Here is a 66,678-nt window from a genome sequence, read left to right as displayed (position 1 = left end):
ACACAGAGACAAAGAGAGGAAGAGAGAGAGATAGATGAACATAGAAACCGAGAGAGACACAGGTAGATGAACAGTATACATGAGAGACAGGTGCAGACGTACATGAGAGAGAGAGAGACAGGTAGATGAACAGTATACATGAGAGAGAGACAGGTGCAGTATACATGAGAGAGACTAACTCAGTCACCTCTCACGGCAAGCATATATACGCTTTTACCACAACCGCAACAAGTTAAGGAAGTACTTTCACAGCAAAAATTTTGAAGGAACTCCCACACAAAACTTCACTACAAAGAGGAATTACAACTACCATGTTTTGTGTTCCAGACCCTCTTTCATGTTAGTTTTTTCAGGATGTGCGTTGTGTTGATGTTTTGTCCGTGTTAGTAGTTTTCCAGATTGAGTCTTTGTTTTGATTTCAAACCTATAAACTGTTGTCCCCCTGTGACTCTGAATCTCGTGTGATTCATCTCAGACTGTGTGCTTGAACAAACAGCATGTCCACCACACTGACAACAAGCTAACTTGAGGTGGTTTATACAGAATGTAGCGCCCTCTGCAGGCTAATTCTCACATTTCAGGTCAAAGAAGATGTTCTCATATCTGAAAGCACATTATGTATGTCTGCTCAGGCGTCAGAGTCCTGAGTTGACGTTACCATGGCAAGACGTGAAAGGTCAGAGATGCATTCCAGAAAACTAAACACAAGGTTCATAGCCTATTAAACCTCTTGTTTCCTGACAGGTGATGACATCAGTGTTTCCCCTACCATTATATTAGGGGGGCGCCCCGCCCCCCCCCCCCCCCCAACGGCACCCCCCGCCCCCCCTGGAAGGTCAAGTTAATACATTTTAACTTTTAACTTGAAACTTTTTTTTTTTTATATATATATAGCGCCCGATCCCAAAATAAGTCATTTATGGTTACCTTTCCTATAAAACAGGTCTATAGCTTGCTCTTTTATTAAACAAACTAAATGACCTTATGTTATTTATCTTATTTACACGGCGGCATGTCATTTCTGTCTCTACATGGCCCAAAGCTGTAAAGCTGGAAACACTGGGCATCATGCCACCGCAAACTCAACACACACTGACGCACTCCTCCTGAATGTTCCTCTCTCTTCCTTCTCTCTTTCTTTCTAGTGTTTTTCTCTATCTCCTTCTCTATCATGTTCTCTCTTTCTCCTTCTCTATCATGTTCTCTCTATCTCCTTCTCTATCATGTTCTCTCTATCTCCTTCTCTATCATGTTCTCTCTATCTCCTTCTCTATCATGTTCTCTCTATCTCCTTCTCTATCATGTTCTCTCTATCTCCTTCTCTATCATGTTCTCTCTATCTCCTTCTCTGTCATGTTCTCTCTATCTCCTTCTCTATCATGTTCTCTCTATCTCCTTCTCTATCATGTTCTCTCTATCTCCTTCTCTATCATGTTCTCTCTATCTCCTTCTCTGTCATGTTCTCTCTATCTCCTTCTCTGTCATGTTCTCTCTATCTCCTTCTCTATCATGTTCTCTCTATCTCCTTCTCTATCATGTTCTCTCTATCTCCTTCTCTATCATGTTCTCTCTATCTCCTTCTCTGTCATGTTCTCTCTATCTCCTTCTCTATCATGTTCTCTCTATCTCCTTCTCTATCATGTTCTCTCTATCTCCTTCTCTGTCATGTTCTCTCTATCTCCTTCTCTGTCATGTTCTCTCTATCTCCTTCTCTATCATGTTCTCTCTATCTCCTTCTCTATCATGTTCTCTCTATCTCCTTCTCTGTCATGTTCTCTCTATCTCCTTCTCTATCATGTTCTCTCTATCTCCTTCTCTATCATGTTCTCTCTATCTCCTTCTCTATCATGTTCTCTCTATCTCCTTCTCTGTCATGTTCTCTCTATCTCCTTCTCTATCATGTTCTCTCTATCTCCTTCTCTATCATGTTCTCTCTATCTCCTTCTCTGTCATGTTCTCTCTATCTCCTTCTCTATCATGTTCTCTCTATCTCCTTCTCTTTCATGTTCTCTCTATCTCCTTCTCTGTCATGTTCTCTCTATCTCCTTCTCACACTTGTTCTCTCTCATGTTTTCTCTTTCTCCTCTCTCTCTCTGTCTTTCTCTCTCTTGTTCGCTCTCTTTCTGCCAAGTTTTTAATTAGGCCCAGTGAGTCATAAGGTGCTGTTGATGAGGTAGGGAGCATCATTCGGCTGGATGTGGAAAGTCTCAGGGAAGTGTGTGGGTCTGTGTGTGCGTGGTATCGCTGTCTTGTCCAAGGTGACTTCATCAAAGTCACGTAAACATATTCTGGAGGCACGCAGTCGTCAGTCTGAAGGGTTGGTTGTTCCAGACTTCTACTTTCTGGTCCTTCACCCCAGACCAGAACACTTCGTGAAGCATCAAAGAGTCCGAAGTTCCCTGGAGAACCAAGAACAAACATGTACAGAACCAAACACAAACATGAACAGAACCAAACACAACCAAATGATACCTACCATGAAACTATCTCTGTCCCTGTTACTCTCTCTCTCTGTCTCTCTCTGTCTCAATCTCTGTCTCTGTTTCTCTGAGATGAGAGGAGAAATGAGAGGTGAGAGCCCCTCAAAGTTAAATCCAAGTCCAGAGTTCCCTTAAGTCCCTGGAACATGTGCAAAGCTAAATGAAACCATGAGGTTTGTTTCTACGTGTCTTTCACTGTCTCTCAGCCAAAGCCTCTCTCTCTCTCTCTCTCTCTCTCTCTGTCTCTCAGTTCAGTTCAGAATGCTTTATTGGCATGACAGTTCGGGTTGAGCAGTATTGCCAAAGCAGTCCATATCCCTGTCTCTGTCTCTGTCTCTGTCTCTCTCTCTCGCTTTTTTCTGTATCACACTAATCTGTACTGTGTGTGTGTGTGTGTTTCCGGTGTTTTTACTGTAATGCTGGAATAACATTTGGACTAACAGAGAGAGAGAGAGAGAGACAGAGAGAGAGAGAGAGAGAGAGAGAGAGGGTGGGTTTCACTGGACCACTGGCTTGCAGTTGCTGCAGGTTCCAGTCTTGACCCATCACTATCTCTCTTGGTGGTCAAATTGAGCCAACGTCTATAGAAAGACAGAAAGATAAATATTTATATCTGTGAATGTGAAACTTGAAAATACAGAACTTAAAAAAGGTCCCTCGATATTTCATCAGAGCTGAATGGTTGTATTAGAAGCTACTGTGTAAATGATTTGTGGTCAGAACCTAAAGTTGTTCAGAATTAAACAGGATGGGAAAACACAGAATTTCACTTGACTATATCAGCTGTTGAATCAAGGACCTGACTCAATTTTGGTCATCACCACTGGAGGGCAGTGTGTTACAACTTTCCTGGAAGGCCACCAGGCTAGCCAAACACTGGCCAGATTTGTTGTGTGGTCATAGTTAACACAACAATTGAGGTTATGGATGTTATTTTGAAATGCTACACTTATGTTAATATATGTGCGAATTTCTCTTATAGTTGTTTTAACAAATGACTTACAAAACAAATGACATGACTCAACTCATTCAAAGTCTTTCATTAACAGTTTTCAAAGAGTAGGCCAGCCTTGATTGTTGAAGAATAAGTACTTTTTCAAACTGTGGTAACTTTTGTTTTACAGTGAATCACTTCACATGTTCCACTGTCACTTCCTGTCCTCTCAATTCACTTCCTGTCCTCTCAATTCACTTCCTGTCCATTCAATCCGTGTAAATTGTCATATCGGTGAAAATACCACCTTAATATAACTCTCTGGTTCTTGCTTACATAATATTCAAATGCAATGTTGCGCTCTGTAGTTCCTGGGTGTCGTTGATTTTTCACGCTCAGCAGACCGTAGGGGTCTGTGCCTGAGCGATCAGCAGGTCTGCAGCTCGTTTCCCCCGCGCCGGGTTAGCGGCGGGTGGGCTTACCACAGAGGCACACATGCAAATTGGTGCAAACAGAAATAGGCTACCCTTTACACCTCGCTGGCAATTTTACATAATATTTTAGTATTGGCTTTTAATTATCGTGGGAAATTCTTAACGTTGTGGAAAATGTTATACAGCTTTGGAAAACATGTAGAGACCACTGCACCTTTTTCTTTCATAAAAAAAAAAAAAGTTGAGAAGGACAATTTTGAGTGAGGAACAATGTGCAGTGGCCTTATAAATTTGACCCTTCTGTTCCTCACTCAATATTGTCCTTCTCAACTTTTTTTTAACCCTTGTGTTATCTTCGGGTCATTCTGAACCCCTCATCATTGTGACCCACCGTCGTATTGCGACAACTTTACCGCATACAAAAACAAAGTGAGGAATTTTCTTTTAACCGTCGGGCTGTCTCAGACCCCCCACATTGCGAAGGTTAAAAGAAAATGCTATTTATTTGTTTTTGTATTGGGTAAAATTGGGTAAACACAACGATGGTTCGTTGTGAACCTTTGGGTCATGTGACCCAAAGCAGCACAAGGGTTAAATGAATAAAAAAGGTGCAGTGGTCTCCATTTTTTCCAGAGCTGTATATATTGTACATAAACTTGAATATGTTTACATTTACATTTAGTCATTTAGCAGACGCTCTTATCCAGAGCGACTTACAGTAAGTACAGGGACATTCCCCCCGAGGCAAGTAGGGTGAAGTGCCTTGCCCAAGGACACAACGTCATTTGGTTGGCATAGCCGGGAATCGAACTAGCAACCTTCTGATTACTAGCCCGATTCCCTAACCACTCAGCCATCTGACTCCCATATGTTGTTTTGAGGTTGTATAAGGAATTAGTTAATGGTTTTGGTTGGTTCTACTGGTGATCTGTAGGTGTCTGTAAAGCCCTGTGATATAGCTTGGACAAGCATCTACAGTGGTTACAAATACGATTTGATTTGAATGATCACAGAATTCCTATCATATAAATCTTAATCATAGATTTACAATTCAACAAATAATTACTGTTACTTATGTGGCTTTTCTAGAAGGAAATCTTGTATAAATATGTTAATCTTCTGGGAAATATTATTCATACTGCAGGCCTATAAGAGCGTCTGCTAAAAATGACTCAATGTAAATTTCAACTTTAATGGGTCCTTTTGAGGTTGTATGAGGGCTAATATAATGAATGGTCACTGGAATCGTCTAATGTAAACCTTGATATTGATTAAGAATTTAACAAATCATTTTCTGTCGTCGTGCAGGATGTTCATAAGTTGTTGTGAGAGAGGGAAGTGGTTCCTATGCAGACTCTCCGCCCAGAGGCTTTGACCGAGGTCCAACTGCGCATGTCTTCAGCTGCACAACCGTTTTAGACCGTCTTTTAATACTCGTCCTCGAGGACACCTGGCGACTGTGGTAGTGCTTCCACAGAAACCAAGGTTGTCTGATTCGTATCTGGGTTCCACATGCTGCTTTAACCTCACTGATTTTTTGTTCCTCAATCCCACACGTGGACCACAGCAAATACACGACATACTCACCAATAATATTTATTTTCAATTATGAATAAAATAACATCTCACAGTAATTGTGTCAGAGTGAATGAGGTTCAAACTGTGGCTAAAGTCAGCACAAAATTACTCAAATTATTGCCTTATATTTATTGGGTGTGCTCAAGCCTTCGGCGAGAGCACACCCACCTTTGTTCTCTCACATATATATTATTATTATTTTTTTTATTTCTTTTTGCCCCCCTAAAACTCAGTCAATATTTGGCCTACATAGACAACGTAGGTGTCAAAAGTTTTGTCTTGGTAGCGATTGAGTTGCTTCTATTGGAATTTACGTTCCGTTGCATGGTTTAGGCTCAAGTTAAGTTTTTGTGGCGAAAAGTGAAGCTAACGGTGGCTAATTTGCTAGCCACAGTCACTGACGTTACTAACGTCACTACGCCACTAACGTCACGAAAACACGCGTGACTACCTTTGGCAGAACATTCGTTTTGCATCTGTTAACTTGGGGGATAGCTAGGCTAACTATAGCTTTACTGCAAGGCAGCTGCAGAAACGCCACAAGCACAGAGGCCAGGGTGATAACTATTTACTCATTTTACTTTGTGATATGACACACAATTGTGATGTGTAATGTACAGTATAAGCTGATATTATTAAGGAAGTACATCTACTTTCGGAAACAGTAGTCTACTATTTCACTGAAGTATTAGCATCATGACATTAGCCTGTGTTGCCCGGGCAACACATACTACAGTGGTCTATGATGTAGCGTTATCTGTTTTCAATCGTTAAAATAAACATTCCTCACATATACATTTTCGTTGTAGGATTTATTCTGACATTAGTAAACGATTTGTTGGTGAAATGACCATTACCTGTGGTTTCAAACCAGTGTAGCTCACTGCAACGCTGTAGCTTACGCGAGACACACTACAAAAACATCTACAGTACACAGCTGTTTAGGAAGTCAAACGGCGACAGAACATGTTCGGCACTCCCCTTACTTAAATCAAAAGTCTAATTACTAACCTGAACTTCATTGCCACAGCCTAAACGTTGTCAATCTGTTCATGAAAATAATTAATTTCAGCTTAAACCGTACAACGGAACGTTAAATCCAATTCAACCAACGCAATCGCTACCAAGACGAACACAGCAGTGGTCTAGTACTGTACCGTAGTAGTACAATTTACCGGGGCAGCTTCTCCACACAGGGCTATATCGCATTTTGCGTTGTTACTGACAATGATCGCTACCAGTGAGCTTTTTATGAATGAGCGATTTTCCACTAAATAAATGTCAAGCTTATTTACGTTTTGGGGGGCATATTTTCAGTTAGCAGATGGTACTGTTTGAATCGCGATTCCATCTTCTACTGCCGGGTAACGTCGTAGAATAATCTTCAAAGGGGGTTCTTTATTAATGAATGAATGCAATGAGTAGGCTAAATGCCTGAAAATATCATGAGAAGGGAAAAACTTAAAATGACGTTTAAGTCATAGAGATTAGGTCAATTTTTACACCGGTCTGCCAAATGTATTCGTTTTGATTCAACGATGAGGCTGCCTCTTGCAGGGGAAATGAGAAGACATCTATTTCATTCTACACTTCACTCGTATTTTGATGCTTTTAAATCTATGTAATATTTATACATAATAAGTAGGCCCTATGCATTTTTATATAAAATATACAGGAATATCAGTTGTAAAAATGGCATTAAAATCATTGTACAACCGACGCAAGCAAGCACACCCTACAATTTCCCCAGAAATTCTACCCTCTCTAGTTGTACTTATTTTATCTCTAATTGATGGACTCATCGTGATGTTTTACGTCGTGTATTTGCTGTTCCGTGGTTGCTTGCAGATGGCTAACTGGTAAAAAATATTAATTTTTAATTGTGTGCTATCCCTGAAAAAATAAACAATGAAAAGGTAAAAACAAAGAGCTAATCTGACTTTCAAATGTTTCTATTCTTACAACAGGCTTTTTCAATACCAGCACTAGAACGTTTATTTTTAGGGTAGGTGCTTTTCTGTCGCCTCATGCTTGTTGGTGTAACTGTCTCCTGTCAGTAGTCACCTACAGGATAGCATCCGACACACACACACACACACACACACACACACACACACACACACACCCACACACACACACACACAGGCATCAACATCTTCACATCTATAGCTGTCTGTGTAGTCTTAGTAGGGTAGTTACAGTGGTTGATGCCAAGTAACAGTCTGAGTTACAAGAACCTGTGTGACAACGTCCACTTTGATGTTGTGATTAAACATCAGTCCTGGATGGCTGTGTAGTAGGGAAGTGTCATCTCAGGTTTCCAGTAAAAAAAAACGGAATATTGACATTTTACCCCGTTGAAAAGAGATATATTTTGGAAAATGCATCTTATAAGCTTCAGGTCTTCATGACACAATGGTGTGACAAGAACAATGACATACAAATCTTATACAGATCTTTCATAACGATTGTTTCCGATTATGATGAGTTGTTTTGGTGTGTGTGAGTGCATGTGTGTGCGGGTGTGTGTGAGTTCATGTGTGTTTGTGTTTTTCTGAAACAGTGAGCACTGAACTGTAAGAAGACCAGCGGCAGTTTGGTGCAAAAAAAACCCATTCATGACCTTGTGATCACTGTACCCCCCCCCCCCCCCCGCCCCCGAGGGACTGACACCCCCCCATCCAACCCTCTGTTTCGTTTTCACCTGAACATGATACACACAGTCCAGAGAACAACTCGGCCATAATTAGGCCATTAGACTACTCAACTCATTAGACTACAGAATTTCCCAGAAAAAAATTATGATTTCATTTTGCTTTTCAAAATGTATGTGGATGAATTGTAAGGGCAGGAATAAAAAAAATAAAAAAAAATCTGAAAGTTTATTTAAAGTAACACTTTAAACAAAGTCATAACAGGCATATCTGATAAACATGTGTTTATTTACATATTTGACTTTAATCATCAATTAATTAAAGTAGATAAAACATACCCAGAGAGCTTGGTCTGACCCGTCGAGCAGTACCCATTCCTCTTTTCACTCAGGAAGTGGTATGCTGCTGCGATCACTTCCTGTCAGAGTGGACTTCCTGTCAGAGAGGACTTCCTGTCCGGGGGGAGATGAGACAGTCAGGGAATCACCCAGGCTTTTGACCACGGCCAGGCTTATACCTGACGCAAGACTGAGCTAACATTAGCTTTAGCAGGCCACATTAGAAGATACATTAGGCTTAAAGTATACTTACTAAGTATGAGTGTAAACATAATTGCATACATAAAAGTTGTCAATGAGATTGTGAATATACAAAATCTGTACTACATTTAAATACACTTCCAATTGTGTAGAAAAAGATTTATAGAATAAAACTACATTAAGCTCTAATTTAAATGAGATCTAAATATAATAGTGTTATGCTTGGGAGACCAGCTTCTGACACAAGATGACAATTCTGGTTTCAAAACATCTGTCTTGTTGTAAAGTGTTCAAATTGGAATGTTATCATCCAAACTAAATGTTCTAAACTATGGGCCACAACAGTGACTTGAACTTGTTCTTCAACTTCCATACACACGTCCATACACAGAATAGATACCTCCTCCAACTTTAAGAGTGAGTCTGTGAATTAAATGTGTGTGAGTGTGTGTGTGTGTGAGTGTGTGTGTGTTCTTCTGTCCACCTGTCTGTCTCTCTCTCCACATCATGATCTCAACACTCTTCCAGTTCCTCTCTGAGTCCTATTCTCATCTCACACACGCTGGCTTCAAACCTCAGTCCTCCAGAGACGCCTCTCCCCGTCCTCCTCCCTGCCCTTCCTCCACACCCCAGACCACCAGACCCCTGATTGCTTAACACAGCCTCTTGGTAAATCACTACACATCACAGTGCAGTTGTAATGGTTTCATTCAGAAGACGCTTGTATCCGAAGCGACTTACAACTCCTCAAGTTGTAAGGAGTTTTCAAACCTGTGCTCTCTGGATCTGCAGATAAACACTCTAACCACCGAGCTGCGTGTATAACCATGTTATTGTTCTACCCCCAGCTGTTGCCTGTTGTACTGATTTTTAGGTTTAGTTCCGATTTATAAATAAATAAATACATAAATGATCAAACTCAGGCAAAATTGAAGTTTGGAACTGGGGTACATTTAGAGGATTCCTTTTTCCACACCAGGGCTTGACAATTTCTATTCTGACCACAGTGGAGGTTAGTTTGATTCTGTGTTATGCAACAGAATGCAAAAATACATTTTTAATAATTTAAACAAAACCCACTCCAAATGTTTTTAAATGATTGGTCTACCACACACTGTCAGATTATGTATACAAAATCATTTAAATTATTGATTCGTTCAAATTGAATTTTATCTCAATCTACTTTCTCTTTATAATTCTGTCAATTTTTTTGGCAATAATTGATAGACATTTATGTGTTACTACAAAAGTCTTTCAAAAGGTGACTATCACTGTTCGTGTCCACAGAACACTGTTTGAAAGGACTGATTTCTCTCTCTGGTTTGTCTCAAACACTTATTTTTTCTCCGAAATCATCAAGCTTTATTGACAACAATGAAAATGCAGAAGGGGAATCACATGAGTCTACAGATCACTAGAAACATCTTGACAATTATTCCGAAAAACCACACAGTCAGCAACCCACAAATCTGACCGCCGACAACAAAAACAAAACCACTTTGTCCCATACCAATATGGGAAATATTGTTCTTGGGTATTGAACAATATCTGGGTATCCTACCTTCAGGGTGGGCCAAACCTGGTGTGTGTGTGTGTGTGTGGGGGGGGGGGGGGGGTTGGGTGGGGGGGGTGAGTGAATGGGGGGTGGATGAGGATAGGCCTCAACTCCTCCGGCCTCAAGACTCCTCCGGCCTCAAGACTCCACAGGCCTCAAGACTCCACAGGCCTCAAGACTCCACAGGCCTCAAGTCTCCACAGGCCTCAAGACTCCACAGGCTGTGTTGCAACATGAGCTTCACCACACAGGAGACACTGACTGCAACGGTCTGCATAAACTTCCTCAGATGACCACACACCATCCAACCACCCCTCTCCCAACCACACACACACACTGAAACACACACGCACACTCCAACACACACACACGCAGACACGTCCAGACACGCACACAGACAAAAATGCACAATTACTTGACATGCCTTGACCGATGTGCTCCAAAAGGTTCCTAACCCTGGTTTGACATTAGATTTCTGTTTAAGGTCACTTTCATGTTTCTACTAACTGGTCCAAATATGGTATTGTTGTACTGTGCCTGGAAACTGAGATGTTATTTCTGCACTGTGCCTGGTAAAATGCAGACCCTTCCTTGACTCTAAACTACCAGAATCCTGTCATAACTGTGCACTTGTAATCCTTCATTCATGTTGTACTTTCTACATGCAGTATTCGTATGTCCCTTTGGACAAAGGCATCTGCTAAATGATTGAAATAGAAATTAAACTTATGTGAGATGACCAAAGGATTAGTGGAAGAGACAGAGATGCTACACAGTAAGGGGGGCCTTCCAGAAGATTCTACCTGTCTCAGTAAAGCTGTCAGAACAGCCTCAGACAGATCGTAGCGGGGGCGTCGGCTTGGTTTCCTGTAGCAGTTTCTGATATTGCAGTAAGTTCCTGTTCTCTTACTTGGAGGGGTCCACACGTAGATGCACAAAGGTGTGCAAAGACACACTCACATACTCAACTATACAAGTATTAATGCCTGGTCGAAGGTGTAAATGACAGGGAAAAGGCTACTGTAGAAGTATCTGTAGTGTAGTGATTCATAGTTAAAGCCTGTACTTGTGCATTAATTGTGTCCCAAACACAGTCGTGATGTGTCACCGCAAATCCCCCAAATCTTCAACCAACTTATCCCTGTTGAGTCAGAAACACAAGTAATGTGTGTGTGTGGTGACATTTACTAACTAGCTATGTTTTGTTTCTAAATCATCACCAAATGACCTGGAACACTACAGAGCTGTGAAGGAGGAAGTGAGAGTGTGTGTAGGTGTGTGTAGGTGTGTGTGTGTCCGTTTGTGTGCATGTGTTTGTGTCTGCGCATGTGTGTGTGTGCCCCTGTGTGTGTGCATGCATGAGCAAGTATGCATGCTTATGAATGTAGCCATACATTTGTGTGTGTGTGTGTGTGTTTCTGCTCCTGCTTATGTGTGTGAGGGCATTTATATATAATAACATATCCTCTGTGGACAGTAAACACAAGCTCTGTGAATCATCTCCATTACTTTACAATGGGAGCATATTGCTTGTTACAGACTGACATGACATGAGACGACACTGCCTGTAACTCATGTCGTTTGTTTGTGGTCAGAATGTTATGAATGGTGTTGTAATCGAGAGCCCGCGAGGATAAGGAAGGCGAGGAGAAGGAAGACGAGGGTCATCCCTCCGTGAATCACCCACAGCCGGCCTTAGTCATCTCCGCTCTCTCCAGAAGTCTGGCTCCTTCCTCTCCCTCCCTCCCTCCCTCCTTCCTTCCTTCCTTCCTTCCTTCCTTCCTCCTTTCTCTCCGTCCTTCTTTTCTCTCCTTTCTCTCGTCTGACTCAGACACTTGTCTCCCAGGGGTTTCCTCTCTCTCCCCCTTCAGGATCTTCTGGTTTCACAAAGGTACCAGAAACTGGTACCACTGGTTTCACAGGGGTGTTTCAGACGTATCAGAGATGCTGGCAGCCACACGTTTTAAGTTTAAAGTGTATTGGAATTTGTCAGTCCTGTTCCTCACGACAATACTAGAGGCCTACTAGATAATCAGTAATTTAAGTCATTATCCAAAAGAGCTCATATTCTTATCAACAATTTATGTAATCTTTTTCTCCACTTTTTCCACAATTATACTGAATACTAATTCAACATAAATTTTTGAAAAACCTTTCCAAAGAATAATAATATGATAACTGAGAACACTCTGAGCCTTATTAGCCAAATTTATGAGCTAGGACAATCACTGACAAGTGTGGTGAAAGAAAACAACAGCTAAACTGTCATTTCCAAGAAAGTGTGTTTACAGATCTAGCCTGTGCAGTGACAGTATTTTACGGGATTTAGGGATTAGCCGTGGGTAATATGCAGAGATGGCAAAAGTACAGACATTCTTCACTCAAGTAGAAGTACTGATACTCGTTTGAACTCTGGTAAAAGTTGACGTGCTGACTACACTTTTTCACTCAAGTTACAGTATGTATGGGATCTGACATATAACCTACTTAGTCAAAAGTCGTAATTACTACACTTAATTACTTTTAATGTCACGCTGGTAACTGGACCTCACATCATTCAATGCATCAATGTAAGAAGTTATTATGATACAGACATTAGTGTAAAAACGAGACTGTTGGAAACAGAGATGGTATCTACCAGGGTTCGAATTACACGGGGAGCTTAGACTTGGACCCCCCTCAAAAGAGGTAAAAACAACAGGTCGGGGGGGTCGATACATTTATATATCGTTCTTACCTGTAATCGTAAATATTACTTTACGCCCTGGAGAAGAAGTTGATCCCCCCCGATTTTAATTGTATAATTCGCACTGGTTAGTATGTGTGTTTTGGGGTAAATGACCAAAGGGGTTAGCATGTGTGTTTTGGGGTAAATGACCAAAGAGGTTAGTATGTGTGTTTTGGGGTAAATGACCGAAGGGGTTAGTATGTGTGTTTTGGATAAAATGACCAAAGGGATTAATATGTGTGTTTTGTGGTAAATGACCAGAGGGGTTAGAATGTGTGTTTTGGATGAATTGACCAAAGGGGTTGTCATGTGTGTTTTGGGTTAAATGACCAAAGGGATTAGTATGTGTGTTTTGAATAAAATGACCAAAGGGATTAGTATGTGTGTTTTGGATAAAATGACCAAAGGGATTAGTATGTGTGTTTTGAATGAAATGACCAAAGGGGTTAGCAGGTGTGTTTTGGATAAAATGACCGAAGGGGTTAGTATGTGTGTTTTGGGGTAAATGACCAAAGGGGTTAGCGTGTGTGTTTTGGGGTAAATGACCAAAGGGGTTAGCGTGTGTGTTTTGGGTTAAATGACCAAAGGGGTTAGCAGGTGTGTTTTGGATAAAATGACCGAAGGGGTTAGTATGTGTGTTTTGGGGTAAATGACCAAAGGGGTTAGCATGTGTGTTTTGGGGTAAATGACCAAAGAGGTCAGTATGTGTGTTTTGGATAAAATGACCGAAGGGATTAATATGTGTGTTTTGTGGTAAATGACCAAAGGGGTTATCATGTGTGTTTTGGATAAAATGACCAAAGGGATTAGTATGTGTGTTTTGAATAAAATGACCAAAGGGGTTAGCAGGTGTGTTTTGGGGTAAATGACCAAAGGGATTAGTATGTGTGTTTTGGATGAAATGACCAAAGGGGTTAGCATGTGTGTTTTGGGGTAAATGACCAAAGAGGTCAGTATGTGTGTTTTGGATAAAATGACAGAAGGGATTAATGTGTGTTTTGTGGTAAATGACCAAAAGGGTTATCATGTGTGTTTTGGATAAAATGACCAAAGGGATTAGTATGTGTGTTTTGTATTAAATGACCAAAGGGGTTAGCATGTGTGTTTTGGATAAAATGACCAAAGGGATTAATATGTGTGTTTTGTGGTAAATGACCAAAGGGGTTAGCATGTGTGTTTTGGGTTAAATGACCGAAGGGGTTAGCATGTGTGTTTTGGATGAAATGAACAAAGGGGTTAGCATGTGTGTTTTGGGGTAAATGACCAAAGGGGTTAGCATGTGTGTTTTGGGGTAAATGACCAAAGGGGTTAGTATGTGTGTTTTGGATAAAATGACCAAAGGGATTAATATGTGTGTTTTGTGGTAAATGACCAAAGGGGTTAGCAGGTGTGTTTTGGATGAAATTACCAAAGGGGTTAGCATGTGTGTTTTGGGATAAATGACCAAAGGGATTAGTATGTGTGTTTTGGATGAAATGACCAAAGGGGTTAGCATGTGTGTTTTGGGGTAAATGACCAAAGAGGTCAGTATGTGTGTTTTGGATAAAATGACCGAAGGGATTAATATGTGTGTTTTGTGGTAAATGACCAAAGGGGTTATCATGTGTGTTTTGGATAAAATGACCAAAGGGATTAATATGTGTGTTTTGGGGTAAATGACCAAAGGGGTTAGCATGTGTGTTTTGGGGTAAATGACCAAAGGTGTTAGAATGTGTGTTTTGGATGAATTGACCAAAGGGGTTAGCATGTGTGTTTTGGGTTAAATGACCAAAGGGGTTAGCATGTGTGTTTTGGGGTAAATGACCAAAGGGATTAATATGTGTGTTTTGGGGTAAATGACCAAAGGGGTTAGCATGTGTGTTTTTGATGAAATGGCCAAAGGGGTTAGCATGTGTGTTTCGGATAAAATGACCAAAGGGATTAGTATGTGTGTTTTGAATAAAATGACCAAAGGGGTTAGCAGGTGTGTTTTGGATAAAATGACCAAAGGGGTTAGTATGTGTGTTTTGGGGTAAATGACCAAAGGGGTTAGCATGTGTGTATTTGATGAAATTACCAAAGGGGTTAGCATCTGTGTTTTTGATGAATTGACCAAAGGGGTTAGCATGTGTGTTTTGGGGAAAATGACCAAAGGGGTTAGCATGTGTGTTTTTGATAAATTGACCAAAGGGGTTAGCATGTGTGTTTTGGGTTAAATGACCAAAGGGGTTAGCATGTGTGTTTTGAATAAAATGACCAAAGGGGTTAGTATGTGTGTTTTGGGGTAAATGACCAAAGGGGTTAGTAGGTGTGTTTTGGGTTAAATGACCAAAGGGGTTAGCATGTGTTTTTGATGAAATGACCAAAGGGGTTAGTAGGTGTGTTTTGGATGAAATGAACAAAGGGGTTAGCATTTGTGTTTTGGGGTAAATGACCAAAGGGGTTAGCATGTGTGTTTTGGGGTAAATGACCAAAGGGGTTAGTATGTGTGTTTTGGATAAAATGACCAAAAGGATTAATATGTGTGTTTTGTGGTAAATGACCAAAGGGGTTAGCAGGTGTGTTTTGAATGAAATGACCAAAGGGGTTAGCATGTGTGTTTTGGGGTAAATGACCAAAGGGATTAGTATGTGTGTTTTGGATGAAATGACCAAAGGGGTTAGCATGTGTGTTTTGGGGTAAATGACCAAAGAGGTCAGTATGTGTGTTTTGGATAAAATGACAGAAGGGATTAATGTGTGTTTTGTGGTAAATGACCAAAGGGGTTAGCATGTGTGTTTTGGGTTAAATGACCAAAGGGGTTAGCATGTGTGTTTTGGGGTAAATGACCAAAGGGATTAATATGTGTGTTTTGGGGTAAATGACCAAAGGGGTTAGCATGTGTGTTTTTGATGAAATGGCCAAAGGGGTTAGCATGTGTGTTTCGGATAAAATGACCAAAGGGATTAGTATGTGTGTTTTGAATAAAATGACCAAAGGGGTTAGCAGGTGTGTTTTGGATAAAATGACCAAAGGGGTTAGTATGTGTGTTTTGGGGTAAATGACCAAAGGGGTTAGCATGTGTGTATTTGATGAAATTACCAAAGGGGTTAGCATCTGTGTTTTTGATGAATTGACCAAAGGGGTTAGCATGTGTGTTTTGGGGAAAATGACCAAAGGGGTTAGCATGTGTGTTTTTGATAAATTGACCAAAGGGGTTAGCATGTGTGTTTTGGGTTAAATGACCAAAGGGGTTAGCATGTGTGTTTTGAATAAAATGACCAAAGGGGTTAGTATGTGTGTTTTGGGGTAAATGACCAAAGGGGTTAGTAGGTGTGTTTTGGGTTAAATGACCAAAGGGGTTAGCATGTGTTTTTGATGAAATGACCAAAGGGGTTAGTAGGTGTGTTTTGGATGAAATGAACAAAGGGGTTAGCATTTGTGTTTTGGGGTAAATGACCAAAGGGGTTAGCATGTGTGTTTTGGGGTAAATGACCAAAGGGGTTAGTATGTGTGTTTTGGATAAAATGACCAAAAGGATTAATATGTGTATTTTGTGGTAAATGACCAAAGGGGTTAGCAGGTGTGTTTTGAATGAAATGACCAAAGGGGTTAGCATGTGTGTTTTGGGGTAAATGACCAAAGGGATTAGTATGTGTGTTTTGGATGAAATGACCAAAGGGGTTAGCATGTGTGTTTTGGGGTAAATGACCAAAGAGGTCAGTATGTGTGTTTTGGATAAAATGACAGAAGGGATTAATGTGTGTTTTGTGGTAAATGACCAAAAGGGTTATCATGTGTGTTTTGGATAAAATGACCAAAGGGATTAGTATGTGTGTTTTGTATTAAATGACCAAAGGGGTTAGCATGTGTGTTTTGGATAAAATGACCAAAGGGATTAATATGTGTGTTTTGGGGTAAATGACCAAAGGGGTTAGCATGTGTGTTTTGGGTTAAATGACCGAAGGGGTTCGCAGGTGTGTTTTGGATAAAATGACCGAAGGGGTTAGCATGTGTGTTTTGGGGTAAATGACCAAAGGGGTTAGTATGTGTGTTTTGGATAAAATGACCAAAAGGATTAATATGTGTGTTTTGTGGTAAATGACCAAAGGGGTTAGCAGGTGTGTTTTGGATGAAATGACCAAAGGGGTTAGCATGTGTGTTTTGGGGTAAATGACCAAAGGGATTAGTATGTGTGTTTTGGATGAAATGACCAAAGGGGTTAGCATGTGTGTTTTGGGGTAAATGACCAAAGAGGTCAGTATGTGTGTTTTGGATAAAATGACAGAAGGGATTAATGTGTGTTTTGTGGTAAATGACCAAAGGGGTTATCATGTGTGTTTTGGATAAAATGACCAAAGGGATTAGTATGTGTGTTTTGGATGAAATGACCAAAGGGGTTAGCATGTGTGTTTTGGATAAAATGACCAAAGGGAATAATATGTGTGTTTTGGGGTAAATGACCAAAGGGGTTAGCAGGTGTGTTTTGGATGAAATGACCAAAGGGGTTAGCATGTGTGTTTTGGGGTAAATGACCAAAGGGATTAGTATGTGTGTTTTGGATGAAATGACCAAAGGGGTTAGCATGTGTGTTTTGGGGTAAATGACCAAAGAGGTCAGTATGTGTGTTTTGGATAAAATGACACAAGGGATTAATGTGTGTTTTGTGGTAAATGACCAAAGGGGTTATCATGTGTGTTTTGGATAAAATGACCAAAGGGATTAGTATGTGTGTTTTGGATGAAATGACCAAAGGGGTTAGCATGTGTGTTTTGGATAAAATGACCAAAGGGATTAATATGTGTGTTTTGGGGTAAATGACCAAAGGGGTTAGCATGTGTGTTTTGGGTTAAATGACCAAAGGGGTTCGCAGGTGTGTTTTGGATAAAATGACCGAAGGGGTTAGTATGTGTGTTTTGGGGTAAATGACCAAAGGGGTTAGCATGTAAATGACCAAAGGGGTTATCATGTGTGTTTTGGATGAAATGACCGAAGGGGTTAGCATGTGTGTATTTCATGAAATGACCAAAGGGGTTAGCATGTGTGTTTTGGGGTAAATGACCAAAGGGGTTAGTATGTGTGTTTTGGATGAAATGACCAAAGGGATTAATATATGTGTTTTGTGGTAAATGACCAAAGGGGTTAGCATGTGTGTTTTGGATGAAATGACCAAAGGGGTTAGCATGTGTGTATTGGGGTAAATAACCAAAGGGGTTACTATCTACAGTCATACTTCTCTGGAAGATCATCTTGGATTTCCAGTACAAAAGTGATAAAAAATATGAATAACTTCCCCAAAACTTGTTTTGATAGAGTTTCTGTAGGAAGCAAGACTGCTTTTTTGTTGGATGTTGAGTTTAGGGTATTCAAAGATAATTGAGAGACAAAGATTGATTGAAAATCTGGATTTTTATTTCCCAGTTATGAAAAGACAATGGCAATGCACAATGGTTACAAACTGTGGAACATGATTGTGGATAGTAAAACCTATCCATTATGGAGCTCAAACTATTCAGAACAATAATGCTGTCGTCTTAAGCTCTTGTACAAAACACATCAGAAGAAAAGGAACATAGAAAAATATACATTTATTGACTGTTGTATGAAAATACTTTCTGAAGCTTTGGCGTTAGAATCACCATTTCCATCCATGAAACATATTCACTAAACCCTCGTCACTATGTTCCATGCTTCTCCTATTTCTGTCATCAACTAGATCCTGTCTGCCTGTCTGTCTGCCTGCCTGCCTGTCTGCTTGTCTGTCTGTCTGCCTGTCTTCCTTCCTGTCTGCCTGTCTGGTCTGCTCAGGCAGTGATGGGCATGTTTTCCCTGTAGCAGGCTGTCCTCTGGGGGGCGCTGTAGCTGCACAGGTCCTGGTAGATGCGGGCCACCTGGTCTCCTGCCAGCTCGTCAGACACCTCCAGGGGGGGGCTGGGGTACTGGGGGCGCCGGGGGATCACCGCCTCCAAAAGCTGCTGGCTGTTCACAGCAGTGACCTGAGAGAGAGAGAGAGAGAGAGAGAGAGAGAGAGAGAGAGAGAGAGAGAGAGAGAGAGAGAGAGAGAGAGAGAGAGAGAGAGAGAGAGAGAGAGACACAGAGAGAGACACAGAGAGAGACACAGAGAGAGAGAGACAAAGAGAAATGTAAACCCTGTTAAATTCAAACCATCTCAAGTGTTTAGGAAATGGGATGTTGGATTTGTTTTGGTCGTCATGAAGATCCTCTACAATATTTGTTACATGACTTGTGATGGAAGACTGACTAATCAAGTTCACTCTCCTACCAACAGTGCCTTTCTCTATCCGACTAGCCAAAAGAGAAGCGTGAGTTTCTTTATGAAAGAAAACTGCCCAATTAAGAATGGAGTTGATTTGTTGGGAAGTGTTGTTAAAACACTTGTGCAGTGTGTAGACCAGGTGTGGGAGGCCTCACCTGCACGATGATGAGCTTGTTCCTGGCCAGGCCGAGGTCATGGAGCTCTTCTCCAAAACAGAGGGTGACGGTGGCGTCTGGAGCAGGGAACTGGCCTTCCTGGTACAGGTGGAGAGCTGAGGGTGGAGTGGGGGGTGGAGGAGCGTGGAGTGGAGGAGGGTGGAGTGGGGGGTGGAGGGTGGGGGTGGAGGAGGGTGGAGTGGGGGGTGTAGGAGGGTGGGGGTGGAGGAGGGTGGAGTGGGGGGTGGAGGAGGGTGGGGGTGGGGGGTGGAGGATGAGGGCATAGGTAGAGGTCAGCATTTTCTTTCAACAGGCATTTTAGTTTTTATTATTGCACAAGAGGTCAGTTCATACTCCTGTGTGAAATACAATCTTGTGTCAAGGTTTGAAAGACGCAAGGAAGAAACTGTGACAGGCTCGCCTCGCAGACGTTTAACGGAATGCACAAAGCGTGTGATTCCAGATTCCACCTGCCATTCTTTAACTTAGGGATGTATCAGAACGACAGAACATTACAGTCCCACACACACACACATAGAGAAGTCTCATCAACCACGGTGTCTAACCTTCGAGGAACCTCCCGGTGTCGAAGATCTTGACCACGGCGTCTCTCTCCAGCTTGCAGGGTCCGGGGCTGTACTGGGGCCCCAGGCAGCCGCCCGCCCCGCTCCAGAACACCCGGCTCTGGCACAGCCTCTTGACGAACACGCCCTCTCGGTTGCACCGCAACAGCAGCCCTCTCTCCAGGTGGCCCAGGAGCTTGCGTGTCACCTGCCGCTGGCGTTCCGCTTCGATGAGCTCAGCAGGAGGGAAACACACGGTCTGCATGCTGCCCGGCCCGTAGGGGGCGCTGTGGGCCAGCGGAGGCAGCCCCGGACACAGCCGGCAGCCCTCGGGGTTGGAGGTCATCATGGTGTGCATGAGCTTGCCGGAGTAGTAGAAACTGATCATCAACTGGGAGAAAGCTGGGGGAGGAGAGGGGGGAGGAGGGAGGGAGGAGACAGAGAATAGGGAAGGAGGGGATGAAGAGGGGGGAGGAGGGGATGAATAGGGGGGAGGAGGGGATGAATAGGGGGGAGGAGGGGATGAAGAGGGGGGGAGGAGGGGGAAATTAGTTCCCATATTGTACATTATATTAATTTAAAGCTTTTTGCCAAAGCATCATACAAGACAAATACTGCAGACAGAAAGTCAAGGATCAGAACACCTAATGGAAAAGTTAATATAACCACCTGCTCTGAATTCTTATACTAGAAATACTAAATATATTCAAATCTAGAATTTCAAGTTTTAAGTCAAACCAAATACGTAGTTTATCCTGAGAGAAATGTGAGTGGAGGGGTACCTGTGCCAAAGGACCCCACAGGCGAAGACTCTGAATACGAAGGGAAAGCTGAAAATCAGACAACACACGAGTCAACACCAGCCGGACAAACACAAACACAAACAGATAAACACACTTGATTAAAGCCACAGTCTTCGAGTGACAGCACAAAAACATTTGTCATTTCATCAAAAAAAACATCTAGCTTTTAAAGCACAACCAGAAAAAAATCCCTTTGGTCAGCAATGTGCAAAGGGATATTAGCCAATCTTTTCCTCTCAGAATTGAGGACTTCAGTAAAGAAGTCTTTTTAACCCCTGTTGCTCTGGGGTCAAGCTACAGTTATTTTTAAGACTGGGTCCAAGCTGTCACGAAGGAGGAACTGTTCTGAGAATAATCTTGACAGAGGGATCAACACAGAAAACGGATGACGACCCTCAGAGAGCATGATTTAACTGAGGCAGTGGTGAAAAGAGCTCAATGAGAGAGAGATGTGTGACACACACGCACACACACGCACACACACACACGCACACACACACACTTACCACTGAGCACTCCAGTATTCCAGTACTCCAGGCCTGGCTGGATCCTACTGCCTTCCTCTTGTGGTGAGTGACTTCTTCCAAGGTAGTCTTCACTGGTGGACTGGAGGGAGAGGGAGAGGGAGAGGGAGAGGGAGAGAGAGAGAGAGAGAGAGAGAGAGAGAGAGAGAGAGAGAGAGAGAGGAGAGAGAGAGAGAGAGAGAGAGAGAGAGAGAGAGAGAGAGAGAGAGAGAGAGAGAGAGAGAGAGAGAGAGGGAGAGAGAGATATTCAAATGATTATTATCATAGTAGATTATATGTTACCTGGCATTATTATAATTGTTGGTTTTTGACTGATGATAATTCAGTTCTATGATATGTTTATAATGACGTTATGACATCCCTTCATTGTGGACTGCTTTAGCTACATTGTCTAGCCTGCACCTTCATACCAATGAAGCATATTGGACTGAATAGAGAGACAGAGAGAGAGAGAATGAGAGTGAGAGAGAGAACCCACATCGGTCTCTCAGTTTAAAACAGAGACAGCAGATTTGACGAGAGGCTGTCCAGTGACAAAAAAAAAATCTTAAACCACAAAACAGTGCAGAAAGATACAAGCAGGCAGGAAGAGTAGAGAGAAGGAACTTGGGATACGACAAAAGAGACAACAAATCTAGAGGCCTTACCTCTTTGATGAGTTCCTCCAGGTCTTCGGGACTGCAGTCCATGTCCGTGATGTCACCCGAGCTAGCAGTCATGACTGAAGCTACACCTTTACCTGCTGGAGGGGACCCAGACATGAGCAGACAGCTGAAACACCAGCACTGTGCCTTTACCATGGAACCATGCAGAGAATATTACTTGTCATTTGACAAACACTAATAAATGATCAATGTTTCGATCCCTTTTTTTCTGGCTTCAACGACCCAACATCCTGCACCTCAGTATAGGGTAGGGTGCCAACGATGGATGTAGCTCAGTGGCAAAGCATATGACCACATATCTAGATGTACCAGGTTCAAATCCACGCACCCCCCCCCCCCCCCCCCCCCCCACTACGCTGTTTGTCGCCTTGGATACAAATAAGTCTGTCATATTATGAAGTGGTGAGGTTGTAGAGGCTTACTCTTCTGTTCCTCCTCAGGGACGATCCGGTACACCTTGTAGGGCTCTGAAATGTCCAGCTGGGAGCGTTCTGCCACCTCCTCGAAGTCGGGACTCTTGTTCAGCGCACATCGCAGCCGGGTTTTCCATGTGGCCGGTTCAGCCTTGTCCCCCTCCTTGAACTTCCCTTTGAACACAGCCCAGGCCTGCAGGAACAGAACACACACACAGTCAGAACACAGCCCACCTGCAGGAACACAACACACACAGTCAGAACACAGCCCAGGCTTGCAGGAACACAACACACACAGTCCGAACGGGGGTGGGTGTGCCTCGGATGGGGGGCGTTTGACTGCTGGTTAAAAGGTTGCAGGTGCGAGTCCACCCTCACCCACCCGCGTGTTGCTTTGGATTAATAAAAATGCCTGCTAAAGTAACAAGTTGTTATTATTGCCATGATATTCTATGATGATGTTAACTTCAATAAACTGACAGATTGTAGGGCTTCATTAGATTGACATTAGAGTGTTTGATTAATGTTTTATCAACATTAATTATGTCTTATAGGGTGGTCAGAGTGCAGCTCAAGAGGTCGCATGTTCAAACATCTGCCTATGTGCTATATGTTTTGGATAGTTTGCTAAATGAACACATTATTTGTTATTTTAAATGGTCGTTAAAAATATATCAAATACTGACTGATACATCAAATACAATAAATCACAGTAAATTAATTTTGCAACTCTAAATAAACAAATCGATATTTAATGGCCATTTGAAAACCTAGATTTGTTGGACAGTAAATCTAGAAAACAGCCTGCGTAGACCGAATAATACAGATGTTTTATTTCCTGACAGAGCTGCCGCTTGCGTCTGAAGACACCGATCACCGCTACCGAAAGTTTGCACCTACCTTGAAAATAGAGGCGTCTATCTCCTGGTTGTAGTCTTGTTTTCCAGCATGCTTCCAGGGGATCCGGAACATACTGCGACTGTCATCCTCCCACAAAAGTCCCGGGTACTGTCCGCTATGTATCTGTTCAACCAGCCATTGTTTTAGCCTGCGACCACCGGGGCTCATAGACATCTAGAGAGAGAAAACAATCATTTAGGTTCAGCTGTACTATGTGAAAATGGCTTACGTTCTGAAAATTTGAGACGTTAAATCTCAGGCTTCTTCCTCATTCGACAGTCAAAAACTACAAACTTTGAGATAAAGTTAAGAATTCGTTCCGTGTACGCTACCTTTGATGTTTTTAATGTGGTACGTCAGATAGCCTATAGAAGTCAACTGAATGCCTGCGCGGGCAGTCTGTAAATTAACAACTCAACTCAAACAGTTTATCATCCAGAAGTTGATGAATGAAGCTTTGTTTCAGGACAGACGATTGGTTGATTCAGCTCTACGTTACCACGCCCACAAATCCGGTTGTCAGTTTTCTTCGAAGCTTCAGCTTTTACAAGAAATCAACTGACAGGAGATTGAGTGGGGACAGACTACATAGACAGTCCGAGCTATGTTGAAGTAGGCTATTGAATAATTCTGGGCAATAAAGATAGTACTGTAGGGGGATTTTTACAACGTCATAAAATCCAAGTTTCCTCTATAAACCCGTACACGCACGGCATTCATGCAGCACTGTCCTAGGGATTCCTTAAAATTTGACATCACTATTTGTCTATCGGGTGCCAATTACAGTCTTTACAGCTGCTGAAAGTCTGACCCAGACTTTTCCCACTAACGTCTCTGATATAGTCGATCTGAGTATAGCTGAAAGACAGTCAGCGTCAATCCTAGTTCATAGGGCTTGGTAAATATGTTATAAAGTTATCCTCAATGTAATATTCACCTTAGAGACTTATAAATCCACTTATTTGTTATGACTGACTGAGCCATCTATCCCGGACGTCCTCTATATGATCAGAACAACTCTATATCTCCATGCTCTGCTCTCTAGGATTTTCCAACTTAATTCTGAAATGTAACGTGATTTTGATTTATCACTGACACATTTGGAACACATAGGCCTGTAGTCATGAATATGACTTCAGTGTATCAAAACATAGCCCACTAATCAGGTAGGGGAATTTATTCGACGAGCGGTATGATGAAGACTGTTATAACGCCACCCCAGTCCAGTACACCTTGAATATGAGAACCTTCCCTCATCAACACGATATAGCCTAGTATAGCCCATATACATAGCTCTTATCCAGAGCGACTTACAGTAAGTACAGGGACATTCCCCCGATAAGTAGTGTTTAACACAGGCATCAACGTTTTGAGGGAAGGGAATATCGAGGGTTTGCTCTCAAAGCGCAGGTGAAAACTGTTTTTTGTAGTAGTCTATGAATAGTCTTCCTCAGTGCAGTGCGGAGACGGACACAAACATCATTTAGAAACTGTGAAAAGCGGATGTGGCATAGGTGAAGTCACGTGGCCAGCTGGGTTTTGAGGATTTGAGCCGCTGTTGGGGTTGGCTTCACCTGGGGGGCAAAGCTTGTGTTAGCTCAGTTAGGTTGTTGTTTGGATCTGGTCTAGATTTCCACCAGAGGAGAAAGGTTTGCTGTGAGAGGGCGAGATCAGATGCAACTAGGCATCATCTTTGTTTACCTCTAATCTTTTACATGCTTCTTTCACACAAATACACACAGCCTACACAATTTAAGCTTCTTGAATCATGTTTATTAGCATATACTGCATACATGGCAGTTATAAAATATATAACTATTATATTGTACATTTTATTTATAAACACAGATCATTAGTGATACAATTTTGTACCACATAACATCGAGGAACAAATAAAAAATGTTTTATGTTTTAGGATTTATTCTAAAGAGTTTGGCAAACATAACATGGACAAAGGAATAGTTTAACGATACATTTAGAAAATAACCTGTTTGGTCTCAGACCACGAAGGACAGATAAACCAACCGAGATGTTTAATTAACGTCAAATGTATAGTCAGTCGCTTTCCCGCCATGTACACACACGAGAATCATCTTTGATTAAAAGAATGACCTTAGCCAATATGTAAATAGCATTCCATTAATAAACACCATTCTCTTATGGTGAGGCTGCAGAGACAGAGAAGGTGTGAGGATCAGGAGCTCTGGGCTGGGGCTGGGCTGCCTTGGTCTGGGCTGGGGCTGGGCTGCCTTGGTCTGGGCTGGGGCTGGGGCTGGGCTGCCTTGGTCTGGGCTGGGGCTGGGCTGCCTTGGTCTGGGCTGGGGCTGGGGCTGGGCTGGGGCTTGGTCTGGGCTGGGGCTGGGCTGCCTTGGTCTGGGCTGGGGCTGGAAGGTGCTGGGGGTAAAGTAAGGCTTCGGTGAGTGTCTCTTCTCAAGGTGCTCACTCGTGTACATTAGGGGTGTGAAAGGAACGTCTCTCACCAATTCCAGAACAGTCCGTAGAGTCCTGTTCATTTGTCAAAGGCATGATTGATAAACCAAGTTCAGTTTAACCCAGTCCGGCCTACAAACACCTCCCTTTCTGGATCTGTAGGGGCTGGGCGGGTGGTGGGCTAAGGCAGGTGGTGGGGTAGGGCGGGTGGTGGGCTAAGGCAGGTGGTGGGGTAGGGCGGGTGGTGGGCTAAGGCAGGTGGTGGGGTAGGGCGGGTTGATCGTGTAGGTGGGGTTCCCTCAGTCCAATCGGCAGGTCGGAGGTGGAGGGTGGTGGAGGGAGGTGGGACCAGGGGCCCCGGGCTCAGCTGCTGCCCCTGGGGCCGTAGGCGTTGTAGGGCAGGGGCAGGATGCCGCCGGCCTGGTTCATCCACTCCTGGCCCTGGTGTCCCTGCTGGTGCTGCTCACTGTAGCGTCTCAGCAGGGCTGACACCTGCTCCTGGTCGGCAAACGGGCTGGGCGGGAAACTGGACTGCAACCACGCCCGGTACTGGGAAGAGAGAGAGGAGAGGTAGCAAGATGGGGATGAAACTACATTGGAGTTGCAATACACTCTCTTGTTAACTGTATATATTTGCTCTCGAGGGTGTTGACGCATGTATTAAAGGCAGGGTCGGTAATGTTGTTGAGAGGTTTGACAGTAACATTTTATATATCCGATACCTGTGGGCGTCGCAGGACTGTCATAAACATGACCAATCATTACGTTTGGGCCGAAACCCAATGGGTTCCCATTAATACAAATGGACCACACATCTCTCTCTCACACACACACACACCTCACACAGAAGCATCTCACACACATCACACACACACCTCACACAGAAGCATTTCACACACATCACACACACCTCACACAGAAGCATTTCACACACATGTTCACACGCAGTCAGAGAGCACTTTCACTTCTTCCAGGTCAGCTTCTCATGCTGAGAGCTACCAGGGGAGGGTGGGCTGCACCACTTCACCAGCACCTCAAGGCCACTCAGAGCACCTAGAGACCCAGCGCACTGCTGAATCTCCTAGACGGAGGTTAGCGACTGCAGATGTGAGATAAGTAGAAAAGGAAGAAATCACGATCCTCGAAATCCCCGCATAACTGGATAACGATCCTCTTGTTTTTGTTGTAAGGTCGTGTCGCAATGGGGCTTCTAACAGTAATGATAAACACGTGATGAGTTTGACCAGCCTGATGCAATCCCAGCATGCCCCTCCAGTTCCCCTTCTCCTCTGCAGGCTACAAGCCCTGCTGTCCTTCCCAGGCTGGAGGCACCATATATATCAGGATGGTGTGTTTACAAAACGTGCCCCTCTCCCTGTCTCTCTCTCTCTCTCTCTCTCTCTCTCTCTCTCTCTCTCTCTCTCTCTCTCTCTCTCTCTCTCTCTCTCTCTCTCTCTCTCCCTGTCTCTCTCTCTCTCTCTCTCTCTCTCTGTCTCTCTCTGTCTGTCTCTCTCTCTCTCTCTCTCTGTATCTCACTCTGTATCTCTCTCTGTCTCTCTCTGTCTGTCTCTCTCTCTCTCTCTCTCTGTATCTCACTCTGTATCTCTCTCTCTCTCTCTCTCTCTCTCTCTCTCTCTCTCTCTGTATCTCACTCTGTATCTCTCTCTCTCTCTCTCTCTCTCTCTCTCTCTCTCTCTCTCTCTCTCTGTATCTCACTCTGTATCTCTCTCTGTCTCTCTCTGTCTGTCTCTCTCTCTGTCTCTCTCTGTCTGTCTCTCTCTCTGTCTCTCTCTGTCTGTCTCTCTCTCTGTCTCTCTCTGTCTGTCTCTCTCTCTGTCTCTCTCTGTCTGTCTCTCTCTCTGTCTCTCTCTGTCTGTCTCTCTCTCTCTGTCTCTCTCTAGCCACAGGAAAATGATTTTCTCACCTTCACATCTGAATATACGCAAAGGTGGTGTGTAAAGAGAACTTGTGAACTCAGTTAACACACACACACGCACACACACACACACACACACACATACACACACACACACATACAGACACATGAAAACGGATTCGCACATACACACTTACACAGACAATGTATGCCTACACACACACACAATCACACTCATATTTGCACACATACACACACACGCCTGCCAGTGTTAACATGATTACAGGGTTATTAGAGTGTAACGTCTTCGGGAAAACAGATTATGTCAAATTAAATTTTTCATTCAGCAAACTTCTTTTATCACGGCCCTGAATTCTGGAACCGATACTAAAGAGGTACTTGCTTACTGGCGGCAGAAAGTTAAAGACATTTTATATAAACTAATGTGAGAACAGTTGCTCTTGTTGCTCTTGTGGTTAGTGGTAACTGATTTTAAATGTTTGTACTCGCTGTGATATATTGTTTTTATTATTGTTGCTTGTTTTTTCCACAGGTACACTTGCACTTATAGCGGTTCATGTTGTTTAATTGTAACTTGTTTAACTACATGCTCTTATGGTTCTTCCCTTTGGCACTTACTTTGGTTGTTCATAATGTGTGCCTCATGTTTTGGCTACTCGCAATGTTTTTGTGGCTATCTTGTTGTTATGATCAGTGACCTATGCCGACGCTTTGGATAAAAGCGTCTGCTAAATGAATAAATGTAAACAGCACATCAGTACTGATGATAGTCCTTCTATCAATCTGCCTGGTGAAAGAGAACTAGGGATAACCAGAGCCGTTTAAAAAATATATATATTTCAGTGACGAGGGTAAAACTAGTCAAGCAGTTCTGGATCTCAGAGATCACAAGCAAGATACAGATCACCGAGGAATGATCTGGAAAGTTGCCAGGAGCCATAAACTCAGATGACACAAACTACATGAGACAGAAAGTGTTTGTCCCATCATATTTACGATCAGCGATAAGACCAGATAAACACCTTCCTAGACCCGGGGATGGGCTAGCGGTTAGAGCGATCAAAAGCTCACCGGTTCAAAATCCTCCTCTCTGTGCTGCTCTGGATAAATGAGTGTCTGATGGTTATTTAAGATCAGAGCTGAGAACAGTTGACCGCCCTCTTAGGTGACGTGAAAGCAACCAGATGCAAAGCCAGGCTGGACAGTTGCCCAGCCCTTACAGTAACTACACCCTGCACACATACCAGCCCAGCAAGGCAGAGTGAGTGGGCGTTTTCAAAACAGCACGAAGGACTATTTATTTTCCTGTGAACTGACAATGACTGCTGTTCAGTTTAAATGTAAAAATAAATATGTGTGGGAGAGTGACATTATATTGTTTTTTCTTCATCTGTGTGTGTGTACCAGTTCGTCTACTGTGTGTGTGTGTGTGTGTGTATGTGTGTGTGTGTGTGTGTGTATGTATGTGTGTGTATGTGCGTGTGTGTGTGTGTGTATGTATGTGGGTGTGTATGTGTGTGTGTGTGTGTGTGTGTATGTGGGTGTTTGTGTGTGTGTGTGTACCTCTGACACCTGGGTCATCTGGAACTCCTGCAGCTGCTGCTGGAAGCCGTAGTTAGGGCCCACGAAGGAGCGGACGGCCTTGACGGCGGAGAGACAGTCGTCCCAGCCGTGCTCTGTCACGGTCATCAGGTAGGCCACCACCATGGTGGTGCTGCGGGACACACCTGCCAGGCTGCCACGGGGCACAGAGGGCACAACACCGCCTCAAACACACTGGAGGCAGAAACGACTACTAACGCTTGTGTTGGGTTCATGTACTGTGAGGGGATGAAACCAGGGGGTGGTGGTGAGAGAAGATGGGTGAGGAGACAGAGAGAGAGTGATAGAGGGAGAGAGAGACAGAGAGCGAGAGAGTGAGAGAGGGAGAGAGACAGAGAGCGAGAGAGTGAGAGAGGGAGAGAGAGACAGAGAGCGAGAGAGTGATAGAGGGAGAGAGAGACAGAGAGCGAGAGAGTGATAGAGAGACAGAGAGAGAGAGAGTGAGAGATACAGAGAGCGAGAGAGTGATAGAGGAAGAGAGAGAGAGAGAGCGAGAGAGTGAGAGAGAGACAGAGAGAGAGAGAGTGAGAGAGACAGAGAGCGAGAGAGTGAGAGAGGGAGAGAGAGACAGAGAGCGAGAGAGTGATAGAGGGAGAGAGAGACAGAGAGCGAGAGAGTGATAGAGAGACAGAGAGAGAGAGTGAGAGAGACAGAGAGCGAGAGAGTGAGAGAGGAAGAGAGAGACAGAGAGCGAGAGAGTGATAGAGGGAGAGAGAGACAGAGAGCGAGAGAGTGAGAGAGAGACAGAGAGAGAGAGAGTGAGAGATACAGAGAGCGAGAGAGTGATAGAGGAAGAGAGAGAGAGAGAGACAGAGAGCGAGAGAGTGAGAGAGAGACAGAGAGAGAGAGAGTGAGAGATACAGAGAGCGAGAGAGTGATAGAGGGAGAGAGAGAGACAGAGAGCGAGAGAGTGAGAGAGAGACAGAGAGAGCGAGAGAGTGATAGAGGAAGAGAGAGACAGAGAGAGCGAGAGAGTTATAGAGGAAGAGAGAGAGAGACAGAGAGAGAGAGACAGAGAGAGAGTCTGTGTATTTGAGAAAGCGGGTAAGAGGGAACAAGAGTGAGACATAAGCCTTCAGACAAGTCAGGCACTTTTAATAACCCGTGGTCAGTTATTTCACATATACCCTTATAGTAAAGGTGCTATGATCATGTTCCAGGTGGTCAGTGATTGAGTGCAGAGCTGAACAGCCAGTCACCCCTCACCCCCCCCACCCCTCCACCCCTCACCCTCCACTAGTGTAGCGCTGGGACACCCTACCTACCAGTGGACCAGACAGGTGCCTCCACCCAGACGACACTCGTGGATGAACCGGATGCACTCTCTAAAGTGTTGAGACCTGAGGAGACACAAGACCACACAGTCAACATCACTGAGACCTGAGGAGACACAAGACCACACAGTCAACATCACTGAGACCTGAGGAGACCCAAGAGCACACGGTCAACATCACTGAGACCTGAGGAGACCCAAGACCACACGGTCAACATCACTGAGACCTGAGGACACAAGAGCACACAGTCAACATCACTGAGACCTGAGGAGACCCAAGAGCACACGGTCAACATCACTGAGACCTGAGGACACAAGAGCACACAGTCAACATCACTGAGACCTGAGGAGACCCAAGAGCACACGGTCAACATCACTGAGACCTGAGGACACAAGAGCACACAGTCAACATCACTGAGACCTGAGGAGACCCAAGAGCACATGGTCAACATCACTGAGACCTGAGGACACAAGACCACACGGTCAACATCACTGAGACCTGAGGACACAAGAGCACACGGTCAACATCACTGAGACCTGAGGAGACAAGAGCACACGGTCAACATCACTGAGACCTGAGGACACAAGACCACACGGTCAACATCACTGAGACCTGAGGAGACCCAAGAGCACACGGTCAACATCACTGAGACCTGAGGAGATCCAAGAGCACACGGTCAACATCACTGAGACCTGAGGACACAAGACCACACGGTCAACATCACTGAGACCTGAGGAGACCCAAGAGCACATGGTCAACATCACTGAGACCTGAGGACACAAGACCACACGGTCAACATCTCACGGATCCAGAACACAGACAGGCTGAGTACACGTTAGAGGGTGAGAGGCCCTGACTCTGAGTAAGAACGTATAGGATCTGAGAAAGGACAGCAAGAAGTGAAACTTCCCAATCCTCTCAGCCGTGTTCAGGTCTCTCCGTCACCAACCCAGACACCTGCCTGGATCACTTCCCTTCCTCACACTCTCTCCTGCCACACACTGAAGATGTGTGGCAGGCAAGGACAGACTTGGGGGGAGACCTCACCCCTCTCCACCTCTCCCTCCCCTCTGCCTCCCCTCTCCCTTCCCCCACAACAAACTCTCGTATCTGATATGATGTTTTGTGTGTGGAAGTGGGCTATGTCTTGGTTCTGGTATATTCTACTGGTGTTTGGGTGAAACCACCTTCCCCAATCCTCCTATCTGCAGTCCTGCAGGGCATTCTGAGGAAAGTCCTAGTTATCTCTGAGGTATCTCTGTTAGAGGTGGTATCACACATAACTCCAGAGATACCGTTGCATGCCTAACACAATGCAGGATGCTGCTGTGTGCATATTTCACCCGCATCCAAATGGTAATACGCAATGCAGCAGAAGGGTTGCTCAATGGCAGCCATATGGTTGGCTAGCTTTGTCCTCTGAGAGAAAAAGGCTGATTACTCAATCATCCCAACAGACTGTGGTAGAAAATAGAAAGGACTGCTTTTTTCTGCTTTTTTTCTTCTCTCCTTCTTCCTGGTATCCAAACTCTGACACAAACATGTCGCCCTCAGCACTTCTGTCTGTCTGTTTGGCTTAGAGGTTTCCGGAGATCTTGTTAAATGTGCAAAAAGTCAGTGTGGAAATTATTTGCGGATTTAAACGGGCTGACACTGATGAAAAAAATATAACAAATTTAAACTCCTAAAAAATATATACAAAAAATACAAATAAAACTAGAAATGAAAACTATTATGAAATTGTTAATAAATAAAAATACATTTCTATGTACCCTTACTCTCTATTCCTATCTCTATTGAGAGTTCTTTAGGAGGTTTTTCCTATCTTCTCTGAGGGTCTAAGGTTGGTCATTTGTGCTGATCTGTGCCCTTTATGACACAGCTTGTAGACAACATAACTCCGCAAATAAAGTTATATTTTGTATACGCTTGATTATATACCATACTGAGGTATCAAGACGTGTGTCTCGTTTATCTCACACACTTAGTCAAGTGCCTCACGAATACTTCTTGTAGATCCTAACAGACTATCAACAGACGGTTTCTCTCAGTCTCGGAGGTGGTCGGTGAGCTAGGCTTAGGGGGATCGCCCCAAGGAGGGGTACAGAGTTACAGTCGTGGCCATAAGTTTTGGCAATGACAAATGTGTTTTGCAAAGTTTGCTGGTTCAGTATTTGAGGAAACTGTTTTCACATGTTTCTATATAATACTGGAATTACAATAAGGCACATTTCATATTTCAAGCTTTTTTGGGGCATATATTTTCTATATTTGCAAATAGTCTCCTCTTTTACAGCAATCAATCTGCTCTTAAAATCCAATCAGAATGATAAAGTGATTTCACCTGGATAGAACTAGTTCACACTTTACCCTGTGCTGATGATGTGAATTACTGAAATTATGTTAGCAGTCATTTTATGCCAAGGCCCAGCAAGCTTTGCAAACACAAAATGTATGTCGCTCCCAATACTTTTGGCCACGGCTGTAGTGTACAGACTTAGCTTCCGTGTCGACCCGTGCTAACAGAACAGACTCCATGCTAACAGAACAGACTCCATGCTAACAGAACAGACTGTTCTCAATCAGTAACCTCTGAAGGAACGTCTTGTCAACCCTTGCCCGCCAGGCCCAACCCCGCCAGGCCCAACCCCGCCAGGCCCAACCCCGCCAGGCCCAACCCCGCCAGGCCCAACCCCGCCAGGCCCAACCTTGCCAGGCCCAACCCCGCCAGGCCCAACCTTGCCAGGCCCAACCCCGCCAGGCCCAACCTTGCCAGGCCCAACCCCGCCAGGCCCAACCCCGCCAGGCCCAACCCCGCCACTTCCCCCCCTGTCCCCAACACCACCTCGATCTACGTACATGTGACTGGCCAGGTTTACAGGATTAAACAGTAGCTCTTGTTATAAACCATTTCCTTCAATTTGAGACAAGGTTGAAGTAAATTAAGTTGCAATGGAAAAAGCTAGCTGTTTCCACATATGCCTTTTTGCTCATACAAGTTGATGTATCTCGCTCACACACACGCACACACACATACACTCTCCCTCTCTCTCACACACACAGCTCAGGGAAACCCTGACAGTCTTGCAGGGACTCTACCCTCTGCTGTAAAATTCATTAGTAGACATCACAAGTTCAGCATGTGATGCGGGGGCGGGGGAGCAGAGTGACACTTTCCCTTCCAAATTTATTTGTAAATCAAGAGTCAAAGATATTTTAATAACTGCAAAAGTACAGCATGTATCCAGCAACAATCCTGCCTTGTCACTGCCACCCAAGATTTATCTTTTGTTTGTTGTCTAACTGGAAACTAATCGATCCCAACTTCAGGCTCTGCTTGGTCACGCTGGCTTTGTGTATCAGCTCAGAGTGGCTACCCTTTCACAACATTAGACAAGATATGTGGAGGTACTACCGGGGGAAGGTGAGAGAAAGTGTAAAAGGGGGAAATATGTGATTCAATCATGGAAATATGGGTATAAATATGTATTTATACAGTATAAATACAGGTATGGAGGTACTTTGATTCAGGAATCAGGGAAAGGGGGTACTGAAGCCCAAATGATTTGAGAACCACTGAGATAAATGACTGTAAGGCTCGTTCACTCAGTTTGACTGAGACAAGGCTGGATCCAAGCTGGACCTGCATAGGTCCAGCTTATTAGAATGTCTGTTATGATATTTGAACTTTAAGATCAGCTCAGATGTCTTCCACCAACTGTTAAGAGACAGTTGGAATGACGAACGATGACTAAACTGCTTTTCCTGCTTGTGTGTCACACCCTGGGATCACAGCCCGCCGTGTCATGTTGAGACAGCGGGACATTAGTCACAACTGCCGCAAATGAAGTGTGTGTGTGTGTGCGAGAGACTGTGTTTATGTATGTGAGTGTGTGTGTGCGAGAGACTGTGTTTATGTATGTGAGTGTGTGTGCGCGAGATTGTGTAATTGTCCGAATGCAAATGTACAAGTGCGTGCAAGGTTATGTGTGTCCAAGTGTGTGTGTGTGTGTACGTACAAGTGTGTGTGTGTGTGTACGTACAAGTGTGTGTGTGTGTGTACGTACAAGTGTGTGTGTGTGTGTACGTACAAGTGTGTGTGTGTGTGTACTCACAGGTTCTGGCTGGAAGCATCTGCTGCATGGATACACAGGTAGGTCATGTTCTGTTTGGGATCAACAGAGATAAGCACAGAATGCAGAAACATGTGGATATGGACTTAAAACACTGTTACATTTGAGTACAGTTCTTCAACATGCCATTCCCTGTCATACTCAGGTCATACATTCCCTGTCCCTGAATGAAGCCTGGCCTGTCATCCATAGCCTACTTGTCCTACTCCTAGGTGGAGTGTGAGTGTAATCACAAAGTTACCGGTTTGACCCGGCGGTGCCAAATGACGTTGTGTCCTTGGCAGTGGCGTCGTTAGACCCTTTTTACTGGGGCACGTGCCCCAGTATAAATCTGCTGTTCCCCAGTAAAATCTAAAGTTTAAGTTTTAACAATTTACTTCATTAGTCAGTGCATTAATTTAGATTGATAATCCCGGAAAACATTTACACAGTATCCCAATCAACGCCAGGGGGGTATTCCAGAAAGCGGGTTATGCAACATAACTGGGTAAGTTTGCAATGTTGCACTGGGTTTCAGCTGGGGAGTTAACTTACCCTGGTATGTCACATAACCTGCCCTGGACTCAGCACACAAATGTGAGCGCTCGCATTAACTATTTATGTCCCTGCCAAAGATTATATCAAACTTACGTCCCTGAACTGTTGTATAGTGGGTTAAGCAAGGGGAGTTTCTATATCCTAGTAGTGCATTGAGCGCAGCAAGCTTGAAATAAAAAAAGGGATATAAATTAGGGGCCTGTGCCCCAGTAGAGTTTTATGTCTAACAAGGCCTCTGGTCCTTGGGCAAGGCACTTTACCCTACTTGCCTTGTATGTCCCTGTACTTACAGTAAGTCACTCTGGATAAGGGCTTCTGCTAAATGACTAGATGTAAATGTACTCCTTTTCAGGAAAAGTACATACTACAAAATTCCTACTTGTGTAAAGATTTCTAGCTGGTGTGTGTTTAAAATACATTGGCCGGGTTTCCCAGATTCGTTAAGAAGCTCTTCTTAACGAATCTGGGAAACCCGGCCAATTTCTCTTCAACAGTGGGACTTCACTACCACCTGGTGGCTGGATTACAGCATCAAAATATCTCACTACGCTCCAATACTACAAGCTAATGCCAGCCAAACTCACAACAAGTCAGCGAAAAAGTTTAGTTTTTTAAGCATCCTTAATTTTCTCCGCTTCCTTCGCCTGTGTTGAATCAAGGTGGTTCAGGCGCCCACGGTTATCTTCTGACACTCACCTCCACGACTGGCTTGGCATTGTTGTAGACGGACAGGATGTGGGTGATGCCATTCTGCGACAGGCTCTCTCTGTTCTCTGAGTCTGGGAGAGGGGGAGAGAGGGGGTGGGGGGAGAGAGGGGGTGGGGGGAGAGAAGGGGAGAGAGGGGGTGGGGGCAGAGAGGGCAGGGGGGAGAGAGGGGGTAGGGGGAGAGAAGGGGAGAGAGGGGGTGGGGGCAGAGAGGGCAGGGGGGAGAGAGAGGGTAGGGGGAGAGAAGGGGAGAGAGGGGGTGGGGGCAGAGAGGGCAGGGGGGAGAGAGGGGGTAGGGGGAGAGAAGGGGAGAGAGGGGGAGAGAGGGCAGGGGGCGGGGGGAGAGAGGGGGTGGGGGGAGAGGCGGCAGGGGGAGAGAAAAGGAGAGAGGGCAGGGGGCGGGGGGAGAGAAGGGGTGGGGGGGAGAGAAGGGGAGAGAGGGGGAGAGAAGGGGAGAGAAGGGGTGGGGGGACAGAGGGGGCGGAGGAGCAGGAGGGAGAATACCATAAAATTCCTCTCTGTGAGATTTGCCGCCGGCGGCAACAGAACAAGGGAAGAAGCGGGAATGGAGAAAGTGGGAATGATGACGTTGGTGAATCCACTGGGATCTCCTCAGGTTGATGAATCACATTTCTGGCCTGGCCTGACCTGACAGCATACTTGTCAGGCTAGGTTTAAAAGCAGTGGACCCTGTCACATCTGAACTATTTTGGACTCTGAGCCGTACCAGGAGCAAGCTGTGGGGCCGTCATCTGAGAGGCTAAAATTAGAGAGGAGCAGATGTCAGAACCACTCGGCTGAGTAGAACTACACAGTGAAGTAAACAGCACCTAGAAACACCTGGTTTCAAATGAGATTCTTGTCTTGAAAGTTATAACTCTTTCCAAAATATCAATATTGTTCTACCATCACTCCCTGTATGTCAGTAAAATAAAAATAAAAAAATCCAGTGAACTAAGAGAAGGAGAAACAAACTATAAATAAAGTGAAACTTTGCATTTATTATGACAAACTCATCGCAAGACACATATGCTCCACCTGCAGGTAGGCCTGATCGTACTGCACAGGTCAACCAAACTAAATACATATTCTCCTGTTTCATCGCATGGGCATCACTATGCTTAAATGTGCCTGTATGGAGGCCTGGCTGTACTGCAAAGACATAACTAAAAACATTTACAAAACACAGACAGCGATCATTTCCAAACACCCTGGAAGCTCACTGGATGAGCTTGTGTACCAGTGTAGGCTGAGGCCTACTGCAGCGCCCTGGGTTTGAATCAGGGCTTGCCCTTTGCTGCATGTATTTCCCTCTCCTTCCCTCTCCATGTCTCTCTATCTACCTGCTTTTCCTGTCATACTCAACTTGAATATATATATATATTGAAAACAAAAATAAGATGGTGTACTCACCTCGTATGTTCCCCAGGTAAAGCCCGTCAACCACCTGCGAAGACACACACATTTTTCTGTAGGGTCAGGAATCCATCACTAACAGCTTATCCACTCACTAACTGGATCATCAGTTCTGCGCCTACTGAAAAGCCCTGGAAGCAAGGAATTAAAGGTGACGGAAGATAATCGCATTAGTGCTCATTAAGGCCATATAAGGCCTGCAGTGGCCAGGATCGGAACTGAGGGATGACCCAACTCTGACGGCCACTGGAGAGCGCTGTCTCATGTCTCCTAATGTGTTTGCAGACGGACAGATGACTGCTGTAAATTCAAATTAATTGCATTGTTTTTATTAATGTATTTGTTGTCCACCTTCGTCCTTCCAGGTCAACTAAGAACAGTTTGCATAAGTGACGTGAAATATGGAGGTGCATATAATTAAGTTTATCACAGCGTCCTTTAGGCCTAGTACACAATCATGGCAATTTTTCTTTACATAACGGCGTGCCATTAAGTAGTTAATGGTCTGACGCATAGATGTATCCCCAACCGGGCTATCCATCATAACAGTTTATAACCCACTCCGGCTATAAAATGAGTGAAAAGAACTTCAAAATGAAGGATAAACAAAAAACGTATGAGGACTATACGTGTTGACGCCGTATGGTCAGACGAAACGTCGCTATTTTAATATGTATGAGGAGACGTCAATAGCCTATAGTAGCCTAGTTGTCTTCCACATCTGTATACATTCGTTTGCCCCACGCCCATCCTCTTTCGATCTACACAACACAAATGAGAAAGAGTTACATACCTTGTTCATTCCGTTGCCCATGGCTCTCGACGAACACAACGATTACACAATGTTTATGAATGCTACATGAAAGCTAATTCAGTTTTTCCTCTAGCATACGTATCACGCACGTTTAAGAGTTCAGAAGGCACGAAGTAATTGCCAAAGTATGTCACGGTCAAACGAATAATTCACGTCAGTTTATTCATAGTAGACTTCAGTGTTTTCGTCGCTGCTTGTGTGGTCGTTACTCTACCTCCTGTAGTATTCCCCTTCCGGATTTTTTTTTCCGAGTCCACTCACAGAATTCGTGACTTCATAACTGTAAGTGACCAACCCGTATTTTACACCTGTATTGCACATCGATTTTGTTGGCAGCCTACCAAAAAAAATCTGAATCCCGGGACGTCTTCGTTCACTGTTATATTTAACCTCTGTCATTTAATTTACGAATGTGAATTGCACATAACCTCGCATTGTGAAACAATCTTAATCCCCCCTCGGATTAAACTACACTGATTGAGAGCCATATCCGGAAGAACGGTGGGATTGCGAGACAGAATACACGGAGGCAAATTCTAGTGTTAAATTTCTATTTCAGCTCACCATCTGTAGGCACTCCACCATAGACTATCAAGCCAAAACACAGTAGTAACACACCAGTGGTAACATAGGAACTTTATTTTTGTCTATAATACAGGATTACTTTTAAGAGGAAGTGGTCTTCCAAAAGCAAGACTGAGGAAATATGGACAGTTGATAAATACATGAATTATTGATTCGTTGGTTTTGAGTTAGTGGTCATGTGGACGTCTACTTCTTCCACTGCTTGTTCTCATAGTCCCAGTGAGCCGAGAATCCCTCCACTGGGTTGATCCTCATGTCCAACATCCTTTGCAGTTCTTTTGCTTTGAACTCCTCATCGAAGGTGTTTGGAACGGCTCCATAGACTGTACAGGTGGAAGAAGGAGGGTGCCAAGAACACAGGCTTAGCTGGCTAGCATTCAAGGTCATGAGGATGAGACCACTACGCAAGTCAGTGCGCAATGACAAATCAATACCAAATGATATATTGTGGCACAGTATCTAGAATGTCAACAAGCTAAAACAGCTAGATGGAGTTAAATATTAAGGTTTGATTTGGGAAGGACATGATGCCCAAGATTTTGAAGGAAGTAACTACTTTTTACCACTTTTATCCAGTAACAATCAACCTCTCAGATGCTACAAAAATACCCCACACACTTTCACATCTTGCTTTCATCTGGACTTACCGAATTTCCTCTGCCATAACACAACTAGGCCGGTGATACCAATGAAGAAAAGCATGCCAGCGATGACTGATTTCCACTCCTGTGTGCCCTGGTTCATCTCAGCAAAGCTCTGTTTGAAGCTGATACGGTACACTGTCGAAAACATCCGTTTTTACTAAAGGACATTCCACACCACACAAATGAGTCTAAAGTCTCCCAAAAAAAACAGATGTGTGCAGATGTTTGTAGGCACACTGAATACAGAAATGTATCACATCACGTAATGACAGTTTGTACTTACATGCGATCTTCTCATCATTGGAGAGTGTGGCCCAAGATCCCTTCTCCTTCTCCTTCAAAGACTTCTGCTCTGGGTTGAGCTCCTGTACATACTGGATGTCTGGCAGAGGGTTTTCCCGTCTGTCAAAGTAGGCTGGCAGGGCATAATCCTCCACCTTAGCCACCCCTGCAGGAAAACATCTACTTAGAAATAAACACACGTCTCCCGACATTTCATTTGTATTTGCAAGTCGCAGCAAAACATTTCGAGTTGTCGTTCTGACGACAGTAAATATTTACCATGTCCCCCGCGTAGACACACGGATGTTGATATGGCACGTTTGCCAACAAGGCGAAGGGCTCTGGCCGCCAACATTCTGGTAGAAAAGAGCATTTAGGAAAAATTGTTAGCTGGATTGCTTGCTTATATACTAAATTGACACATTTTTCTGCTATATCAAATAATCATGAAATATCGCACCTGCAGTAATGAAGTAATCTTGCACTACCTACAGCAATCTAGCTGTCTAGCCGCATACAACAACACCAACCACAATTCAAATAATGGGTCTGAAGAATTAACATTGAGCCTTCGGAATTAATAAAGGGAATTTAAACTGCCAATATCGAGCAGAGCTGGGTTGCATATTCTCTTGCTAACTATTGATGCTTTAGATTAGCCCGTTAGCTAGCTAGCACACAAGGTCATGCCAGGACAACTACATAAGTCATCCACACATTACGCTATCTTAGCGTTGTTGATCTTGGTTCTAAAACGTATGTTATTAACACAGTACCAAATTATATGTTGTGGCATAGTTATGCTAACAAGCTTTCCAACCAGCCACGATTGCACTCACAAGGTAGCTAGCTAATGCTTAAAGCTAACCTAACCCGGGCTAGCCAGCTAGGCTAGCTAAATCGCCGCTGTACTGCTGTCAGCTTCCCGTATCACGATCTCAATGTCACATCTCTTTACTTGGCTCAATCAGAAAAAAATACATATTTTCTACCTCTATCTGCATTTCTCACTTCTTTCCTATTAATGTATATCGTTTTTGGAAATATAAAACGTCGATGTAAAATCAGTTCTAGACATTTTTGCCGGCCGCCACTTACTTGTCCTCCTTCAGCCGATGCTCAGGAAATCATAAAGGAAGTGTGAGCAAACGGAAATACGTAAGCGCAGATAGCTAAATGGAAGGTCAACCGGTCATGTCTCTAAAACGTGTAAATGTGAACTCTATCTTAACAATAATCATTTTACAAGTTTTTAATTTCCATTGTTGAACAACGGTTATATTACAAAGCATTTAAAGTTTCCATCTAAGTTTAATAAAAACGATCTTTACGACACCGGCCTGTGTCGAAACCAGTGGTCTGATGCTGCCATTTTGGTGCAAACAACAACCACTTTCATCGCTCCTAAAGAACCAAAATGATGTCAGTTGCAGACTTCATTACGCCATTTTTGTGTGCTTTACGTTACCGGCGCAAATCATCATCAGCAGAAGGGATAACTAGCTTGGCAGCGTGAATTACGAGGACCACTAACTATAACAAGACAGAGTTAACCTGCAACCTACACTGCCCTAAAAGTGAGCTTAATGTAGCTGGACAGAGCTCTGAGTCAAATAGAATAAGCTGCACGCTGTTGCTGTCGATAGTGAACGGGCATGATACCAATTAGCTAACAGAGAAAATCCCTAGACCACCGGTCCTTTGCTAGCTAGATAGTACAGATAGCCAACAAGCTAAAGGGTCTCAGCTAATACGACCACAAGCATGCCTATTAAATTGACAACCCAGGCATACTGCAAGATGCTTCTGCATGCGGCTAAGTATCCCCAGTGTGCTGTGAATGGATTGCTGGTGGCCGAGAAACAAAAGGATAAAAAAAAGGAAGACCACTCAGTTTCAATCCTCTGCGTGGACTGTGTACCTCTGTTCCATGTAACACTAGCTTTGGCACCTATGTTGGAGGTGGCCCTTACACTGGTAAGTGGGCATCTAGATCATTCTCAGTATAAATACTATACTTTTTTTTTCTTCCTGCCACCAATTGATTTTGATTGCTTTTATCGGGTACTTATGTGTTTAACTTGTTGGTTTCTGCCACTAACTGTATTTTCAATTACTACCTCTGTTTGTGGGACTCAGATTGACACTTGGTGCAAGGAGAACAGATATGTCATTGCTGGATATTACCAAGCCAACGAACGTACAAAAGATTTCAGGTAACATGGTTTTGATACTATATTCTATATTAGTATCAAAGTATAAGTAATGTTGGTCATGGTCACATACGTTTTCTCTTTCTCTCTCTGACAGACCCAATCAGGTCGCAGAAAAAGTTGCTGCCAGGATCTCTGAGAATTTCAGTGAAGCAGCAATTGTAATGGTAAATCTCCTGCCTGTTTTCAAGCTATGAAAATAAGACACTTGGTTATATTTCTCACCTCACATTCATTAATAACTCCAACTCGTGTGACTTGTGCGTTTCTTAGGTGGACAACAGCAGGCTAACCATGAGCTGCTTTGAACCCATTGTATCCATCTATGACCATCACGAAAACAAGTGGAAAAGCAGGGAGGTAAATGAGTAAGTATCCCAGGCAACTAGCCTCTGCACATCCCATAATATGCACGGCTGGCTCTACAGGGTTAATAAGCACCAGAGACTAGTAGAAACCTCACATTGTAGCTTTAAAACGGTGTGTCGCTGATTACTGAGGACACGTTCCGAGGGTTTTGAAACGTGGTTTTGTGTTCTAGGGAATGTTTCGAGGATTGGACTGAGGCCCAGAAGATCACGTCCTCTCTTTTGGATGGAAGGTCCTACGAGAGCCTTGTTGACTTTGACAATCACCTGGACGACCTCAGGAACGACTGGACCAACCCAGAGATCAACAAGTCTGTGCTGCACCTGTGTTAAGAGCCCTGTCATCCTCCACCCTGTTCTAAGAGCCCTCTCATCCTGCACCTATGCTAAGAACCCTCTCATCCTGCAACTGTGCTAAGAGCCCTCTCCTCCTGCACCTGTGCTAAGAACCCTCTCATCCTGCAACTGTGCTAAGAGCCCTCTCATCCTGCACCTGTGCTAAGAGCCCTCTCATCCTGCACCTGTGCTAAGAGCCCTCTCATCCTGCACCTGTGCTAAGAGCCCTCTCCTCCTGCACCTGTGCTAAGAGCCCTCTCCTCCTCATCCTCCATCCTCTGCCGCCCCCTCCCCGAAGTCACAACACTTAAGCAAGGATGTTGCTGTCTATGCAGCATGTGTAGTGCTACAACCACTGTAGCACAGGAATGCAAAGTTCAGAATGCTTTGTTCCGTGGTAGGAGGTTGAAGGGTGCTTGTAGGGACACTGACCATAAGACTACATCTAAGGGCCAGAAGGATACAGGCACCTTCAGCTTCTTCATAACTTTAATACGGAGAATTTAGGTGATCAACACCTTGTTTCCTGGAATGCAACAGCTTTTTAATTGTAGTTTTTGCTTATTTTTTTGCTTTCTTTCTCCGCAACTGTTTGTGTTTGCTTGTAGTTGATGTAGGTGTGAGATTTTTCATTGTAGAGAAACTTGTATTTGATTTTCAATTAAATACAAAAGATTTTTTTAACAATCACTAGCCTTACAGAGATGATAGTCATTCATAAATTTTCTTCAGAGATCAGACCTATTTATATAATGACCTACTGTATTATATGAAATTGCATTATATTCTTTATTTTGGAAATTAAGTCTTAATGATAATATTTTACTCTAAAAAGTTTTCCTTTAATTAGATTGATTTAGTATTTATTTGTTAGATTAGGTCATTCTTAATTGCGAAATTACTCTTGCCATATGATGGGTAATAAACAAATAAGGTTTGGATTAAAGCATATCCTCGGTCACAATATTATTTAGAAATCAAGTTTGTTTTTGAGATTAGACAAAACTAAAAGAGCTAGATAAAATAACTGATGTCTTGATATGAAATGTTTTGTACACAATTGTATGAACTGAATGTACAAATACAAAATAACTTTTGAGTAAAAGACCATCTGTGTTTTGGCTTGTTATTGGCTTATGGTACCACTCATATCCCTTATATGATCCTGCTTTAAAATGATAAATATCAACAGATTCAACAAAACACGTACATTTCCAATGTCAGTTGTCAACCAAATAATGACACTTACGAATATACATCATTTTCAACGAAAATTAAAAAGGCTGAAAAAGGCTTCATATAAATTTAACCCTTTTGTACCTCTATTTCTTCCTTTGCCAGAATCTTGAATTTAATCATGTTTTTCCCCCTCTTGCATTAATGTCTAATGCATTGTGTTAAAGACACTGAGGCGATTGATTATAAATATTTTGCAATCAGAATCAAGTAAAACACTCTATACTCTAACACACTATTAAACGTGACTTTACCACTTAAACATCTATGAAAGAAATTGAAAAATATCCTGCCAAAAAACATTCACTTTTTAGAGCTGAGATGTAATTTCACAGGATGCATACGACTTTCTAAAATGTTAGTAGACAGTACCCCCAAGTGGTATGAATGCCAATTTCCGCCAGTAAAAGAAGGGCTTGAATTGTGCCAGAACTTGTGAGCGTTTAGGTTGCGTTAAGATAATTGTGTCAACATGTCTTGTTGCAAGAAACACTGTGGTGTTACTGTCAGTTAGTGGAAGTTAGTCGGCTGATGATAACAATACGGTAATGGGGAATCGTTTTTAGAGAGGAAAAACTTATAAACAACACAACTATGGAAGCAAATCAGTGACATCATGTTTTGAATTTTAAAAGGCATTGAATACTTAATATTGAAATTTAAACTCGAAATTCACCATTCGAATTTCAGCAGCCCGAAATTTGTCCTATTTGAAATTCTGAAGCTTGATTTTTTTTATATAGAATTTTTGGGATCCTTATCGTACTGTTCGAATTTGAGCAACCTGACTTTCCGAACCTTGAATTTTTGGATCAGAATTTTTTTAACATTGAAATAAATTCATATTTCAATTTTAAAGAGGTGAATTCCAAACCAACAAATTCGGTGGTGTTTAAATTTCAACATTAAGTATTCAATGAAGCCTTTTAAAATTCAACACACGTCACTGATTTGCTTCCATACTCATCTTCCTTAATTTTAAGGGACAAGTCAGAGAATGTCTACGTCAGAGAATGTCAAATATGTCTAATATTAGACATTCTCTGCTAATATCCTTAAACAGGCTCTGGGTGTACTTTTCACTTTACATTTTTCTTTTAGACCTTTATTTTGAAATATTTTGAGGAAGTCAACCGGACATAGATGCCTACAGCGCGGGAACTTTATACGACTGTAGAACCACTGTCCGAACAGCATTGCAATGGACCCTTCTGAGGTTGAATTCCTTGCCGAGAGGGAAATCGTGAAAATAATCCCGAATTTCAGCCTTGACAAAATATATTTGATCGGGGTGAGTGTTCTAATTCAAGGCAATGTTGTCAAGTGCTTCACTAGAGCTACGGCTTCGTTTATTACTAGTACTACAGTAAGTGATTGGTAGGCTATCCTAAACTTGAAAGCTAATATACTGATTATGCTAGATTATATGCCCTTACTAGGCTAAATCTATGTATCCTACATGATATGGATGTCTATTAACCCTCGTGCTGCCTTCGGGTCACATGACCCAAAGGTTCATAACGAACCATCGTTGTGTTTACCCAATTTTACCCAATACAAAAACAAATTAAAATAATTTTCTTTTAACCTTTGCAATGTGGGGGGTCTGAGACAGCCTAGCTGTTAAAAGAAAATGCTTCACTTTGTCTTTGTATGCGGTAAATCTGTCGCAATACGACGGTGGGTCACAATGACTGATGGGTCAGAATGACCCGAAGATAACACAAGGGTTAAAAACGTTTCAGGGTGACCTCGGTCCGTTTAACCCCGGGATGCCCGTCGATGTGCCTCTGTGGCTCGCCCTCAATCTAAAGCAGCGACAGAAGTGCAGGATTGTCCCTCCCGAGTGGATGGATGTGGGTAGGTAGAAGAGTGGATGGATGTGGGTAGGTAGAAGAGTGGATGGATGTGGGTAGGTAGAAGAGTGGATGGATGTGGGTAGGTAGAAGAGTGGATGGATGTGGGTAGGTAGAAGAGTGGATGGATGTGGGTAGGTAGAAGAGTGGATGGATGTGGGTAGGTAGAAGAGTGGATGGATGTGGGTAGGTAGAAGAGTGGATGGATGTGGGTAGGTAGAAGAGTGGATGGATGTGGGTAGGTAGAAGAGTGGATGGATGTGGGTAGGTAGAAGAGTGGATGGATGTGGGTAGGTAGAAGAGTGGATGGATGTGGGTAGGTAGAAGAGTGGATGGATGTGGGTAGGTAGAAGAGTGGATGGATGTGGGTAGGTAGAAGAGTGGATGGATGTGGGTAGGTAGATGAGTGGATGGATGTGGGTAGGTAGAAGAGTGGATGGTAGGTAGAAGAGTGGATGGATGTGGGTAGGTAGAAGAGTGGATGGATGTAGTGTTGAGGTGTGTCAAACTGGTGGTCGTGACAGAGATCAGAGAGAGTTCTCTCGTGCGTTGGGGTGGCACCAGGTGGGCAGTCCAAGGATCTGGTGATGTTCGGAGAGGGAGGGGGTGGAGAAGACCCACAGGTCTGCTCAGGGAAGGGGGGGCGGACAAGACCCACAGGTCTGAGGTAATCCAAGGGAGGGGGTCTCCAGGGCAGGAAGGGGGTCATGACTCCAGGAGAAGGGGTGAGGCAGACCAGGCCAGGGATGATGATGTATGGTGGAAGTGGCGCAGGGTCTCCAGGGGGCAGGGGGCATCCAGTGAGAAGGGGGGGCAGGATCTCCAGGGGGCAGGGGGCATCCAGTGAGAAGGGGGGGCAGGATCTCCAGGGGGCAGGGGGCATCCAGTGAGAAGGGGGGGCAGGGTCTCCAGGGGGCATCCATCTAGTAAATATTCTCTACTCTAGGCATACACATTTATACTTACCGCTTTAGGATGCTACTCATATAGTTTAAAACAAATATATTATTATATATTGTGATAGATTTAATGTCACTGAACCGAATGTAAACTAAACGTCAAACATCACTAAATTAGTTACAAGGAGGACCACTCTCCCCGTAACTGGTATTTTCAGAGCTGTGACGCTGTTTTCTCGTGTTCACTGTGTGCAGACAAACTGGAGGAGATTAGAGAACTGGAGAGGAAGGAAGATGCTTTCACCCCGGTCCCTAGCCCCTACTACATGGAGCTGACCAAGTTACTGCTCAACCAGTGAGTGTGGACCCTTCAGACATAACACCCTCTTCCTTGGCCCTTCAGTACCAGTACCACAACCTTTCATTTCCTAATAACAATAACAATGGTTTCATTTAGCAAACACTTTTATCCAAAGTCAAATTAACCCAAAAACTCAAACCTAAGACATCTTGATCTGCACTCAAATGCTCTAACCACTGAGCTCAATCCTCCTTTGGGTGCTTCAGCCTCCGTTCCGCTCGTCCTGTGGACGCGGGGAGATGCTCCTTTGGATGAGAGGCTGTTTGTCACCCTCTTGTCTGTCTGCAGCGCGTCTGACAACATCCCTAAAGCCGACAATATCCGGACTCTGGTGAAGGACATCTGGGACACGCGCATCGCCAAGCTCCGCCTCTCCGCAGACAGCTTCATCAGCCAGCAGGAGGCTCACGCCAAGGTACCTCCTCGCTCCTGCACTCTGTACGTTGCTGCTAGTTTTTTACATTTCACCACCACACACACAGCCACACACACCACCACACACACACACACTTTAATCCGACGCCCATGGAGAACCAGTTCGAGCCAAGAACAGAAAGTGCCAGTTGGACTCACCAGGCAGTATGTGTGTGCCGTGTTCATCTCTCTGTCTGACGTGTGTGTTGGTATGCATTCATCATCTTGCCTGGCCTCTCCCTCTCCTCCCCCTCTCCCCTCTCCCTCTCCCCTCCTTCCCCTCTACTCTCCCTCTCCTCCTCTCCCTCCTCCTATCCTCCAGCTGGACAGCCTGACTCTGATGGAGATTAACACCACGCGCTCCTTCCTGCTTGAGTCTCTCAACTGCATGTACAAGCTGCGCTCCAACCTGCAGCCACACTCCAGCAGAGGCAAGGCCCTGGACTACTGACCACACTGTGGTCAAAGCCCCAGAAAACAGATTAGTGGAGATACTGGTCATTTGGAGTACTGACCAGTGTGTGTGTGGGTGGACAACTGCATTAATGACCAGACTGTGGTCAAAATCCTTGAATACGTACCAGATTGTGGTCAGAATTCTAGAATATAGACCAGCTTGTGGTCAGAATTCTGGAAGATGGTCCTTGTTGTGGTCAGAATTCTAGAATATGGAACAGATTGTGGTCAGAGTTCTAGAATATGGAACAGATTGTGGTCAGAGTTCTAGAATATGGACCAGACTGGTCAGAATCTAGAATATGGACCAGATTGTATTTAAACCTCTCACAACCTCTTCACTTATGGTAGAAACCTTTGTTACCATGACAGTTTTTATTGATTCCATAATATGAATCATCAACACCTGGAACACAGGTTAGGACCCATCTTCATGTTTTTGATTTTCTAATAAAGTTTTCTAATAAAAACGTGTGTTTAAAAAAAACAAATTTCACTCCATCTTTGCTCAATCAAATACAATATTCATTAAAATAGAGCCTTCATATACTCATCCAATTTTCGGACACTCCCATATCTATTGTCATGGAAACCACAGTCCCCCATGTAGCTTATGGTTGTCGTGTGGATACAAGGTATAATTGTATTGTACAATACAAACATGTATTGAGAAAGAGAAGTACAGGGGAAGTACAGGGGGACGTGCTGCAATATAGTAATGCAGGCTTTGCGAATCATGAAACAATACTGTCAAATGTATGGGGAAATAGAAAATAGTTTGTGCCTCCCGTTCATGTCTATAAAGCCAAGACACAATGGCTTATAATGCCAGCTCAATAGAAGAGGAGTGTTATAGGCCTACTTAAAGTTTTGACAGTAGCATGCGACTGATGTTGTGGTGCGGTTTATTCCTCTAATTTTATGTTGTAGAAAAACATCACACTGTTGTAATTATGAAGATGGGTAATGATTATGGATTATATGATTGAAAATGAACCTCTTAATCACTTTTTTACCTTTATATGCTATATTACTGAAAACCAGATGCAAAGCTGTTGACTGATTAGTATTGACACTAATATGTAGAAGATATTAAGCCCAAAGTGCAAATCTGGATGTTTAGGGGCTGAGGGTGTGTATATATGCTTCTTCCATAGAAAACTACAAGGCCCAGATATTTACATTTAGTCATTTAGCAGATGCTCCTATCCAGAGTGACTTACAGTAAGTACAGGGACATTCCCCCCGAGGGAAGTAGGGTGAAGTGCCTTGCCCAGGGACACAACGTCATTTGGCACGGCCGGGAATCGAACCAACAACCTTCTGATTAATAGCCCGATTCCCTAACCGCTCAGACATCTGACCCTTAGATATCATGGACTACAAGGCCCAGATATCATGGGACAGATTTATGACCCTACGCACAGCAACCCAGTGCAGCTGGTTTTCAAGGCCAGAGCAAGCCTAAAAAATATGAGAGTTTTCTATGTAACTGTAATCTGAAGCCCCTAGGGTAAGAGACCAATAGTGTGAGAAATGCATAATGCATCTGTGACAAACAGTATTGTACCAATAGCAAAATTACAGAACTGATAAGGTTTTGATATATAAGAGGAATGTCCAGAGAAAAATTCCAGTCTGCTCCCGGGAACACACTCACTTGTTTAGATACGTTTGTGTCTGAATAAACTTTTGAGTTCCAGTGCGTCTGTTTGGACTTAGGATCTAGCCCTTCACGACACTTAAAACCATTCTTCAATTTTGAGACTTATTCTTCACTTCAAGACTTAGTATATTTCACAAATCACAATACAAGGGAACTTACAAGTATTTACATTATTTCAAACGTTGAGAAATTGATTAAAAAAAAAACGTAGTACACATTCTTCCACTTCAGTTATACAAGGCTTTATAGAAATGAGCGGAAGGCAAGAATACGACTTTTAGGAACTTAATCGCCCATTCACAGTCACGCAACAGGAACACAAGCCAAAAACAGATACAGTTATCTTCGCGTACGGGGAGTGGCCTTTACGATTAACCCTTTGGTTTTTGTGCATACTTTTCCTCTTCCAGTATATTGGCGAACGATTCTGTGGAGCGCCCCAAACCGCGACAATAACATCTTCACACCGCCCAGCACACACAGGTAACTTGAGATGGCGTTCTCTCATTCATCCTTTAGGTGTTAACCTTAAGATATTCATTGCGTGGATCATTACTGTCAAATTAATAACTATACTAGGCTATTGAGTATGATACACCATTTTGATATAGTTGAAAGCAATAGGCTACGTTGTTGTTGGTGGTGGTTATACTAAATGGTGCATCAAAGAAAGAGAATGTAATCATACAGAGAAAATATGTTATTCGAAACAATAAGTAGTTATAACGATCCCCCCCCCCCCCCCCCCTCCACTGGCAGCAATGAGCCGCCCCATGTGATAATACTTACATTTCGCAAGTCTGTACTTATGAGTCATCCACCGTTGTCTGCATGTTTTCTACATTACCTTTAAGATGAAGACTCTTTAAACTGAGAGGCAGAAACAATATTCACAGTGACAAACACACTGTGACAAACAGTATTGTACCAATAGCAAAATTACAGAACTGATAAGGTTTTGATATATAAGAGGAATGTCCAGAGAAAAATTCCAGTCTGCTCCCGGGAACACACTCACTTGTTTAGATACGTTTGTGTCTGAATAAACTTTTGAGTTCCAGTGCGTCTGTTTGGACTTAGGATCTAGCCCTTCACGACACTTAAAACCATTCTTCAATTTTGAGACTTATTCTTCACTTCAAGACTTAGTATATTTCACAAATCACAATACAAGGGAACTTACAAGTATTTACATCATTTCAAACGTTGAGAAATTGATTAAAAAAAAAACGTAGTACACATTCTTCCACTTCAGTTATACAAGGCTTTATAGAAATGAGCGGAAGGCAAGAATACGACTTTTAGGAACTTAATCGCCCATTCACAGTCACGCAACAGGAACACAAGCCAAAAACAGATACAGTTATCTTCGCGTACGGGGAGTGGCCTTTACGATTAACCCTTTGGTTTTTGTGCATACTTTTCCTCTTCCAGTATATTGGCGAACGATTCTGTGGAGCGCCCCAAACCGCGACAATAACATCTTCACACCGCCCAGCACACACAGGTAACTTGAGATGGCGTTCTCTCATTCATCCTTTAGGTGTTAACCTTAAGATATTCATTGCGTGGATCATTACTGTCAAATTAATAACTATACTAGGCTATTGAGTATGATACACCATTTTGATATAGTTGAAAGCAATAGGCTACGTTGTTGTTGGTGGTGGTTATACTAAATGGTGCATCAAAGAAAGAGAATGTAATCATACAGAGAAAATATGTTATTCGAAACAATAAGTAGTTATAACGATCCCCCCCCCCCCCCCCCCTCCACTGGCAGCAATGAGCCGCCCCATGTGATAATACTTACATTTCGCAAGTCTGTACTTATGAGTCATCCACCGTTGTCTGCATGTTTTCTACATTACCTTTAAGATGAAGACTCTTTAAACTGAGAGGCAGAAACAATATTCACAGTGACAAACACACTGTGACAAACAGTATTGTACCAATAGCAAAATTACAGAACTGATAAGGTTTTGATATATAAGAGGAATGTCCAGAGAAAAATTCCAGTCTGCTCCCGGGAACACACTCACTTGTTTAGATACGTTTGTGTCTGAATAAACTTTTGAGTTCCAGTGCGTCTGTTTGGACTTAGGATCTAGCCCTTCACGACACTTAAAACCATTCTTCAATTTTGAGACTTATTCTTCACTTCAAGACTTAGTATATTTCACAAATCACAATACAAGGGAACTTACAAGTATTTACATCATTTCAAACGTTGAGAAATTGATTAAAAAAAAAACGTAGTACACATTCTTCCACTTCAGTTATACAAGGCTTTATAGAAATGAGCGGAAGGCAAGAATACGACTTTTAGGAACTTAATCGCCCATTCACAGTCACGCAACAGGAACACAAGCCAAAAACAGATACAGTTATCTTCGCGTACGGGGAGTGGCCTTTACGATTAACCCTTTGGTTTTTGTGCATACTTTTCCTCTTCCAGTATATTGGCGAACGATTCTGTGGAGCGCCCCAAACCGCGACAATAACATCTTCACACCGCCCAGCACACACAGGTAACTTGAGATGGCGTTCTCTCATTCATCCTTTAGGTGTTAACCTTAAGATATTCATTGCGTGGATCATTACTGTCAAATTAATAACTATACTAGGCTATTGAGTATGATACACCATTTTGATATAGTTGAAAGCAATAGGCTACGTTGTTGTTGGTGGTGGTTATACTAAATGGTGCATCAAAGAAAGAGAATGTAATCATACAGAGAAAATATGTTATTCGAAACAATAAGTAGTTATAACGATCCCCCCCCCCCCCCCCCCTCCACTGGCAGCAATGAGCCGCCCCATGTGATAATACTTACATTTCGCAAGTCTGTACTTATGAGTCATCCACCGTTGTCTGCATGTTTTCTACATTACCTTTAAGATGAAGACTCTTTAAACTGAGAGGCAGAAACAATATTCACAGTCTGTCTCATATCTTTGGTTTAACCTCACAGAAATATTTCATAAAGATCCGATGGATCAACAAAAATCCATAAGTCAACCAAAACGTAGGGAGACAGAAAGTGACAAAGAGGAGGATGAGGATGTTGATGTTGGCCAACTGGCAGAATCCCTGAAGTTTGTTGGAATTTCCCCAAACAAGTCAGATGATGGGAAACCCCCCGCAAGTGGTACCTCCCAACACCTGTCAGGGTGAGAGAACTATTGAGAATCTTTCACAAATGTTTATTTTATACAGTCCACAATCATAACCAGGCGGTTGTTTGGTTTGTGGAAAGGTCCCAACAGGAAGCGCTGAACATGCTTCTGATCTTTTTCAATCCTTCAGGGGAAGAGAGAAAGGGAAAGATGAATTACCTTCTAACCAGTCAAGCCAGCCCTCCACATCAGAACAGCCAGGTCCCTCTGGGGCAGAGGGGGGACATGACCAGCAGGACAGACAGGTAAACAACGCAGCCACAGTACAAGTTTACTGGATTCAGCTACAACAAACAGATAAAGAGCTAACCTCACTTCACTTACTACCCTCTGACCCACAACAACAACTTCTTTGTCTCCCCATGAAAGAACCCGAAGATCAAATTTCTGATCCAAGTTCCGATGTGGGTCCCAGTTCCAGATAAAGAACATCCAAAGAAAAATATAATGTCACAGTGTCAGAGACTACTGGATCTGCTGCAGGATACAGGTTTTAATGAAGAAGACCGGGGTCATCTGGAAGATGTGGCCATCATTATTGGTCTCAATGGTAAACATGACCCAAAACTCAGTGGTATTCTGGAACAACTCCAAAAAATAAAGGAGAAAGCAAAATTAAAGTTTGAAAAGGTAAGCTTTACTTGGGGACCCGGGGGTAATATCCCTTACAATAGAGAAGCTGTACCATATAGCCGAATCCGAGAACATCTAAAAAATTGCGAAGAAACCAAAAAGCTTGTTAGAAAGTTAAGAGGGAACGATGAGGAGTGCCTTGTCTATTTCAGTTTTGTTGATGCTGATACTGTAGATTTCAACGAGGTGTACAGCTCCTATCTACAGATAGTTGACACTCACGTAAATACTCATAAAATCCCACCCACAGTCATGTCAACAGGATATGAGTTTCTAGAAAAAGAATTCCAGCTTGCCAGTCAGATCGACAGAGAGGTGCGAATACGGACAGCCGATTGTTTTCCGTTGGGCACGTACTATCCAGAGCCCAACTTCTGTGTTTTGCTACCAAAGGCAGAGGAAACACTACCAGAGAGCTTCATAAATACACATAGTAAAGCTGAAAACATGGAGTCACCCACATTGATAAGACAGGTAAAAAAGCGGTCAGACATACCATTTACAGCTCTCTTTCCTAGAGGCCAGCCCATAATAACCGCTGTTCCACCAGGAATTAAATTAAAAAAAGGCGAGGTGACCACTCAGTGTCATCACGACCCTTTCATTTGGGCCACAAGTGCGTACACACACGGTGAACTGAAGTATGAGCCTGCCAGGGGACCCAAACGCTTTTATAATATTAGGGCATATTTGATGAGATTGCTTACTTGTGATGATGAGGAATTTAAGAAACGTTGTGGTGAGTTTTCCTTCACCGGTCCCGGAGTTGAACAGTTAAAGGCAGCTGCGCAAGCATGGAGAGAATACAGACGCACGCTGGAAACTGGGATGAAGAAAGTAACGGAGAAAGGGGAACGAACACAACCGCCAGAAGAGTAGAACAGTTCAATCTTTATTTGACTTGATGTGTTTCCTTCGCCATAGATCAAAAACGAAGGTAGATTATTGTAGATAAGGCAGGTCAAGAGGTAGGAAAGGATTGACAGGATTCCTAGACCTAAGAAGGGACTAGACACAAGAGATATATGTGCTTCTGACATTGAGATTATTGATGCTGTCAAAAATATAACTCTAGAATGAGAAAATGTGCAATTTGGAGTCTTTGTGTGTAGATTGTTATTTTATCATTTTATTTCAATTAATTACTAATCTTATCTTCATTTTACTCAGTTGAGAACAGTTACCTGATTGTTGCATTGGGATGAGATGTGATGAGACGTTATTTCTTCACTGTGTTCTCTTAAACTTATATATAACTTGTATAACTCCAAATTAATCATTTAAACTGAAATATACATCCCTTTAGTATCTTGTAATTAACCCTCGTGCTGCCTTCGGGTCACATGACCCAAAGGTTCATAACGAACCATCGTTGTGTTTACCCAATTTTACCCAATACAAAAACAAATAAAAATATTTTTCTTTTAACCTTCGCAATGTGGGGGGTCTGAGACAGCCCAACGGTTAAAAGAAAATGCTTCACTTTGTTTTTGTATGCGGTAAAGTTGTCGCAATACGACGGTGGGTCACAATGACTGATGGGTCAGAACGACCCGAAGATAACACAAGGGTTAATACATTCAGTCGCTATAACACATGTAACTGATATTCTCTCATCACTGCTGTTACATCAACCTCTCTGGGTTCTTCTAAATAAACTGGTAAAAATAAGTTGTCATGCTTTGTTATTTTACGATGAAGATCAACTTAAAAACACTGTAGTACATTTTTGAAATATTTTATTTTCTTTTTTGTCTGAAATTACAGCAATATATTCATAAATACCTAATTACTACATTCAACAAAGAATATATTACATTACAATGAATTCAAACAAGTACAATTTTAAAAACAGGATTTCACAGCATCTAGACATCCTCCATTGAGTACGGTTGCTATTGCGTGTGCGTGAGTTGGTGATATAAGGTAGGCAGGCCGGGGGAGGGGCTTATCTCCCTCCTGCTAGCTCATTGGCTGCTAACCTCGGCGGTAGCACTTCCTGTACCTGACAGACAGGCTGGGCTCTGCTCGCCTCTGTGAACAAGGTTGGCTTCCCCCGCCCCCCCACCCAGCCCCGACACCCCCCCTGCAGCTCAGCGGTTAGAGCAATTGACCTCAAAATCGAGATGTTGCAGGTTCAAAATCCCCGCGTGGGTGTAGCTTTGGATTAAAGCGTCTGCTGAGTGAACACATTGTGAGACATCACTGCTCTCTGCACCTGCAGGTGTCCAGGGTCTGGAGATGAGGGGAGAGTTCGCAGGCTCCGTAGACAGTGTTGCTTACATGACATGGAATCAAACTTGGCAAAAGAAAAGTGCTCATTGACTTTGGATGTGAGCGCCCTCCGGTGGAGAAAAATGGTAACGAACTTCCGCAGATTGATTTGACACGAAAATAAACGGTGAATAAAAAAAACTAACGAAACTTTTTTTTTTAAATTATTTTTTATATCAAAGGTTGGCCACCTATGTCACACAATTGGAAAGGTTAAAATGAACTGAATAATATGGGATTTATTCAGCAGAGGGGATCATTTTGGCACTACTTTATGGCGACTGGTGAGGCATTACCACTCCCAGGACAAACAGCAGTTACGCCGTGGAACTGTCCTCTCCTCCTTTTGGGCGAGTAACAAACTGTGACATCGTTGCCAACATCCCTTTACAGTTGTCATGACTTCAAGACATGAATGACCAATCATGGCAAAGGCCTAACAATGCTGGAGGGTCCCGTTGTCGTGGTTACAGACTCCAGAAGTTGAGGGAGGAAGGTTTGGTCGTCAGCTCTCTAGACTAGCGGCTCCACACGTGCTCTGGAGCGGCACCAGTCACATGACCGGCACCAGTCACATGACCGGCACCAGTCACATGACCGGCACCAGTCACATGACCGGCACCAGTCACATGACCGGCACCAGTCACATGACCAGCTGCAGTCACATGACCAGCTGCAGTCACATGACCATCTCAGTACCAGTCACATGACCAGCACCAGTCACATGACCAGCACAGCACCAGTCACATGACCAGCACCAGTCACATGACCAGCACCAGTCACATGACCAGCACAGCACCAGTCACATGACCAGCACCAGTCACATGACCAGCACAGCACCAGTCACATGACCAGCACCAGTCACATGACCAGCACCAGTCACATGGGGGGAGCAGAGAGCAGGGTTGTGGAGGCAGGGGGAGCAGGTCGAACTCTTCCCCCAGAAGGATGAGCCTGGCTAGGCTTGGGGGAGGGGGGGTGGGGCTGGGGCACCAACCAGGCTCCAGCTGTACAGAGGGCCAGAGCAGAGCAGAGCAGAGCAGGGGAGAGGAGCAGAGAGGAGCAGAGAGGAGAGAGGAGTGGAGCTCTTTCTCTCTCACCTCCCAGTATGGCTGCCTCGGCCCAGAGCAGAGCAAACACTAAAAGCAAGGCCTTTCCTTTCCCGCCCCAAAAGCATCAACATATATATATATATATATATATATATAAAAATGGCGGCCTTTTTTCTTTCTTTCTTTCTTTCAAAAGAACAATGATTAAAGTAATAAAAACATACAAAATTCTGTTTTAGTCTTCATATTATTTACAATACAAGGCTGAAGCGCCTTATTAAATTCTTATTCTCAAATTTTCTATTTCGAAATAAATCATTTTCCTTTATTCTTTCCAAAATGTGCATTTTGTAAGGTCTTCCCTAATTTCGAACTGTTCTTGGTTGTTACACAGTACCAGCAAGTCACTCTTCTTCGTTAAGTGCATTTCCAGGTGAGAAGCTCATTGGCTTCTAGAAGGGGACAGTGTGGCCTGTTCAGTCCCCATTGGCCAGAAGGGGGGCAGCTGATTGGTAGTGGATGACGCCCCGTCCCTAAGCCACACCCTTGAGCTGCAGTCTCATTTGCGGGATTGTCTGTGTGGGTGTGGCTGTGAGGGCATGGGTGGGGCAGAGAGGGGAGGGGCGGCCGGATAGCAATGAGAGAATGACGGTGACCAAAGAAGGGCAGTGTGTGTGTGTGTGGGGGGGGGTGTGTTTGTGTGTGTGGGGGGTATGTGTGTGAGGGGTGTGTGTGTGTGTGGGGGGGGGGTATGTGTGTGTGTGGGGGGTGTATGTGTGTGTGTGTGGGGGGGGGGTATGTGTGTGTGTGGGGGGTGTATGAGTGTGTGTGTGGGGGGTGTATGTGTGTGTGTGTGTGTGTGTGGGGGGGTATGTGTGTGTGTGGGGGGTGTATGTGTGTGGGGGGTGTATGTGTGTGTGTTTGTGTGGGGTGTGTGTGTGGGTGTGTGTGGGGGGTGTATGTGTGTGTGTGTGGGGTGTGTGTGTGTGTGTGTGGGGGGTGTGTGTGTAGGGGGGGGGGTGTGGGGGGTGTATGTGTGTGTGTGTGTGGGGGGTGTATGTGTGTGTGTGTGGGGGGTGTGTGTGTGTGCCGTCTTTGAGCTTTGTCCAGAATGATCTCTTGCTCATTGCTTCCTCTGAACCCAGACATTGGCAGGGTCACCACGGGCCGCTGGCTAGTAGCCACGCCCCTCGATGCCCCAGGTCCTGGTCAGTCCTCCAGCCCTCCCTCCCTCCATCCCTCCCTCCCTCCCTCCATCCTCCCTTCTATGAAGCAGTCTTGGGCTGGGCCATGAAGATTAAGTTCTGTGTGTCTGTTCAGGCCAGTGAGCGGGCAGGGAGAGTGAAGTGGGGGAGGGCAGGCGTGTGGGGGGGGGTCACCTGGGGGGGTCACCTGGGGGGGTCACCTGGGGGGGTAGCCCTTGTAGTGGCCCCCCCTGGGCCAGTGTGTCTGCGGCAGCGTCAGACACTTCCTGAAGTGCTCCAGCTCCGCCTGCAGCTTCTCCCTCTCCACTGCCAGCTTCTGTCTCTGGGACATCAGCTCCTGGAGGGGGGGGGAGCAGGGGGAGAGGGAGAGGGTGAAGGGGGAGGGGGAGAGGGTAAAGGGGGAGGGAGAGAGGGGAGGAGAGAAAGAGGGAGGTGGGAGAGAGAGAAAGAGAGAGAATACATTATTAAAAGCTACATTAAAAAAATTGTTCCTCTGGGCCAGTTGGACATGGGACATCATATGTGTATTGTGCAACAGACAGACAGAGAGAGAGACAGACAGGCAGACAGACAGGCAGGCAGGCAGGCAAAGAGACAGACAGACAGAGAAACAGACAGATAGAGAGACATACAGAGAGACAATCAGATAGAGAGACAGACAGACAGACAGGCAGGCAGGCAAACAGACAGAGAGACAGACAGATAGAGAGACATACAGAGACACAGTCAGATAGAGACAGTCAGACAAACAGGCAGAGACAGGCAGACAGACAGACAGGCTAGACTGTAGACGTGTCTTACCCCCATGGTGTGAGACAGCTGCTCCGCAGTCAGGCTGAGGTTGTAGTGCTGAGCCTCCAGCCTCCGACACTGACTCTGCAACACCTGCCTCTCCACACCTTGATCTGGAGAGGAGGGAGGGAGGGAGGAGATGAGAGAGGTGAGGAGAGTGTGTGTGATGTAAACACAGTATGTGTAAACACACTCATGTTGACTACTCAAGACAGAACAATAAACACCCGGTCTTAACAACATATTTGCTCTGAGCCTTTCCTCTGGACTACAGAACAGACAGCCTACTAAACAGCTCCCCCTGGTGGTCACAACATGCTGTAACGCTCATTCTGGAAGGAGACTTTCCTACTGGGTAGATTCCAACACACCATTATAAACAAGGCCAGAAATAACAAACCCTCTCTCTCTCTCTCTCTCTCTCTCTCTCTCTCTCTCTCTCTCTCTCTCTCTCTCTCTCTCTCTCTCTCTCTCTCTCTCTCTCTCTCTCTGTCTCTCTCTGTGTCTCTCTGTCTCTCTGTCTCTCTGTCTCTCTGTCTCTCTCTGTCTCTGTCTCTCTCTCTCTCTCTCTCTCTCTCTCTCTCTCTCTCTCTCTCAATTCAATTCAATTCAATTGGCTTTATTAGCATTAAGGAACAAATGTTCATATTGCCAAAGCAACGGTGGAGCCACAGAAACAGTATTCATATCATTACTATGGACATCGGTATACTATTACAACTATTACTATAACAACCAAACATGGCAAATTCAGTTGAAAGATTAAAGGATTGATTACGTAATATATATATACATACAGACATACACATGTCAGTCACACACACAGTATATTTTGTGTGTGTGCTTTGTGTGTGTGCCTTGTGTGTCTAGGTCACTCACTGTCTCTCAGGTTGTGGCATACTGATACATACTGGGCAGCAAGGTATGCCCTGTCTCCTTCTCCTAGGAGGATTTTTACCTTTGAGAGGTCACTAAGACCTTTGAAATCTGACATTACAAAGTGGAGTTTGTTACAGTAATCATTTCTTATATCACTGAATGTTTCACATTGTAGGAGGAAGTGCATCTCCGTCTCAACCTCACCTGTCGAACAGTGACCACATATTCTGTTTTCTTTTGGTTGCCATGATTTGTTGTGTCGTCCTGTTTCAATTGCCAATTGGTGGTCACTGAGCCTGGACTTGGTTAGGATCTTTCTCTGCTTTCTATCTCTGACAGTATAGAGATATTCTGCCAGTTTATAATCTCTTTCTAAGGCTAGATAACATTCTAATCGACTTTGGCTTTTAGTTTCTTCTTTCCAATGTTCCAGGTAGGTTTCTTTACATTGTGTTATAATTTGGTTGACTCTGATTGGTGTTTGGAAAGCAGTGTTGGTGTGAGACTGGTCAGGGTGTGTCTGGGTGGGGGCAGTGAGTCTCAGCACCAACTGACATAGGGGACTCTTATCTGGGTTCAGCTCTTGGGTTTGGAGGGCTTTGGAGTGGAGGGTGTCTAGAGGGCTGGATTTAAGGTGATTGAAAAAGTTTAGTGCTCTCTTTTGGATATTAATTATCATTGGGTATCTGCCTAATTCTGCTCTACATGCATTTGTTGGCGTCTTTCTGTGAACATGTAAGATGTATCTGCAGAATTCTGCATGTAGAGATTCTGTTGGGTGTTTGTCCCAGCGGGTATAGCTATGATGACTGAGTGGACCCCATACTTCACTACCATACAGCGCAATGGGCTGGATCACACTATCAAATATTTTAAGCCAGATTTTAATTGGAATTTGCAAATTATAAAATTTTCTTCTAATTGCATTTAGGGCTCTTCAAGCTTTTTCTTTTAGTGCATTCACTGCCATGTTGACACTCCCTGGTGCTGTTATGGTTAAACCAAGATAGTTATAACTCATAGTATGTTCAATTAAATGATTATTTATAATAAACTGGTATTTCTCTTCCTGGCATCTGGGGCGTTTTTGAAATATCATGATATTAGTTTTCTTCATATTTATTGCAAGGGCCCAGTTTTGACAGTATTGTTCAACAATGTCCAGCTGTTGTTGTAGTCCTTGTTTGGTGGGAGACAGTAAGACAAGGTCGTCAGCATAAAACAGAGACTTCACCTCTTTGTCCATGAGGGAGAGGCCAGGAGCAGTACATTGATCTAGCTTAACAGCAAGTTCATTTATATATATATTAAATAAAGTTGGACTTAAATTACAGCCCTGACGAACACCCCTTCTTTGAGTGAAGAAATCTGTTTGTTTATCCCCAATTTTGACAGCACATTTATTTTCCAAATACATTGATTTAACCAAGTCATATGTTTTGCCCCCTATACCACACTGTAGAAGTCTATAGTAGAGCCCTTCATGCCAAATAGAGTCAAAAGCTTTTTTGAAGTCAATAAAACAAGCAAATATTTTACCATTTTTTGTTTGGTGTACATGTTTGTTAATTAGACTGTGAAGGGTATATGTGAAGGGTCTCTCTCTGTCTCTCTCTCTCTCTGTCTCTCTCTGTCTCTCTCTGTCTCTCTCTGTCTCTCTCTGTCTCTCTCTGTCTCTCTCTCTCTCTCTCTCTCTCTCTCTCTCTCTCTCTCTCTCTCTCTCTGCTTACCTTCTATGTATTCCTGATAAGCTTCGAATATGGCTTCGATCCCCTGCCATCTGGGAGCTGATGCCTCCTCCTCCTCCTCCTCCTCCTCCTCCTCTTCCGAGTCGTCAGGTGCAGACAGCTCCTCCTGTTGCCGGGGCCGTCCCGGTGGAGCGGCAGGGGAAAGTGCTGTCCGTTGGCGTTGCCGTGGGGATGGGTGTTGCCGTGGGATGGGCATGGGGGTGGTGAGCGTGGGTGTGCGCCTGCGCGTGAGAGTGCACGTGAGCGTGCACGTGGGAGTGCACGTGCGGCCGGCCGCTCTGCAGCTCTGGAATGTTGTAGTGCACGGACGAGGAATCCTGCAGGTGGGAGGGCTCTGAGGTCACCGTGGAGCCACCTGGGGGGGGGGGGGAGGGGAGAAAGAGACAGAGTAGGAGAGGAAGAGAGAGGGATGTCAGCAGCCGGGAGGGAGGGAGGGGGAGAGGGAGGGAGAGAGAGAGAGAGAGAGAGAGAGAGAGAGAGAGAGAGAGAGAGAGAGAGAGAGAGAGAGAGAGAGAGAGAGAGAGAGAGGGAGGGAGGGATGGATGGAGGTGGAGACCGGATAGGTGAACGGAGAGTTATGGATTGTGTCGGGTATCATCTTCACACAAATCAAACGTAAGCCCTTGATAATCTCTCACTAACCCCTACAGGTGATTTATCGCTAGGATGTCCGTTCTGAGACTCACACCACAACAAAGACGACCTCGACAACATCGTAATACAACACTTCATTTAACCCTTCACACCTAGCGACAACAGTGGACCTGTACCAAACACTAACAAACTCTCTCTGTGTTGAATCAGCAGAAGGCTCCTGTACCTTTGTGCTTCTGCAAGGCCTTCTGGGTAGACTGCAGCACCGACTCATGAAACTGCTGGGCGAACTCCTCGGGCGTGAAGCTGTCCCAGGGCTTGGCCCGGCCGTTCAGGGCGGGGGGGCCGTCCTTGGGCTGCAGGGGGGGCTGCAGGGGGGGCCGCAGGCTGTTGAGCAGGCTGGCGCTCCTCTTGGGGTGGGGGCCGTCGGAGGGAGGCCGGGTTTTGTCCTGGAGGGGGGGCCCCGGGGGGTCCTTTGGTCTTGGTGGGTCGGCGGGGGGCTTGGGGTGGCCCAGGGGGCCACCGGGAGAGGCGGTGCGGGGGTGGGAGGGGCTGGGAGGCCTGGCACTGAGCGGGTCGTCTGATTCGCTGGAGGAATGGGCCGGGGCGGGATCTGTGGTGATGGACACAGGTTAGAGTCAATGAGATGAGAGCAAGCTGGCAGCATGCGTGATGGCCAGTGATGATTGGGTCATCCTGGTATCTATAATGTATCTCCTAACTGTGTTCAGTTCTCATCCAGACATCAACACGCTCTCACCCACACATCTGCTACACTGGTGACAGCAGTGAGGGGACAGGGAAATGTGTGTGTGTGTGAGTGTCTCTGTGTGTGTGCATCTATGTGTGTGTCTGTCTGTGTGTGTGTGTGTGTGTGTGTTTGTCTCTCTGTGTGTATCTGTCTCTGTCTGTCTTTGTCTGTGTGTGTGTCTGTGTGTGTGGGTGTGTTTTTCTGTCTGTGTGTATCTGTCTCTGTCTGTCTGTGTCTCTGTGTCTCTGTGTGTGTGTGTGTGTGTCTGTGTCTCTGTGTGTGTGTGTGTGTGTGTCTGTGTGTGTCTCTGTGTGTGTGTGTGTGTGTGTCTCTGTGTGTGTGTGTGTGCACTCTTTCGTACCAGAGTTCTGTGCTGGAGGGCTCTTACACAGGGGGTGGGGGGCGTGTCTGATGGTGTCCAAGGTTACGCTCTTCTGTTTAATAGCCTGGAGCAGCTCCACCACTCTCTCATTATCTGAGAGAGAGAGAGAGGGACGGGGAGAGCGAGAGGGAGAGAGAGGAAAAAAGAGAGAGGGAGAGAGAGAAGGACGGGGAGAGCGAGAGAGAGAGGAGAGGAAGAAAGAGAGGGAGGGAGAGAGAGGGAGGGAGAGAAAAGAGAGCCCATTAACATCACTCCCACATAGCTGTGTCTAATCCTCAACTTCATCAACACTGCACTGTCTCCTCGAACAGAGAGAGTGTGTGAGTGTGTGTGCATAAGTGAGTGTGTGTGTGTGTGCATAAGTGAGTGTGTGTGTGTGTGTTGTAGCTCCTCCTGTCAGTGAGGTAAGCTGCACGCTGCCATCTGCAGGCAGCACGCGGTACATCTGGAGGATTAGAGAGGGATCATAGAAAGCCTGCTGCTGCCACTCTGAGCCCTACCAGAGGAGTGTGTGTGTGTGTGTGTGTGTGTGAGAGAGAGAGAGATAGTGTGTGTGTAAAAGAGAGTGAGTGTATGTGTGTGAGAGAAAGTCTGTGAGTGTGTGTGTGTGTTTGAGAGAGTGTGTGTGAGAGAGAATGTGCGTGTGTTCAGATTCTCTGAATGTCCAGCTGCCGTCTACTCATCGGGGTCATGTATAATTCATGATCCACCTGTGTGTGTGTGTGTGTGTGGGCCATGCAGAGTGGAGAGAAGGTCTGGACCCCTGACCAGCTGTCAGCTGGTCAGGGGTCAGAACATGCCGGGGAGGGTCAAGAGTCAGGCAGTCTCACTTTCTAACAAGCTCTGACAGATTCCCTCTGCTGCACACACACTAGTACGAAGTGTGTAGTGTGTAGTATGTAGAGTGTAGTGTGTAGGGTGTAGTGTGTTACCTCTCCTCTGCTGCAGGGTGACGTGAGAGAGGCTGAACATGTTCAGGAAGCGTTTCTTGTCCTCCAGTTCGGGGGCGCGGTTCATCTCCTCGGGAGTGAAGCGCGTGCTGAGAGGGGGCGGAGCCTGGGCCGAGCGCTTGGCCTGCACGGCCGAGGGGGAGGGGCTTCTCTCTCTCAGCATGCGTCTCCTCTTCCTCCTCTTCTGCTGCAGCAGCTGGTCCTTCCGGGCCACCGTAGTCAGGCCAAACACACCCAGGAAGTCCACCTTCTGCAGACACCCAGGAGGCAGAGGAAGAGGGGGGTTTGGTGAGCATGCCGTGGAGAGCGTGTGTTTTTTCGTGGGTGTTTTATTGTGAATATGTGTATGTGTGTGTCTACACGTGTGTGTCTAAGTGTGTGTGTGTGTCTACACTTTATTTGTCTAAGTGTGTGTGTGTGTGTGTTCCTACCTCCGAGGAGTCGTCCAGTTTCAGGGGCGGTTGCTCCGCAACTCTCCTAAGGTGAGCTCTCACCTCCTCCTCGTCACTCTCATCGTATGAGTCGTCCAGCTCATAGTAGTACCCTGTACACACACACACACACACACACATACACGCAGGCAGGCAGAGGCACACACACAGGAAAGTCAGCCATGGCACCACTACAGCTAGGACCTCAATCAAAGAACACTCTTGCATCCCCCCCCCACACACACACACACCCCTACAGGACGCGTGGTACAGGGATGAGTTACCTTTCTCCCGAGCCTCCCTCCTCCTCCTCTCCTCCAGGTCCAGCTTGCTGACGGGCCTGCGATGCTGCTGGAGGAAGTCATCATAGATGAGCGTGGGTTCTGGCCCCTGGCTGGCCACCGGCCCCATCCCCGGGCCTGGCCCCTGGCTGTGTCTGCCTGGCCCCTGGAGCCCCTTCACTGCCCCACTGCTCCTCTGGCCCCCACCCAGCTCTCCGTACTGGCTGGGCAGGGACAGAGACGCCCTCTGCTGGCTGAAGAAGGAATGGGTGGACTTCTCCAGCTCAGCCAGGAAGGTGCTGGGTTCCTGCAGGCCAGGGGGACCCCTGACAGGGGGGTACTTCTCCCCTGGGGCCCCGTCCCTCTCCCCCCTGGCCCTCCGCCCGCCCTCCTCCAGCTTGAGGGGGCCTGGGGGGGGGCGGCTCAGGTCGTACAGGCCCATCCCAGGGGGGTCGTGCCCTCGGCGGGAGTCCGAGGCTGTGTCGATGAGGGCGGCTGGGTTCCACAGGGTGGTGGGAGGGGGCGGGGGGAGCTGGGGAGGTTTGGGGGAGATCAGGGGAGGGGGGGCGCCCAGGTGAGGGTGGAGATCTCGGCCCCCCAACTCATGGTGATTTGGTCTGTAGGAGAGAGAGAGAGAGAGAGAGAGAGAGAGAGAGAGACAGAGAGACAGAGAGAGAGAGGAAGAGGGAGAATTAGGGAGAGAAAGAGAGAAAAAAAAAAGAGTTAATATATGGACAGCCATCCTGTAACACCCTGGCCTAGTCCATAGTCACATACAAAGAGACAGTCTCTCCCACCCTACACACACACCACCATATTTTTTCCTGTGTGTGTGTGTCGCAGTCTTATCAGTCGCAGGCAGAGTAGCCCAGAGCAGAGGAGAATATGGCCACAGCACACAGGTTCTCTCTCCCTCTCTTTATATCTCTCTCTCTCCATCCTGCCTCTCTCTTTCTGTCCCCCCGCTCTCTCTCCCTACCTCTGCTTTGATCTAGAACTGCCTTTAAAGAGAGAGGTAGGGAGAGGAATGACACGGTTCACCTCGCTGACAGACACACAGACAGACAGACACACAGACAGAGCAAAGCGAAGGATGAAAGATCTGGCAGAGAGAGAGGCGGAAAAGGTGGATGGATTTAGAGAAGGAGGGACTCCTTCCTCCCCGAGATAGAAGGAGAGAGAGAGGATAAACAGAGAGAAAGGAGAGAGGGAGAGAGAGAGAAAGGAGAGAGGGAGAGAGAGGACTTGCAGAAAAGACAGACGGAGAGAAGGACAGATAAACACCCCTGGCTCCTCTGTCACACGCAAACCTGGCAACACGCAAACCTGGCAACCTACACCCAATCTCTCAAATCAGATTATGTATGCACCCTGGTGTACGTGTGTGTGTGTGTGTTATCTGGTATCTGCAGCCTGCGGTCTCACAGGATCCAGCTTGCAGTTGCAAGGTGATTATACAGCAGGATTACTGATAGCAGACGTGTGTGTGTACGTGTACATGTGTGTGTGTGTGTGTTGCTCTCCCTCTCTAGCAGGGCTGTATTAACCTCACTCATTACGCCTGACCTCACTACTGAAAAACACACACACACACCAAAGTCAGGGAGGGCTGGGGGCATATGCTGTGAGGAAGAGAGGATTAGCAGGGAATTAGCCTTTGTGTAATTTAGCTGCCCTGCGTGCAGCCTGTTTAAAAACCCACATCAGATAGTCCTGCAATCGTAGGACCCGAGGACCCTGATTTGCATTCCGAATCAACTCATCAACACAACCCATATCCTCAGGTTCCCTGAGCTCACCGGAGTGTGTGTGTGTGTGACAGTGTTTTGGATTGAGACTGAAATAGAAAGTTGTGATGAATCAGACATGGTTCTTCTTCCTGCCTGAAGGGCCTTCCACTTCCTGTCAGACTGGAGAGTTAGCTAGATCTGTGTCTGTCAGCGTAGAACAGAGAGAAACAGAGAGAGAGACACAGACAGAGAGAGAGACACAGACAGAGAGAGAAAGAAAAACAGGGAGAGCGACAGAGAGACAGAGAACCACAGAGAGAGAGAGAAACAGCGAGAGAGACAGAGATAGAGAGAGAAACAGAGAGAGAGATAGAAACAAAGAGAGACAGAGAAAAGAATAGTGATAATAGATAACAGCGAGAGAAAAGAGACTGACACAAGATTGAGGCCAAACAGAAGACAGATACAGACAGGAGAGAGAGAGAGAGAGAGAGAGAGAGAGAGAGGGAGA

General features: G+C 44.7%; 7 protein-coding genes across 9 annotated transcripts; 3 read left to right on the top strand and 4 right to left on the bottom strand.

Moving 5' to 3' along the window:
* Nucleotides 1-18,250: 18,250 nt before the first annotated feature.
* On the bottom strand, nt 18,251-23,681 carry irf8 (interferon regulatory factor 8). Its single transcript, XM_062455801.1, has 9 exons — nt 23,493-23,681; nt 23,161-23,334; nt 22,270-22,453; nt 21,830-21,924; nt 21,165-21,264; nt 20,638-20,685; nt 19,859-20,257; nt 19,293-19,408; nt 18,251-18,856 (listed from the first exon to the last, which is right to left on the bottom strand). The coding sequence occupies exons 2-9, from the start codon at nt 23,332-23,334 to the stop codon at nt 18,665-18,667; spliced, it is 1,308 nt and encodes a 435-aa protein (XP_062311785.1). The 5' UTR covers nt 23,493-23,681; the 3' UTR covers nt 18,251-18,664.
* Nucleotides 23,682-24,917: 1,236 nt separating this feature from the next.
* dusp22a (dual specificity phosphatase 22a) lies at nt 24,918-38,235 on the bottom strand. Its single transcript, XM_062455793.1, has 7 exons — nt 37,949-38,235; nt 37,153-37,186; nt 35,730-35,812; nt 34,479-34,528; nt 30,355-30,429; nt 29,051-29,222; nt 24,918-26,139 (listed from the first exon to the last, which is right to left on the bottom strand). The coding sequence occupies exons 1-7, from the start codon at nt 37,967-37,969 to the stop codon at nt 25,954-25,956; spliced, it is 621 nt and encodes a 206-aa protein (XP_062311777.1). The 5' UTR covers nt 37,970-38,235; the 3' UTR covers nt 24,918-25,953.
* A 355-nt stretch (nt 38,236-38,590) lies between these two features.
* Nucleotides 38,591-40,720, bottom strand: LOC134016428 (cytochrome c oxidase subunit 4 isoform 1, mitochondrial). The gene is made up of 5 exons (XM_062455795.1): nt 40,579-40,720; nt 39,760-39,836; nt 39,482-39,646; nt 39,202-39,333; nt 38,591-38,877 (listed from the first exon to the last, which is right to left on the bottom strand). The coding sequence occupies exons 2-5, from the start codon at nt 39,833-39,835 to the stop codon at nt 38,741-38,743; spliced, it is 510 nt and encodes a 169-aa protein (XP_062311779.1). The 5' UTR covers nt 39,836; nt 40,579-40,720; the 3' UTR covers nt 38,591-38,740.
* Nucleotides 40,721-40,841: 121 nt separating this feature from the next.
* Nucleotides 40,842-43,702, top strand: emc8 (ER membrane protein complex subunit 8). Its single transcript, XM_062455794.1, has 5 exons — nt 40,842-41,457; nt 41,620-41,696; nt 41,791-41,860; nt 41,967-42,061; nt 42,235-43,702. The coding sequence occupies exons 1-5, from the start codon at nt 41,245-41,247 to the stop codon at nt 42,392-42,394; spliced, it is 615 nt and encodes a 204-aa protein (XP_062311778.1). The 5' UTR covers nt 40,842-41,244; the 3' UTR covers nt 42,395-43,702.
* A 1,067-nt stretch (nt 43,703-44,769) lies between these two features.
* gins2 (GINS complex subunit 2) lies at nt 44,770-48,097 on the top strand. The gene is made up of 5 exons (XM_062455797.1): nt 44,770-44,924; nt 45,379-45,493; nt 46,644-46,743; nt 47,038-47,164; nt 47,486-48,097. The coding sequence occupies exons 1-5, from the start codon at nt 44,835-44,837 to the stop codon at nt 47,612-47,614; spliced, it is 561 nt and encodes a 186-aa protein (XP_062311781.1). The 5' UTR covers nt 44,770-44,834; the 3' UTR covers nt 47,615-48,097.
* Nucleotides 48,098-49,691: 1,594 nt separating this feature from the next.
* On the top strand, nt 49,692-54,786 carry LOC134016431 (uncharacterized). 3 transcript variants are annotated; one of them, XM_062455798.1, is made up of 6 exons: nt 49,692-49,768; nt 50,720-50,792; nt 51,744-51,816; nt 52,261-52,459; nt 52,596-52,710; nt 52,835-54,786. In XM_062455798.1, the coding sequence occupies exons 4-6, from the start codon at nt 52,281-52,283 to the stop codon at nt 53,975-53,977; spliced, it is 1,437 nt and encodes a 478-aa protein (XP_062311782.1). In that variant the 5' UTR covers nt 49,692-49,768; nt 50,720-50,792; nt 51,744-51,816; nt 52,261-52,280; the 3' UTR covers nt 53,978-54,786. The 3 variants fall into 3 exon arrangements, with proteins under 3 accessions (XP_062311782.1, XP_062311783.1, XP_062311784.1); XM_062455799.1 differs by lacking the exon at nt 50,720-50,792 and having other exon boundaries at nt 49,697-49,768; XM_062455800.1 differs by lacking the exon at nt 49,692-49,768 and having other exon boundaries at nt 50,709-50,792.
* Nucleotides 54,787-57,327: 2,541 nt separating this feature from the next.
* LOC134016434 (genetic suppressor element 1-like) lies at nt 57,328-65,062 on the bottom strand (the record flags this gene model as incomplete). Its single annotated transcript, XM_062455802.1, has 9 exons — nt 57,328-57,966; nt 58,431-58,534; nt 61,031-61,182; nt 61,271-61,403; nt 61,869-62,255; nt 62,755-62,868; nt 63,708-63,975; nt 64,157-64,269; nt 64,441-65,062. Coding segments are annotated over 9 exons (2,034 nt in total), but the record flags the coding sequence as incomplete, so codon positions are not given.
* Nucleotides 65,063-66,678: the final 1,616 nt, after the last annotated feature.

This window comes from Osmerus eperlanus, unplaced genomic scaffold, assembly GCF_963692335.1.
Source record: "Osmerus eperlanus unplaced genomic scaffold, fOsmEpe2.1 SCAFFOLD_87, whole genome shotgun sequence".
NCBI classification, from domain to species: Eukaryota; Metazoa; Chordata; class Actinopteri; order Osmeriformes; family Osmeridae; genus Osmerus; species Osmerus eperlanus.
Note: the sequence above shows the minus strand (reverse complement) of the source record. Positions and strands in the feature narration are given on the sequence as shown.

What these genes read in the sequence shown, in the direction of transcription:
- emc8 (XM_062455794.1), top strand. Translation starts at nt 41,245, where the DNA reads ATGCCTATTAAATTGACAACCCAGGCATACTGCAAGATGCTTCTGCAT. An exon ending in GTGAAGCAGCAATTGTAATG is followed by an intron (nt 41,861 to 41,966) that starts GTAAATCTCCTG and finishes TGCGTTTCTTAG; the next exon opens with GTGGACAACAGCAGGCTAAC. An exon ending in AAAAGCAGGGAGGTAAATGA is followed by an intron (nt 42,062 to 42,234) that starts GTAAGTATCCCA and finishes TTTGTGTTCTAG; the next exon opens with GGAATGTTTCGAGGATTGGA.
- LOC134016428 (XM_062455795.1), bottom strand. Translation starts at nt 39,835, where the DNA reads ATGTTGGCGGCCAGAGCCCTTCGCCTTGTTGGCAAACGTGCCATATCA. An exon ending in GTGTCTACGCGGGGGACATG is followed by an intron (nt 39,647 to 39,759) that starts GTAAATATTTAC and finishes GTTTTCCTGCAG; the next exon opens with GGGTGGCTAAGGTGGAGGAT. An exon ending in CAATGATGAGAAGATCGCAT is followed by an intron (nt 39,334 to 39,481) that starts GTAAGTACAAAC and finishes TGTTTTCGACAG; the next exon opens with TGTACCGTATCAGCTTCAAA.
- gins2 (XM_062455797.1), top strand. Translation starts at nt 44,835, where the DNA reads ATGGACCCTTCTGAGGTTGAATTCCTTGCCGAGAGGGAAATCGTGAAA. An exon ending in ACAAAATATATTTGATCGGG is followed by an intron (nt 44,925 to 45,378) that starts GTGAGTGTTCTA and finishes AAAACGTTTCAG; the next exon opens with GGTGACCTCGGTCCGTTTAA. An exon ending in ACCAAGTTACTGCTCAACCA is followed by an intron (nt 46,744 to 47,037) that starts GTGAGTGTGGAC and finishes GTCTGTCTGCAG; the next exon opens with CGCGTCTGACAACATCCCTA.
- irf8 (XM_062455801.1), bottom strand. Translation starts at nt 23,334, where the DNA reads ATGTCTATGAGCCCCGGTGGTCGCAGGCTAAAACAATGGCTGGTTGAA. An exon ending in CCCTGAGGAGGAACAGAAGA is followed by an intron (nt 21,925 to 22,269) that starts GTAAGCCTCTAC and finishes GGTCCCCTCCAG; the next exon opens with CAGGTAAAGGTGTAGCTTCA. An exon ending in TGTGGGGTCCTTTGGCACAG is followed by an intron (nt 20,258 to 20,637) that starts GTACCCCTCCAC and finishes CTCCTCCCCCAG; the next exon opens with CTTTCTCCCAGTTGATGATC.
- LOC134016431 (XM_062455798.1), top strand. Translation starts at nt 52,281, where the DNA reads ATGGATCAACAAAAATCCATAAGTCAACCAAAACGTAGGGAGACAGAA. An exon ending in ACCTCCCAACACCTGTCAGG is followed by an intron (nt 52,460 to 52,595) that starts GTGAGAGAACTA and finishes TCAATCCTTCAG; the next exon opens with GGGAAGAGAGAAAGGGAAAG. An exon ending in ATGACCAGCAGGACAGACAG is followed by an intron (nt 52,711 to 52,834) that starts GTAAACAACGCA and finishes TCCCCATGAAAG; the next exon opens with AACCCGAAGATCAAATTTCT.
- dusp22a (XM_062455793.1), bottom strand. Translation starts at nt 37,969, where the DNA reads ATGGGCAACGGAATGAACAAG. An exon ending in ATGCCAAGCCAGTCGTGGAG is followed by an intron (nt 34,529 to 35,729) that starts GTGAGTGTCAGA and finishes GATCCCAAACAG; the next exon opens with AACATGACCTACCTGTGTAT. An exon ending in AGATGACCCAGGTGTCAGAG is followed by an intron (nt 26,140 to 29,050) that starts GTACACACACAC and finishes CTCTCTTCCCAG; the next exon opens with TACCGGGCGTGGTTGCAGTC.